The sequence below is a fragment of the Chanodichthys erythropterus genome, chromosome 24 (assembly GCF_024489055.1).
Source record: "Chanodichthys erythropterus isolate Z2021 chromosome 24, ASM2448905v1, whole genome shotgun sequence".
Classification (NCBI taxonomy): domain Eukaryota; kingdom Metazoa; phylum Chordata; class Actinopteri; order Cypriniformes; family Xenocyprididae; genus Chanodichthys; species Chanodichthys erythropterus.
This window is the reverse complement of record NC_090244.1, coordinates 8,346,400-8,418,488: the sequence shown is the minus strand read 5'-3', so window position 1 is coordinate 8,418,488 and position 72,089 is coordinate 8,346,400. Positions and strand designations below refer to the sequence as shown.

Here is a 72,089-nt window from a genome sequence, read left to right as displayed (position 1 = left end):
ACCATTAGGCCACAACCGCTGATGAAATAAATGAATGAACTAAAGTCATAAAAAAATAAATAAATATGTATTCCTGCCTTGCTTTGGGTTTTTGGTCTTTAAAATAGCCTAAATGTATGTTATTTAAACATTTATGACTCAGTTGCCAGTCATTTTTCCTATAGAGTGCAACAGTCGGGTTCTGGAAATAAAAATCCCATTTATTTTGCCTGTAGGTGAATTGATTTTTAAAGATAACCTATTTTGAGCTACGAGGTTGTTGATTGATGGTATTTGCTTTTGCTGAAGCCATCAGCAAGCATTTTTTCAACTTATATTTTAAATAATCGTGTTTAACAGGGGAATTCCAGGTACAAAAAAAAACTACATTACCCATGATTCTGCAAAGAAATTTCCACCAATTAGAGAAAGGCAACTAGCAAATCATGCCAAAAAAACACTCCCCCAAAATGACATAAATATTTTTATAAATCTCAGTCATTTTTATTTTGGTTGCCAACGTAGATTTGTGGAATTCTATACTCTAAAAAATGCTGGGTTGTCTCAACACAAATTTGTATCAAATATGGACAAACCCAACCGTTGGGTTAAAAATGTAATAAAAAAAAATTAACTCAACTGTTGGGTTTGTCCATTTTTAACCCAAATTTGGGTTGAAACAATCCAGCGTTTTTAGAGTGGAGGTAAAAAAAAAAACTATATTACCCATGATTCTGCAAAGAAATCTCTATCAGTTAGAGAAAAACTACTAGCAAATCATGCCAAAAGAATACTTTAGTCCACTCCCTCCCCCAAAATGACATCAATAATTTTATATTTCTCAGTCATTTTTATTTTGTCATTGATAGATTTGTGGAATTTTAAGTAAAAAACTACATTACCCATGTTCTTCAAAGAAATCTCCACCAATTAGAGAAAAGAAACTAGCAAATCATGCCAAAAAACACTTAAGTCCACTCCCTCCCCCAAAATTACATAAATATTTTTATAAATCTCAATCATTTTTATTTTGGTTGTCACTCGTAGATTTGTGGAATTCTATACTCTAAAAAATGCTGGGTTGTTTCAACAAAAATTTGTATCAAATATGGACAAACCCAACCATTGGGTTAAAAATGTAATAAAAAAACTCAACTGTTGGGTTTGTCCATTTTTAACCCCAATTTGGGTTGAAACCATCCAGCGTTTTTAGAGTGGAGGTAAAAAAAAAAAAACTACATTACCCATGATTCTGCAAAGAAATCTCTATCAGTTAGAGAAAAACTACTAGCAAATCATGCCAAAAGAATACTTTAGTCAAGTCAAGTAAAGTCAAATTTATTTATATAGTGCTTTTGACAATTGGTAATTGTTTCAAAGCAGCTTTACTTATTAGAAGCACAGAAAAAGAGAAGTGGTTAAAAATAAGCTGTACAAGCAGGCATGGTAATATGTAACATATACATATACATAGTCCACTCCCTCCCCCAAAATGACATCAATAATTTTATATTTCTCAGTAATTTTTATTTTGTCATTGATAGATTTGTGGAATTTTAGGTGAAAAACTACATTACCCATGATTCTGCAAAGAAATCTCTATCAGTTAGAGAAAAACTACTTGCAAATCATGCCAAAAGAACACTTTATTTATGTAATTTTGGGGGAGGTAGTGGACTAATGTGTTCTTTTGGCATGATTTGCTAGTTGTTTTCCTCTAACTGGTAGAGATTTCTTTGCAGATTCATGGGCAATGTAGTTTGTAATGTGATTCGGTAGCTGGTTGGTTTGGTTCATGGCTTATAACTCTTTGATAAGGTCTTTTAAAATCAATTTGGCGAAAATTAATGGGAATGGCAATGAATGGGAAAAATACTTCTGGAATCAAGGTCTCTAAAATAGTGTTAAGCACTGTTTTTACCCTTACAACTAAATTAGTTCCACAAAAGTAGCCAAGCTTCTCTATGCAACACTTGCGTTCCTGAATTAATAACTTATTTATTGTTTGGTGTTTGAATGAATCACTTAAATAAATGATTCAATAACTCGCTCATAAAGACAAGTCTGCATTTTTTTAAGCTGCATTTTTGAAGGAATTGATTCAGTGAATGACTCATTCATTTGACTCACTTCATTTGAAAACGTATATTTTTCTCTCCGTTTTGGCCTTCCGTCCACACTGAGACAGCGTTTTAACGCTCTCCAAAGCGGATACATTTGAAAATGCTGTCTTCGCGTCGTAGTGTGGACTGTGAAAACGGAGGCTTTTGAATACGATGACGCATTTTTAGTCATGTGATGCAGTCATATGACCAATTCAGCCAAGACACATCTCCCAGTCTACATTCTCGCTTGCTTTGGCCACTTTATACTCCTGTGTTACTCGCAGCAACAACTCCACTACACTGTCGGCCCATTTAAAAAAACTCAGTGCCTTTCCTCGACATTGCCTCAAAGTTTAAAAGAGCCGGAAAGTAAATAAACGCCTAGCGGGAATGACGCAGGTCGAAGCTTTACTCATGCGCAGTAGGGGGATGTAAGCGTTTCAGTGTGGATGAGCAACTTTTGGAAAACGTTTGAAAATGATAGTGTGGACGCGGAACGTTTTTAGACGAATACTCTGTTTTCAAATATATCCGGATTAGTGTAGACGTAGCCTAAATCAGTGTTTTCAACAAGCATCAGCTGACTCTCATTTGCCACCACCTATGTAGCGTACAGAACGAATCAATGACAAACCTGAACACCAATGCACAGACAATTGGAGTGATACAGTGAAAAAAAGTTCCCTGATTTAATGTTTTTTTTTTTTTTTTTTATGTGATACCAAATGTCATATTCATCGAAGCTTCTCTTTTCCAAGAAAAGGGCACTATGGCACGCTCTTCGTTTTCTCCAGTGTAAAGCATGTGTAATCCGTTAGATCATCCTTTTTCAGCATTTCAGCTGAGTAAGTGTCATATTCTCTCACCTCATTAGCAACATAATGTTCATAGCGAATAACGTTCAGATCTGCGCTGCTAAAACCACTCGTGGGGCCAAATGCTTTCTCATCTTTCCGTCTCCCTCTCTTTTTATCTTCACCTCACAACCTTACTTACAATACAGCTACCTGATGCATGCAGCCCCAGAGATAATTTATGGTAATTGATGGCCGGTTTTGCTGTGTGACCCGGAGCAGTGTTCAAGATAATTATGAGCTGTAGTAAAGACTCTGCCTTACTCAGTGAATACATGCATAAAACTCCGATTAATGAGCTGATTCAATAAAATTGGGTCCACCGTCACCTGTGTTGAAGGATGTTTCTCAGACATCAGAAGAGGTCATAGCATTTTGAGAATCTCATTAGGTCATGAATTTTGATTAATGCAGTATCATGGCAGATTACTGTGAAGGGCATATCAATTCTGTTTTCAGAAAGAAGTTTGTTCGTTACAGTAACGGTGAAATGCAATATATTAACAGCAAAAAGAAAAAAATTATGAAAACACATAATATTTCAGGATCGACTACTTTTAAGTGTGCACTATGAACCTCAACGTTCAGGCATAACATTATAACCACCTTTCTAATATTGTGTTGGTCCCCTCTTTTGCTGCCAAAACAGCCCTGACCCATCAAGGCATGGACTCCACTAGACCCCTGAAGGTGTGCTGTGGTATCTGGCACCAAGATGTTCGCAGCAGATCATTTAAGTCCTGTAAGTTGCGAGGTGGAGCCTGCATGGATCGGACTTATTTGTTCAGCAGATTCCATGAAAGAGTGTACATGGTCTGCAACAATGCTTAGGTAGGTGGTACGTGTCAAAGTAACATCCACATGGATGGATGACCCAAGATTTCTCAGCAGAACATTGCCCAAAACATCACACCGGCTTGCCTTCTTCCCATAGTGCATCCTATTGCCATGTGTTCCCCAGGAAAGTGATGCACACGCCATCCACGTGATGTAAAAGAAAATGTGATTCATCAGACCAGGCCACCTTCTTCCATGCACTGTGTATTCTGACACCTTTCTATCAGAACCAGCATTAACTTCTTGAGAAATTTGAGCTACAGTAGCTCATCTGTAGCAGCCTTCGCTACCCATGTTCATCAATGAGCCTTGGCCACCCATGACCCTGTCGCGGGTTGACCACTTTTGATAGATACTGACCATTGCAGACCAGGAACACCCCACAAGAGCTAAAGTATTGGAGATACTCTGACCCAGGCATCTAGCCAACACAATTTGGCCCTTGTCAAACTCGCTCAAATCCTTACGCTTATCCATTTTTCCTGCTTCTAACACATCAACTTTGAGGACAAAATGTTCACTTGCTTACTAATATATCCCACCCACTAACAGGTGCAGTGATGAAGATATAATCAGTGTTATTCACTTCACCTGTCAGTGCTCATAAAGTAATGCCTGATTGGTGTTCAGGCCTAAACAAAAAACACTTACTCTCATATGTATCCTTAACTCTTAACTCACCTCAACTGAATTCTGAACATTAAATTGTTAAGATTTCTTAACTTTTTGGAAGTTCTTAACTCTCATTAACATAACAAATGAAAAGTACCTAATTAAGTACCCAATATATCTACCACAGTAGAAATGGCACTGTAAAAGCATACAGATTGACATTTCTGCTGTCATACAGTATAAAGGCTACTCTCATTACGACTTGCCCTAGTTAATATGCAGGCTACAAAAAAGTAGCTACTTCATATCTGTGGACCCATGACTAATAAGACAAAGCCTTTATGTGCCAGTGACTACAAACACTTTAACTAAGAGTTCAAGTGTCCCTTATTAGCACATCGCTCTAGTCCAAAATAGCTGCTGTTTGACTAGATACAATAAAAAGCGAAAGAGTATGTGAGGTGGGTCAAATTACTGTACTGTACTGTCAGGAGTGTGGTTTGATGCCCAGCCAGAACCTCACAATCCTTTAAAGTAACTGTTGGCATCCACAGGGGATCAGCCCTGTCCTGTTCATCCTTTGTATGGACACAGCAACAGCTGACCTGCAATCCCCACACATGGCTATCAATCTCTAGCTCTACATTGTCCGCGTACAGGAGGGTTGTACGTGGAGAATTTAGCACTAGCGAACAAGACCTGCTCGTTGGTCCAAAATCAAATGCAAGCGTTGCACGACCAACTCAAGGACGACGGAATGCAGCTCAACATCCAAAAGACCAAATACCTGAAGTATGGCCACCAGACTGTCGATGTACAATCATCAATGATGGCCAGGATTTGAAAAAAAGGTCTTGGATCCCTGGTCATATCGGATGGCGATATCATCCCAGACACCCACGCAAGAATCAATGTGGAGTGGTTGAGGTGGAGACAGATCACTGGGGTCCTGTGTGATGAGAAAATGCCAATATCTTAAGGCGAAGATCTACAAGACTGTCGTGTGCCCAATCACCATATATGGAGCAGACTTTTGGCCTACTACCAAGAAGCATAAACAGGCCCCGAAGATTAAGATGTTCTGGTGGTCACTCAGTCTGACCTGCCTTCACCATGCGATGAAAGAAGATGTCCTTAGAAGACTGGGAGTCACTCCAATCACGTAAAAATTGTCCAACACAGCGAAAACAATTCAGTTGCAAGAACAGCCCTCCACCTCGACACAGGAGGCCATCGACTGCGAGGAATACCAAAGACGTGGTGGATGGATATCATCACTGAGGACTTGCATGCCAAGAACCTCAACTCAGAGGATGTCCACCACCGAGCCAAATGGAGATGACAAAGCAAAGCAGCGAACCATGTATGAATGGGAATGCACCAGGAAAGAAGGAAGAAAAGAAAAAATGCAACAGCTTTGGCAGTGGGCTTTGAGACAAAGATGCTAAAAGTAAGTATGAAATCATAATTATTACATTCATGCAATTTTAGTCCATAAAGGGGAGATTATATAGGGATTTTGCACCGGAGGAACCTTTTCATAGTTCCTAGAAATATTGGCTGAAGTACCCGGATTTTGCCGTGTTCGCACCACAGGAACTAGGAACTCCTTTTGGGAGAACTAAATTAGCTCCTACTTCAGAGTAGGGTCTAAACCAGCACTATAGGAACTATCAGTGACGTGAGTGTACGTTGATTGGTCAAACTCATGTCAAACACCGGCACCCGGCTTTTTTAAAAAGCTGTGTAAACATATTTACTTCACGAACATGGAAAACAGCGATAACAGCATTTCTACCAGAAAGACTCGGGGAGGTAAGATAACGTGACAACCATATTTATTAACAATCAGCAAGCAAAATGTTGTAAGAAAGTTCTTTGGCGTAGGCCCCGTCCGTAGCTCAGATCCTAAAGGGTTGCGGACTCTGCATTTCCTGCCTGAAGATGAAGGCAGGGGCATAGCCGACCCCCCTGGGAGGTATGGACAGGGACCATCCTGGTGGTGGTGGGGAGGATGGAGGTGAAGGTTTGCGTCAGCATTTGCGGACTCAAACATGTGTCAGAAATCATATATACTCCAAGTGCAAGATAATGATTGGTTAGATCTAAACTAATTGGTGACGTAACATTGAGTCTTCCTGGCAGAACTTACGCAAGAGCTTTCATTTACCTATTGTCTGCAGAGTTGTGTTCTTTTCTCTGCCTTGATTATATGCAATACTGAAAGCTGTCATAGGAGATAGCTCCCCTTTTTGCTCTTTCAGTTGTGTAATTTATTCGTTTACATTCCATCTCTTAGCGTTTGTAAATGTCGTGCTTAAAGACGCCACTGTCGGCCGCTTCAGAGTTCATATTCTGGTGCGAATGCAACAAGGAACATGTCCTGGGGGAGAAATTAGTTCTTTGGAACTATCCTAGTGGCTAGTTCCTATAACTGAGTTCTTAGAACTATTTAGTGCGAAAGCCCCTATTGAGCTATTTTATATCTTTTTCTACTTTGTTCAACTATTGCAACAAAATAAGTTTTCAAATTGGTTCTGCCATTTTTCAAAAATCTTGAGATTTGCATTCTTAAATATGATCATTGCCAAATAACTTGTAGCATTAGCAAATTTGACATATTATCCAAATTTTTTGTCCTGAACAGCCACGACTAGCATTTTATTGGCCATGCTGTGCTAAATAGCTCTACCCATTATGAAATCTCTCATAGCTGTTCAAATATGATCTGATTATCTGTGATTTTGCTGCTTTGTAGAGCAATTTTAGTGAGAGCAGACGAATTACTTGACGTCAGAAAATGTTTCTAATTTTTTCAGACTAATTTGGGAGAATATGCTATGAAAAACACTCAAACATGTACTTTTGTGCTTTCATTGTTGAGTTTAGAAAATAGTCTTTGAAATGATAATTACAGCAATGATGTACATTTTAATTTATGTTGCACTCAAAAGCACCACATGAAAATACCAAAAATCACTATATAAAGGGAAGTAATTGTTGTCATGGAAATTGCAGCAGTGGTGATGGTGTTAGCAATTAGCAGTGGATTCATTAAAGGGCAGTCCTTCAAAGAAAGACACTGCTAATTAGCATGCATTATTACCAAACATTGGCTATTGATTCGCACATACTTAGCATGTTCTCACTTGCCAGTCTTGTCTCAAACACTTTTTCCCACCATGTCTCATTCCCTAGACAGACAGAGAATCTTTTTTATGTATTTATTTACAACCAGATAACCTTCGTCCAGTTATATTAAACTTCATTGTTCTGTAGAATAGAATACAATAGCTTATCTGAGACAATAATGAAGGTTTAATGGAATGCTAAAGGTCGTGATGGCTAGCTCTGCTAGCAGGCACCCTTGCATCCATTAAACCCAGTTGAACAGCAGCGATTGGAAATCGAAACTCTGGGCTCAAAAACCCTGAGGGTCGTATGAAAAGCAATTGGAGCAGGGGGTCTCCGGACAAACGCAGCAGGGTGTATCCAGCCCCCACACTTACGTTGATGATTTTCATTCTTTCAGTGTGCAGATCACTGTTTATGTGTATTGATGTCTCCAGACGCCAAAAGCGATTGGTTTACGTTAAATTTCCAACCTGAAAGGTTAACCGATTCTAGGATTTTTTTCGCCCATTCTTTCTCGATCAGTGTCTCCTTTTTTGTCATTGATTTCATTTCAGATCATTTTTTTTAAATATAAAAAAAAACATCAATGCAGACAAGACTAAGCAGCATATAGTGTCACTGTGATAGTTTGCTAAAATTATACCGACTTAGTGAGATCCAAAAGAGATCCAGATCATATTGGAAATCCTTTTTTTCTATTTTAATTTGGAGGATTTTTTTTTTTTTTTTTTTTTTTTACTTTTAATTAGTTGTAGTTGGGGCTGCACTGATTGTTTTTTGTTATAAATGCAAAAATGGATTCAAAATAGGCACATATATATAATATATATATATATATATATATATATATATATATATATATATATATATATATATATATATATATATATATATACATTTTTTACCCATTTGATGGAAGTCATTGTCTGAGCATTGTCTTATGTTAATACCAGACAATGAAACACAGGAAATCTTAAAATACACAGAGGATGATCGACTGAAACAGAACAAGTGTTAACTGATTAAGAACTGTGATAGAAATATTTTATGTCAACATGAAATGTACAGAAAATGCAGACTAAGGATGCTCAAGTTAAAGATCAGTCATATGATTAGCTTAGATCATTACAAACCAATCACCAGAACAAATCACAGTGAAGAAGACATTGATTTTTACTCAACTGTAAGACTTAAATGTGCATGTATCTTTTTATACATTGAGACTCACTCTTTTGTTGTGATGAGTGACCTCCTGGCTGTAAATAAAACTTCATTTCTACAAAGAGCAACTTGGAAGTCGTGTCAAGTATATGCACAGCTAAGAAATAGAAGATCCTACGCTCAAAAGAGAATTCATAATATGCTTAAAATGGGTTTAAAAGCAAACAATTTAGCATGCACAATTGCAAAAAAAAAAAATACATTTCTTCAAACTACATTTACAGGCGAATTAATTCACCTGAAACGATGTGTGGAGCCGAGCTGAGCATACAGAAGGCACATCATCACTTAACCTGGCCCCATGTGCTAATATATTGTTCCTGTCCAAGTTCAACTCGGCTGCCATATTTATTGTAGACATACTTGTCCTGTCACAACAGCTATAGGTCACACGGGAACTCTTACAGCATGTTGCTTGACTGGATTGACTAGCTTTTTCCCCATGGGAGAAGGTTTGAGTAGGCTCTCGTGTGCAATAAGTGAGTCGAGGGGATGCTGGGAAGGGTATGGTGCTGTACAGTACCTTTGAGACCAGCAGCCAGGTCAGCGAACTACAGCTGAGGTCTGTTAATGCAATAGGGACTTCATCTCAGTCACAGAGACCCCGCTCAAACTAACTAACTCCAGAGTGTGCAGCACCAACAGCATGGAGCGGTTAGCAGGGCATAACACTGTACTAATAAACTGAAGGACACTTAAATGTGTGAGCCAGATGGCAAAAAAAGCCAAACCGAGTAAGAGGGAAAGAAGGGCAGCAGAGTTTTTTTCTCTTGCGTATACCTGGTGTGAGCCTGGCCATGTCCTCAAATATAAAAATTGTGACAAAATATTCCTGGCATTTGGAAAAACCGCTGAATCCAGACCTCCATGTCAGTTAGAACACTTACTCAACTGTTACAAAAAGTTCAGATAATGTGAAAGGGGCTTCTAGTCCATTTTGTAGAATGGTGAAAGATGCCGCTCTGGCAATAAAAAACATGTTTACTGATTTTCTGTTCTGACTGACTGGGAAATTTGTGGAATTATACATAATGGATTTAAATATGTTAAAATGCACGGAGTGTAACTGCGTTCTGAGAGGAAAATAGCTCGAAGGTTGCTTTTTCATAGTTTAGGAGACTGAAACATTGAAAAAGTATGGGAATTTGATTCCATTAAGTATTTTTTTTAGTGTGTGTATATATATATATATATATATATATATATATATATATATATATATATATATATATATATATATATATATATATATATATATTTAATATGTATATGACAATGTTATTTTGTACTACACAAACTTGTTAACTACAATTTAAGTGAAATATTGAATAAATTCATTATTTTGATATTTTCATGGTTAAGTGTTAGTTAACAGCAGAGCTTATCACTTATACTTGCATGAATTGCTAATCAACATTACATATAGCCTTGAGGTTATACGTATTCTCGACCTTACTGCAGGCACTGCTCTACCCCACGATGGTAACCCTACAAAACTTCAACATCACAGAAACACATTTAAATACCAAAATAACAGAGCATTTAACAATAACATATGCCCCCTATATTAATCTTGAGCAAAAACACACAAAATAACACTTAATTTCAACATATATTCTCCTTACTGTCTGACGCAAAAGCATGCTGGGAACTAGAAATTTGCTGCAACTCAGTCAGTTTAAGTTTACTAATATCAGATTTTGATTTCACGTTATTTTTTTCTATTAAGTACAATGAATTTTTGGTAGTATTTGTATAAGTGTAACTGTCAGTTCTATCTGCATTCAGAACATTCAGCATGTTTTTGCATTCCATTCAACATTGTAGACAGAACCTTTTTGATTTTTAAATAAAAAGTCAGAAAATGTACACAACATTATATATATATATATATATATATATATATATATATATATATATATATATATATATATATATATATATATATATATATATATATATATATATATATATATATATATATATATATATATATATATATATATATAGAGAGAGAGAGAGAGAGAGAGAGAGAAAGAGAGAGAGAGAGAGAGAGTGTGTATTTGGTCCACCAACGAACCAAACATCACTCTCAAGAGACCAGAGATTGTTCTTGACTGCAAGTTTATACTTTTATACTTAGAATTAATGCATTATGAAATTACAGCAAGGCAAGTGTATTTATACAGCAATTTATATAGCACATTTTACAAAACTATTTGTGTGGATGCCGTTATTGTGTAGGCCATATATATATATATATAGCCATACCTGTACACAGAGAACAGGTTACACCAAGGTTACACAATAACTCATGACCAGGTTTTAGCCCACAGGTCCAGCATCAGTGAAGATCAGAGTGGGTACTGGATCGATTCCCAAGCTCTGGCGCTGGAAGTAACATGGGTCGGTCATTACAGGTGAAAGATCAAACCGTGCACAGGATTTCATGCATTCAGTGCACATCGATAACATCTCTCCCATGGCCTCTTATACTGTTGGCTGATGTGATTATATTGTGTTCTTGGGGGTCAATTCAGATGGGCTGAGTCAGATTTGTATGGAGGCAGCAGGAGATCTCGCCAGGTAAGACGTGCTTTCTTGCATTAATAATGGAAATTCTGATAAAAGAACTGCTTTTATGGGCTGGTTTGAGACTATTTTCTTCTATCTATATATATATATATATATATACACATGTATTTGCTTTGCATCATACTTTCCAAGATCCTTTAACCATGGTAAAATCACTCAAATACATATCAATGTCACAAAATATTATTGTGGCATAAGATAAACATCCATTTTGTCCTTAATTCTATTCAGAAACAGTCTGTTTCACACCCTTCTGACATCCATTTTACCACAGGGTGTAAAATTCCTCTTAAAGCCTGTCATTTCAGATATGATTGCAATACAGATTGATGCTGATAGGGTCGGATAGAGGCGGGAAACCGGATCTTTATTCTGTCTGTCACTCTGACCTCACTAGACCTGACTCTTTTCCTGACGGTGCTCCTCCGGGTCACAGTATGGCAGAGAAAACAACCATTTTTGCAGTTCTCCAAGGGATCAAAGGTCAGAGGTCAGAATACAGCTGAAACAAGTCACATCCATCGGCAAACGTAGTAGCTGTCAAACCAATAAGTTGTTGTTTTTTCATTCATCTATTTAAGTGCCCAGACAACCTCTGTCCCGAAATAACCTCTTAAACCGTTACAACTCCATGTCAGCTCAGCACAAGCAGTTACTTGGCTAATTTTATACTCCTAAATCTTTTAAGTAATTTGAGGGCACCATTTCATATGCCATCTGAAAATTATTACACAGCAATAACTGGGACATAAGGGATTCATTGTCAATGAGTAAAATTAATCTATTGTGACTAAAGCTGATATAAAGTCAGCGAGAAGCACATTTTAATCACTCTTTAGTCTTTTAGCAGGATCTCGCTGCTGTCTGCCAACATACACATACAGGAAACACACCGTAAAAAAAAAAAAAAAAAAAAAAAAATATATATATATATATATATATATATATTTTTTTTTTTTTTTTTTTTTTTGAAATTGCAAATTGAACAAAGAATATTAGAGTATTTTTTTATACTATTCAAGTCTTTCTACTTAAAAATGTCATGTTCAATGTGGGACTTGCTGTTACTGTGTAGTTATTTGTGAAATTTACTGGCAACTTCTGAGGTAATTTTTTTTAAGCTCATGAGCCATGTCAGTAGTGTCACAGTGCATGGTTATGGGAAACACACACAGACGATGGAGCTCCAATCACAAAGACTTTAATGAATAAACACAAGAGCTCAACATAGACGTGATACAATGACCTTCTACGTTGATGACAACCGAAAAAGACTGAGGGAGAACACAGGGAATATATACAAGGCAAACAAAGGGGCAAACAAGGCTAATTAACTAGACACAGCTGGGACTAATAGAACTCAATCAGGGTAACCAAGGGAACTAACAAGTGGCGGGAAAACTGAACAAAAGAACATGTGACACAGGGGAAACATACACTGACAAGTAGGATGCATCGCCATAAATCACATTTTCTAGCAGAAAAAAATAAATTAAAACATTAACAACAAATTGGAAGACAGAAACCTTGTCATGTAGAAACTTGTGTATTAATATACACATTAAATAATCATATTTAACATACTAAATTAGTTATATGCATTCTTTTAAATATCTATACATTTATGTATAGTTTTTGTATATATTTAAAAAAAGCCTTGCCAAGTGTGACAAGAACAAAATATTTTCTTCAAAATAATGTATCTGAAAATTTTCACAACCTTGCATTTTAAAACTCATTTTCAAAAGTTTGCGTTTTCAGGCCCCAAAACACTGTTGTCATGTAAATAAATGGCCAAAAGGCATAAAAAGGTTTACTTTTTAGCTGAAAATGGTGTCATGTAAATGTCCCCTTAAACATGTAATAAACTCACCCTAAACAGAAACAAATCTAGATTAAAGCTGCAAGCAGCGATGAAAGGGCCCTCACACCCGGGGCCACCACCACCCGGTGGCCTTAGGAAAACAGTGAATAGTAGGTGACATGCATGACGCTTGTGCAAAGTTTCATGAGTTTTCAAGCATGTTTAGGCCCTCAAAAATGCGATTCATTTCGGTGAAGAAGAAGAATGGACTGAGCAATTACAATAGGGTCCTCATAAGGACAATTTTTTTTTTCAAAATAATGTATTTTCTGTGATTGGTCCAGCATATTTTTAGAGGCTCAATTTCAGATGTTAATGGCTCCTGTCATGACTGTCCTAAGAGAAGAGCTACTTCCTTGAGAGCCTTTAATTGTCTGTAGACCAATCTCAGATACACACGTATCAGTGCACGTTCATTTTATTTCAGCTTTTTTCCGTTATTTCCACATAATTGCACACATCTTCCCACTCACAGCATAAAAGCCCTTCAAAAACACATTCTCATCTCATCCTAAACATCCCTCCTGAAGTGCCATCGCCCAGATCTTTGACAAGACAAAAAAAAGGATGAAGCAAAAAAAAAAAAAAGCTTCCACAGTTCCGACATCAAAATTAATCTCTCACAAGTCCAAAACTACAAGGTTCAGAAGGGTAAAAAAACTGTCTGTCATCGAGCATGACTGACATTCATTGATCAATGTTTCTTTATTAAAATGTAGGCCATTTCTTACTATCATGCATGGCTGCCAATTAAAACAAAATAAAGAGCAGCATCTCTTCATAGCAGTTGATAGATTTATTACAAACTCAAAACAGAATACTCTAGTACTCGAAGCATGACCAGAGCAGCAGTATAATGTGATAAGAACAGACAATGAACAGAAATAAACACAGCGCTTAAATAGAACAACCAACCCAATCAATGAAACAAATAACAGGTGTGCAAATTAATCAAACCATGGAAAACTAGAAACAGAAAACGTCTCGGGTTACTTGTGTAACCCTTTTTCCTTGAATAAAGTCTCGGGTTACTTGTGTAACCCTTTTTCCTTGAATAACGTCTCGGGTTACTTGTGTAACCCTTTTTCCTTGAATAAGGGAACACATCTCGGATTATTTGTGTAACCCTGGTTCCCTGTCATAAGTTATGACGTAGCGTCTCGTTCCCTTACTCAGGGAACCAGGGTTACACAAGTAACCCGAAATGTTCCCTTTCATGGGAACTGTCGACGCTACGTCATATGACGTTATGACTCATAACGTCATATGACGTAGCGTCTCGTTCCCTTACTCAGGGAACCAGGGTTACACAAGTAACCCGAGATGTTCCCTTTCATGGGAACTGTCGACGCTACGTCATATGACGTTATAACTCATAACGTCATATGACGTAGCGTCTCGTTCCCTTACTCAGGGAACCAGGGTTACACAAGTAACCCGAGATGTTCCCTTTCATGGGAACTGTCGACGCTACGTCATATTACGTTATGACTCATAACATCATATGACGTAGCGTCTCGTTCCCTTACTCAGGGAACCAGGGTTACACAAGTAACCCGAGATGTTCCCTTTCATGGGAACTGTCGACGCTACGTCATATGACGTTATGACTCATAACGTCATATGACGTAGCGTCGACAGTTCCCATGAAAGGGAACTAGGACACAGGACTAAGGGGCTGTTTACACGACACCATTTTCAACTAAAAACGGAAAACTTTTATGCCGTTTTAGTTGCCTGAAAACATAACTTTTGAAAACGCTATTGTCATGTGTAAACTGCAAAAACACGAATCTGTGAAAATGGTGACGTCATGGACATGCGTATTACATGTTTAGTCTATCCACCTTATTTTTTTAACGCAGAAGTAAGGTGTTGTCTGTGAATGTGTGAGACTTCCGATTTATTAGCCACTATAGGGAAATAGGTGGATAGGCATGCGTGTTTGGTGCGAATCTGTAAATGAATGCGTATATGTAGGCATGCAATGTTTCTTTACAAAGTAACATCGGCAACTACTGGCCTGGCAGCAGAATACAGTGTTTTTTTAGTTGTTTTCGCGGATCTGTGTGAACAGGGATATTTTTGATAACACTGTCATCTGTACAAAGAAAAAACGTTTTTGTTTTTAGTACTCCGTTGTTGTGTAAATGAGCCCCGGACATGACATGTAGGAAAAAAAAAAATAGTAGGCTAAATCGTGCGCACGATTTACTAATTCGTTCCTTCGATTTACTCAATTGTGTACATAATTTACTATATCATTCCCTCGATTTATAAATCATACACATTATTTACTAATTTGTGCGCACGATTTAGTAAATGCATGACATGACATGACATGCAAGAAAAAAATTAAAATTGTGTAAAAGATTTACTAATTCGTTCCCTCGATTTACTAATTTGTGCACACGATTTACTAATTTGTTCCCTCTATTTACTAAATGATGCACACGATTTAATTTTTTTCCTTACATGTCATGTGCGGGGCTCTGTACTAAGGATGATGTGCTAAAAACGGAAAAGTTTTTTCTTTGTGTTTTTTGTCACATACAGACAACAAGCGTTTTGTTGTCAAAACGATCCACATTCAAACGAATCCGTGAAAATGACTAAAAACCCGTTTTCAAAAGTTTGCATTTTCAGGCCCCAAAACACTGTTGTCATGTAAATGAATGGCCAAAAAGCATAAAAAGGTTTACTTTTTAGTTGAAAATGGTGTCATGTAAATGGCCCTTTAAACACGTAATAAACCCACCCTAAACAGAAACAAATTCAGAAGATCCCTTACAACTAGCATTGTTAAAGTGTTAGCTAACCCAAAAATGACATAATAGAGCAAAATAAAACACCGGTCATGAATTAGAAGTCTAAAATGAGAAATTTTAAATAGAAACATTGGAGGATTTCGATAGCTTTAGTTTGTTGCCTGGCCATTTTTGTTTAAAATCGCGCAGTTTGCGTACGATCATCTGCCGGAAGCTAGATATTTTAGATTATAATGTTTTAAATATGGATATTTTTCTTACAAAAAACCCATCGCTTCTCTTCAGAAGGCCTTTATTAACCCCCTGGAGCCAAATAGATTATTTTTATGATGGATGGATCCATTTATTTTTGGCTTCAAAACAGGCCCCTTGTTCACTACCATTTTAAAGCTCGGAAGAGCAAGAATATTTTTAAATATATCTCTGATTGTGCTTGTCTGAAAGAAGATGAGGGTGAGTAAATCATGAGATAATTTTCATCTTTGGGTGAGTTTTTATTTTATTTTATTTTATTATAGTTTTAAAAGTATTTTGAATTAGCTTTTATTTTTATATATGTTAATTTTGGTTTAATTTATTTGTTAAATAATGTGCTTTTGCCATTTTATTCAGTTTTTTATAGCTATTTGTGTTTCATTTATTTTTATTTCAGTTTTAGTTTTTATTTATTTCTAGTTAATCACCTTAAAGTTATTTCAGTTTAATGCCTGATATAAATTTCTGTGCAAGGCACGTAGATTTAGTTTGCACTGGATTTGTTTGTTTGTTAGCTCTCAGTCTGAGTTCTATTAAGCCCAGCAGAGTAGATATTATCGTAAGAGAGTACACATTAGATGCCACATTTCGCCTGGGAAGTCATTCTTGTGTGTGTTGGTTTATGCTGGCAATGGAAAACAATAAAACTAATGCTACTAGAGCAGGTGGTGTGCAGAAGAAATGTCTTTACTGTATCCAAACACAGTGAATGGGAACTAAGAGCAGCATCCCGTCTGAGCTGGATGAGTTATCAGCGGTAGGCTGAAAGCAGATGATTTATTGAAGATATGGCAACCTGTCACTGTGAATCTAAGCTACATTCTGAACCAGTAAAAATGTCATCAGTGAGCAGTGTGAACATATAGCTGGCTAAAAAAAAAGCTCTGCTTCTCTAGTCAAAGACGTCATACTCAAACACCAACAGAACTAATTGTGTTACTTAGTTACTTTTTATGGAAAGTAATGTTTTACGTTACTTTATCTCACCTGGGCTTGGCTACCTTGTTCGATTTTCAATAACAAAAATAAATAAATTAATTGATTGATTAAAAGTCTTATTTTTGGCAAATGTAAAGGCCCTTTCACACCAAAAGTGAAATAAATAAGCCTCAAGCTGGATTTATACTTTCGCCTTGCTCCGCACAGTGAGCCTCAGCTGACGAGACGTTTATGCGCTCGCCGTTGTTCTATTCTTTGAAGCAGCAGGGGGTGACTCGGTGAAATGAAGCAGTGGTGAGAAGAAAAAAGGTACATGTGACAATGTTATTCTAGCAACTTACACTTCACCAAAACCACACTGCAAAAAGAATCGTGTAAAACACAGTAAACATTGAGATCCTTGTGAAATTAGAATAAAATATATGGATATGAGAACATGTATACAACTGAACGCTCACACTTGGCTTTTTCGCGGTCAAAAGTGACCAGAGCCTTGAAATGTAACTACAATGTAATATATTTTTGTTCAATAATATTTTTTGATTATTGTATAAAATTTTGATGGTATTTTATGATACTATGCATTATTTATACAGTTTTTTATTAGCTATTTTTTCCCCATTAAAAAAAATAATACAATTTTTTTCTAATAATATTTTTAAATTATTTTTCAATTAAAGCAGTATTCCAGGTTAAAATAGAGACAAGGCATTTAAAATACATTTTTTTGAAGGTAGATTAGTGCCATTTGGTGAGAGTAAAAAAAAGAAAAACATAAGTAATATGTCCTATATAGTTCTATATAAAGTGGCTTATAAATTGGTGGTTTTTAGACACAAATACTTATTTTTTATTAAGTTTTGGATTTGGATTTATACTTAGACATTCTCAAAGTCTACTTTTTGTCAAGGTTTCATTTTTTTTTTTTTTTTTTTTTTTTTTTTTTGGAAATGTTGATTTGAAGTGTCGGTTTTTGCATTAATTTTACTACATTCAAACCTGAACACAAAGGAGGGCATTTTGTTTCACATAATTCAACCCATTTCAACCTCTTATTTGAGTTTTGGCTCAATTTTACCATATTGTTACAGCCACACCGGTTCATTTGTGTGTGTATAATGGTGTGTGTGTCTGTCTGTGAATGTGTGTGAGTGTGTATGTGAGGTGGTGTTTCTGAGTTGTATTCTCAATGTTTTTGAGTGTAACCTCTTTCTTGCTGTTCATTTTTTACTGCTTTGTGGCTGAATTATTGATTTTGTTTCACACATTTGCATAAACTTGCTCTGTGTGTCTATTTTGCACTCTTGGCATTAAGGAGTGTCACCTATTCATTGCTATGCACTTTTTTCTGCACAGCGGCTGATTGGTAGTTTGTACCAACAAAAGATTCTCAGAGTTTTCGTATTTTTTCATATTTCCCATTCATTTCCTACAGTATGTCGGTCATTTTTTGACCGCGAAGACCGTAAGTGTGACTATTTTATTTTTTGACCCTTTAACATATCCGAATAATTTTTTTGTGTGTTCATATTGCTAATGCGACAAAAGTCACCAAGTGTCATCTCATTCCGATGGAGCTACGATTTTTAACATTTCAAAATAAAAATTTTTGACCGAAGAGGGCCAGGGGGTTAAATATTTTCTAATTTTCACCATAAACATTTTCATTTAGATTTGTGGACCTTTATTTTCATTAAAATTGATTATTTCTGGTATTGTTGGCACATTTTGTAAATGTAAGCAGCTAATTTAGATATGCAAACTGGGTGCCGGTGTGGTGAGACATACATGCTCGGCCTTCGCATTCGTGCATCTTCGGATGAGGAGCCGCGCGCAAAATGGGTTCGTGTGCAGATTTACCAAAAACCATCATGTTTACACACAACACCTCTGCATTTACTCATGATTTCTCTCAACATAAGGACAGGAGAGAGGTCAGTCAATAAATGTGGAAAAAAAGTTGAGTTAGTCATTTGTACTATTTAAAAGTAATGTGTTACTTTACTGGTTACTTGAAAAAAGTAATCTGATTACATAACTTGAGTTATTTGTAATGCATTACCCCTAAAACTTCTGGTGAATTCATTCCTAAAAATATAAATACGAAAGATTTATGGTTTTAATCTTGGGTGACCCCATCTGTAGTGTATATAGTTGGCATGGCAGGAACAGGAAGGCCCAGACTCAGCACTTTTCACCAGTGAGCAAGTGGACTGTCTGTTCTGTGTGCGGGAACAGTCAAAAGAATAAGCGGCGAACCCTCCACACAGCCCCTCAAACGCTCGCGCTGAAGCAAACCGCGGGAAACTCACTGAGCGATGGCGCGAGAGGCAAAAGGTGAAGAGGACGACATTCACAAACATCTGCTGAACAGAACCCACCTGAGGAACAAGAAAAATAACATCTCTGCGAGATGATAATCGCCTTGACCTCCACAGCAATTATTTTACTGAGTCTCTCAGTCTCAGCCCCCACAATTATGTTTCTAACATCTCTTTCCCCTAGAGCAGTCATTTGCATATAATTAGTGACTGTAGACTGTGACTCTACACGGGAGTCTGTGTGTTTGAATGGGATCCGAATCCGAATGCTAATCTGAAACGTAAGTATTCAACTCAATGCGGACAGGTGACAAGCCATTGTAGATTTTCAGGTGCGCTACGTTTCCCGATCTTCAGCGTATCATTAACGCTTAACGGGTTCTCCATCTCGCTCTTTTCCCTCGCCCTCCTCCACAAAACGTACCAGTGACTTCCACTGATTTACGTAGTTTTTTCCTCAAATTTACAGTGGATTAAAAATGAAATCCTGGCACCTAAAGTACATAAGCTTCTGCCTATTGTAGGCTTTTTGCTCATTCTGGTAATCCTTTTTTGACAGCTCGGCTCAGAAAGACCCGCGGCGTGGGTGTCCTGAAAATTTCCCTGTCCGTTCCTCCCCTCGTTCTCCCCCCACCGCCACACTTATCGCCCCACGAGTGGGTTTCATCCAAATCCCCATTTTGCACGAATGTTTGAAATGCTAATAAATTGAATGCGTGCGCTGCTGATCTTTCTATTTGTTCTCAATTTACATGTGAACAAAACACTGTTTCACTTAAAATAGAATAGAATACAATACATGTTTTTATTAAAGCAATAAGCCATCAAAGGCCATATGTTAGGTTAGGTGGTTTTGATTGGCACAATGTGACTCACGAGACACGCTCTTTCATTCAAGAACAGCAAAACGCAGTGGAAAGACGACATGATTTTAAGTTGAACTTTTAAATTTAATGCAGCATTTAAAAGTGTTTGTCACTGCCAAAGACGTACTGTAAAATATAAAATGAAAAAGCAATGTTGGATAATTAAAGAAAATCACAATAAAGTTTTACAGTTCGTTTATACGGAGCCCCGCACATGACATGCAGGAAAGAACTAGTAGGCTAAATGGTGCGCATGATTTACTATTTCGTTCCCTCAATTTACTAAATGATGGAAAGGATTTACTATTACATTCCCTCGATTTGCTAAATCGTGTCAACATTTTACTAATTCGTTCCCTTGATTTTCTAATTCATGTGCACAATTTATAAATCGCAGGAACAAATTAGTAAATCATGTGCACGATTTAGCAAATCAAGTTAACAAAATAGTAAATTGTACACATGATTTAGAAAATCGAGGGAACAAAATAGTAAATTGTGCACATGATTTAGCAAATCAAGTGAACAAAATAGTAAATCGTGCGCACAATTTAGTAAATCAAGGGAACGAAAGAGTAAATCATGCACACAATTTAGAATCCGAGGGAACTAAATAGTAAATTGTGCGCACCATTTCAAAATTGAGGGATCGAAATAGTAAATCGTGTGAACCATTTCGCAAACTGAGGGAACAAAAGAATAAATTGTGCGCACGATTTAGAAATCGAGGGTGACAACAGTAAATCAGAGAAGAGATGTCGCTGCAAAAGGGATGGGAAGTTATTTGATTAAAGATTAAGAGGGCACATGAATTTAAAAAAAATATCTGATTGGCTGATAGCCGTGCGATATTCTAGAGATAACAGCACTCCTACCTTTTCACCATTTGTATCACTCCGCTTAAAGGGTTAGTTCACCCAAAAATTAAAATTCTGTCATTTATTACCTATCCTCATGCTGTTCCACACCCGTAAGACCTTAATTCATCTTCAGAACACAAATTAAGATATTTTAGTTGAAATCTGATGGCTCCGTGAGGCCTTAATAGGGAGCAATGTACACGTCCACTCTTAAGATCATTTAGTAAAGGTACTAAAAACATATTTAAATCAGTTCATGTGAGTACAGTGGTTCAATATTAATATTATAAAGCGACGAGAATATTTTTGATGCGCCAAAAAAACGTATTCAGTGATGGCCGATTTCAAAAACTGCTTCATGAAGCTTCGGAGCAAAAATGAATCAGTGTGTCGAATCATGATTCGGACTGCCAACGGCTGAAATCACGTGACTTTGGCGCTTCGAAGAGCAGATTCGACACACTGATTCATCTGTGCTCCGAATCTTCCTGAAGCAGTGTTTTGAAATCGGCCATCACTAAATGAGTCGTTATTTATTTTTTTGATATCATGTACTACCCACTCCAACAAACCTACATATTTGGTAGGATCCAGCCTGTCACCAGTGTGCAGCTCCAGCAACCCTTAAGCACATTCTGGCGAGTTGTAAGAAAAGCTTAACACAAGGGAGATATACTTGGCATCATAACCAAGTTTTGAGGTGCTTGGCTTCAGCACTAGAGGACAAAAGAGAATCAATCAACCTAATTTCCCGAGATGCTCAGACTGCCTTCCCGCAATTAACACCATTTATACGGGAAGGAGAGAAATGGTGCACCAAGCCTTCATCTCTGACTCTCGCCTGCTGAATATAGCTAGGGACTGGCAAATGCGTGTCGACCTAAACCAGAGACTAACCTTTCCACCCAAAATCCCAATGACCAACTTGCGCCCAGACCTGGTCGAACTCCTGCCACTGTCTTCATTGTGAAACTGACGGTCCCTTGGGAAGAGGGTATCGAGGAGGCTTATGAAAGGAAGAGTGGGGCTGGAAGGTGAAGCTGCATCCAGTGGAGGTGGACCATAAGGCTGCTGAAGGAAGTGGCTATCAGAGGTCAGGCCCAGTGGAAAGTAATTAAGGAACTTAAGTAATTAAGGAAGTAGTCAGTGACAGTAGACAGTGTGGGCCACCAATTTACCAATATAGTCACCATGCGACACATACCCTGTGGTGGGCCTTCCTTTGCTGAGGGTGTCTTGTGATAAAAGGCCAAATCATTCAATGAGGCACTGGTACACAACTGACAATGTGTCAATGATTGGTGCAAAGATCCACCAAGATCCACCGTGGACTGTGGTAGCGTTCAAGGCCAGCGCTGTGCTGAATCGTTATGGATTGTAATATCTAGTCCTTGTAAACAAATAGAAAAAATATAGATACAGGGTCAAAGGTGTCCATAGTTGATGTATAGAATTCAATGTGTGTTTATTCAATCAGTTTTGAATATGGCTGCATTCAAGATTGTAAAGCCTGAACTTTTTATAAAAATCCTGTCAATAATGTTGATTTCGGCAGTCTAACCTTAGGACCTTTTTCACAGGAATGCTATTTAAAACAAACCTTAGCATATTGAGCTGAACTTCCTGCAGAGGATATGTCAGCAAGGAAGGCCTTGATTGGGAATTAATTATTATGTGTTTTCTTTACCTCCATCCACCTGCTGATCTAACAGCCTGTCTTATGAATGATGGACATGTCCAAGGTCATATTTGGATAACAAGCGTTGTTTTTTCCTCATCTCATTTTCTCCTCTTCTTCTCCCTCTTTTGGACAGATGCTGCCAGGGGCATTAGCACAGTGGCATTGTGGTTGCTCTGCCAGCTCCCATCAGCACATGCCTGGCATCAGAGACTCACCTTGACCACCCGATGAGAAAAGAACGGGCTCTGGCTGCTCTCCCAGATTTTCTTTCCTCATGCTCCGACCTAGACCATGTATGTACCCGACGTAAGTGTGGCAGTCAAATACAAATTGTGACAATCACCAAGCAGGTCTATTACAGTCAGATTTACCACTGCTGGGAAGCACAGCAGGTAACTCAGAACTACAGTTGTTATGCCAACTGTGCTCCAAATACCTAATTGCAGAAACACCATCAATTGGCTGCTGCTACACAGGCGGAAATGTGGTGTTTAAAGACCAGCAGACCTAGAAAAAAAAGGAACTGGGAACAATTAGGGGGGAAAAAAGAAGAATCACTTCACTGTTCAAAGGTTTGTGGGCTGCTCTTTTTAACTTTTTAACTTTAACTAGAGCAGTGATCTACAGGATGTAAGTTAAATATAGCCTTAATATTAAATTATTAAATTTAACATAGCCCAATTTGATGCCCAGGAACAAGTAATAGAATAAGACTAAAGATTGCCCATTTTCTGCACCCAAAATGAATATTAAGATATAAGAGACGGTGGCAAATCTCCGAAACACTGGCCGAGATGAAGCTGTTCTCGGCGGGTACACGAGCACTGAACAGCCGCTGATGGCCTGGAGCTTGCAACTCCCGAAAACGGCCAAACAAATTGTAAAATAGGTGCTATGATTAAATATGAGTCACATATTTCAGGTATAAACAACTACATTCTCACCTAAAAAACTCTTAAAACTAGAGTTTGTGTAACAAGCGGTGGATTTGCTCGCCCACCATGACAGCCGCTTCAAGCGGAGTGATACAAATGGTGAAAAGGCAGGACTGCTGTTATCAATAGAATATTGCACGGCTCGCAGCCAATCAGATTCAAGAACCAGAAAGTACTGTTGTATAAAATAGATAGATAGATAGATAGATAGATAGATAGATAGATAGATAGATAGATAGATAGATAGATAGATAGATAGATAGATAGATAGATAGATAGATAGACATGTTTTCACAATCCATTCTAGTCCTAATAGATCAAATAAAGTTAAACATTTTTTGTTGTCGATGACTATTGTTTCACAAATATCACATTACTGAAGTAAAAAAGCTTTGAATGTCATCATGTCATTTTGACTTTAAAGTAATGTTAGTTCAATGCTAATCAGTTATCAACTGCTAAACTAGCACTAATCATTCAAAACTCCCTTGTGATGCTCGTTATTCTGATCAAACTGACTAGACGATGTCTGAAGGGTCATCTAATGACGCCCGTATACCAAAAAATCTCGATTTTGCAGCGCTTCAGCTCAGTGAGGAATCGTCGCAGTTAGCCATGTTCAAACGGGCACCACTTTGTGTGAGGCAAGCGCTCCCTGGCATCGTATTATACTTTGAACGCCATCGGCGGTCCGGTGTAAAAAGGCCCCTCACAGGAAGGAGGGCTTATAGCACCCATGTAATCCATTAACATCAAGCACAGCAAACAAACCCGCCCAGAGAGGAAAAAGTGTGTGCATTTGAGGATTGCATGAGGTGGGGTACTCCATTTGTATACTTGTTAGCAGGCCCAAAGGATAGGGCTTATTTTTACCAGGCTTGGGAATGGATTTAAACAAAGAATCAGACTCCAAGTTAGCTTTAAGCTAATCTAAGATAAACACAGCCCTACAGGATTTTAATTAGAGTGGCTCCATGCCTACCATGGGGCCTCCTGATCCTAGCCGCTAATGACTACCTTTCTTCATTTTTCCGATGTTTATATAAAATACAGTTCAGAGTGGCTAAATTGATCGTTTCCATTGACCTAGCCACCCCTGTAGACTTTAACCAGCAGATGGTTACACGGTCCCCCTAAAGTACTTATTATACACACTTTTTCCCCAAAGCACCTGTGTTTGGACCACACAAGCACATTCTTCTGATTTCTGAAGGATCATGTGACACTGAAGACTGGAGTAACGATGCTGAAAATTCAGCTTTGCCATCACAGGAATAAATTACATTTTAAATTTTATTAAAATAGAAAACATTTATTTTAAATAGTAATAATAGTTTACAATATTACTTGTGTTTTTTTATGTATTTGATAAAAAAAAAAATCAAATCTGACTGAGCCTAAAATTTTGAATGGTAGTTTGAACAATTTATAATTTTATAATTAATTTTATACATTTTAATTAAATAATACATTTCTAATTTATATACCTACAATCAATTAATTAATAATTAAATAATTAATTAATACATTTATGATGCAACACTTCCCCGCCATTGGCTGAATTTTCCGGCAATCCATGTTTTCCCTGTTATATGGAAGGGGGCACTATTACACATCTTCTGAAAGAGTACAGAATCTCCAGATCGAAAAACAAGTGAAGAAGAAGCAGAAACAAGTGATAGAAGCATTGCTTATGCACATGTAAGCTATCACAATCATCAAATATTAAACAACATATAAATCAAAATGTTATAGAATAAAATGTTGACCTAGGAAAAGATATAGGACTGTGCAAACTTTGGATTGTTGATGGACACGATCTACTCCATCTAGGTTTTGATCAATATTCTCAATCCGATCCAGACTTAAGCTCAAGTAAACTTCATACATTATATATATATATATATATATATATATATATATATATATATATATATATATATATATATATATATATATATATATATATACTTAATATTAATTTTACACAATAATAGCAATGTGGTATAGTGTATAATATTACTATTATATATATTTTTTTATAAATTAATTGTCGTGCTAAGTACACACAGACATCATTAATTTGAAACATGTAATTGGGAACTTTATTGGAAGCAAAAAACATGCCTAAAATACAGTAATATAAGTTATGCTAGCATGCTAATCAGGTAGATGTATGCTATGCTAGTACATAAGCTAACTAAAAAAAAAACAGTAATAACAAGAAATGCTTGATTTCACAATCGATTTTCACAAAAGTTACTAAGAATATGAAGCATGTAATTTAAAAGACATTAATTGTCGTTATAACAAATTTTAAAAGATATAAATCATCATGAAATTTTGCAGGAATTATAAACAGACGCTAAAAATACTACCCATTAAAAGTCCGTTGAACCAATGGGATCACTCGGGGTCCTAAAGGAGACCCAAATCCTACGCGGACTCGATTTCTCACCACAACAGAACGCATGCAAGCTACAGCGACAATGGAGGCCTACATAGATGAGAGAAGAGGTTAGAAAGTACCCTCATTTGTACAACTCTAGCATGAAAGAATATATTTACATGGGTTGTATAACAAACTATATCCAGGGCTATAGTCTTATAATAATAAAAAAAACAAAAAACAAAAAACAAAAAAACATGATTTTCTCAGCATTTTGTTCACAATGTTGCTTTTTTTTAAATATAACACTCACATTCAAGTGTTTATCAAAAAGAATGCATGAAGCTAGAATGTTTTTTTTTTTCTTTTGATATATTGTATGTTCAGATATTCATTCAACAAAATATTCTGGACAACATTTTTTCTGCTGCTGGCTGCCAAGAAGATAAAAATATCAATTATATATGCAGACATATTAGCCAACCCTTTATTAAGCAGTTCCGCCTAAAGTACTGAGCATTTAACACACTTTCCCCCCTTAGCACCTGTGTTCATACCACACAAGATATTTTGTTCAAAGTGGAATTTGAGTAGGTAATTGGGGAATTGTTAAGTAAAAAAAAAAAAAACACAAGAAACACAATCTTAAAGCAGGTCATTGAAAACAGGTGGCTTTAGACATTCATCTGTGTAAATTAACCACTCTGCACACAAACTCCCACCTCGGGGTAACAGTAAATGACTATTAGCGAAGCGTGATGACCTTGGCACAACATAAATGCTAAATAGTGCCACATGGATACTTACAGTAGCTAGAGGGTATGCGTTGTAAAAGACAGGAAAATAATATACACAAGTGTCATTCTACCCGCTTGCTTCATCTTCCTGGAGCCTGAGGAGATGAGTGAACTACACTTTGTCATTTCGTGTCAGCAGATATAATTAAAGTTTGGCAGAGAGCTTCTCCAGAACGTCCATGTGTCCCGCTGTTGTAGTATATCTGTCACACAGAAGAGTTCGACCTCAGGCTATTAGCTCCAGATATCACCCTTCCATTTTCACCCATTAAAGCTCCAAAAAAGATGAAACTCACTAAAAGTGTGTCACCCCTGTCCACGGTCAAACAAGACCCGTGTTTTAATGCATTAGTTGGTGAGCTTCATTACAGATAAAATGTCGCTATCTGAACACAGTTTATGGTCAGTAAGATTCTTTTTTTTTTAAATCATACTTTTATTCACCGAAAGTTTTATTTCAAATAAATGATGTTCTTTAGAACTTTCTATTCATTAAAGAATTGTGAAAAGAAATGTATCAGTTTTCACAAAAATATTAAGCAGTGCAACTGTTTTCAACATTGATAAATGTTTCTTGAGCAAAAAATCAGCATATTAGAATGGTTTATGAAGGATTATGTGACACTGAAGACGATGCACTAGAATCACTAAAGGGTTAGTTCACCCAAAAATGAAAATTTCTGTCATTAATTAATCACGCTCATGTCGTTCCAAACCTGTAAGACCTTCGTTCATCTTCGGAACACAAATTAAGATATTTTTGATAAAATCCGATGGCTCAGTGAGGCCTCCATCGACAGCAAGATAATTAATACTTTACGATGCCCCGAAAGCTACTAAAGACGTATTTAAAACAGCTCATGTGACTACAGTGGTTATAACTTAATGTTATGAAGTGACGAGAATACTTTTTGTGCGCCAAAAAAAACTAAATAATGACTTTATTTAACAATTTCTAGTGATGGGCGATTTCAAAACGCTGCTTCGTGAAGCTTCGAAGCTTTACGAATCTTTTGTTTCGAATCGGTGGTTCAGAGCGTGTACCAAACTGCCATGTCAAGTGGCAGTTTGGTACAGTAAACAAGGCTTCGTTACATCATAAGTGTTTCAAAAAGTTTCATAATTTCCGTGGTTCACCACTGGGGGCGATGATCTTATTATGAAATCCTTATTTAAAGCTGCTGTCCGTGATTTTTGGCCCTGTAGTGGTAAATAAACAGAACTGCGTCTTGCGGAGAAACATTCTAGTCGGAGCTACTTTTCTCCGTGTTTGTCTATGGCGAGTCACGCAGTTACTGTGATACTCTGCGGCGAGTCCTACCAGTCCGGTTTGAAATAAACACTTATTATAAGTGTACCATAATGATTCAGGATAAGACAAAAACATGGTTTGGAAAATGGATTCATGTTGTATATTCTCATTATATAATTTTTGTAAATTTTTAACACAAAAAAGTTGCGGACTGCAGCTTTATTTAATCTAACCAATTTGTAATTATTCAAAAAAAAAGGAATATTTAAGGGTATATTTACACAACGACAATGTGTTCACATGGATCTGTGGAAACAATTAAAACCGCTGTGTTATTCATGCCAGGCCAGTGGTTGACAATGTCACTTTGTAAAGAAACAATACGCGCCTATAGACTGAACACGTAATATGCATGCACATGATGTCACCATTTTCACAAATTCACATTTTTTTAGTTTACGCAGAGAGAATAACGGTATCATTTTCAAAAACTTGCACTTTGAAAGCCGTTTTCAAAAGTTTGTTTTCAGGCCCCCAAAACGCTGTTGTGTAAATGAATGGCCAAAATACATAAAAAGTTTTCTGTTGTTAGCTGAAAACAGTTTCATCTAAAAAAGACCCTAATGGTGCGTTCACACCAGATGCGAATGAAGCGGTAAGCGCAAGTGATTTACATGTTAAGTCAATGCAAAGACGCGAATTGACATCCTTCGGTGCCAATGGCGCGATTCGCGCGAATTGAGCGATTCGGGCGTTTGACGTGCTTAACACGTGATTTGCGCAAATCGCACAAGTTGAAAAATCTTTGGGGAATTTCCGCGCCGCGTTAACCAATCAGGAGCTTGCTCTAGTAGTGACGTGAGGTAGCAAGCTGAGGCAGAAATTCGAAACAACAATGGAGGACAAAATCATCATCTCTGTACATCTTCATACATTTATAGAAACAGAAATAAAAAGGATCGAGTTTGAAAGAAAGTGAGTGAGGAGGTTGGACAATCTGATAAGTTGTAAAAAACGGTCTTTACTCAATTTGAGCTATATATACATATTAAGACTACAAGCCAACTAAAGACGACCAATTGAGCTTATTCGCTGTAATTTACAATTATTTCCCCACTGACAAGTTGTGTTTATTCAGAGGAAGTGTAGAAAGCAGTCTGGGATACATAAAGGAGCGGGAGAGCCCCTCTCATGACGCGAATTTGCGTCTGTTGTGAAGGGATTTTCACACGCGAAAGAAGTGAATGTCACGTGCGAATGAAGCGAGTAAACTCAAAATGTTCAAGCGTCCAACTACGCGCGAATAGCATGATTTATTCGCGCAAGTCGCGTCTGGTGTGAACGCAGGATAATTCTATAAACACTCAGCTGTTGTTTGAAAAAAACACCATGATGCTTAAACCCCCTCATGGAAGAAGAAAGCCATCATGTTTACAACTGTGACAATGAGCGCTTACCAGGATCAACTAAACGCTGGATTTTCAAAAGTATGTCAAGTATGTAAAGTTCATGGCATAGACTTTTTAAAGGTCCCGTTCTTCGTGATCCCATGTTTCAAACTTTAGTTAGTGTGTAATGTTGTTGTTAGAGTATAAATAAAATCTGTAAAATTTTAAAGCTCAAAATTCATTGCCAAGCGAGATATTTTATTTAACAGAAGTCGCCTACATCGAACAGCCAGTTTGGACTACATCCCTCTACTTCCTTCTTTAATGACATCACTAAAACAGTTTTTTGACTAACCTCCGCCCACAGGACTACACAAAAAAGGGGGCGTGGTCTTGTTGCGCTCCCACAGAGAAGAGCAAGAGTTTGTAGAGTGTGTTTGTCGCCAAGTCGTCGAAACGGTGTTATTTTCATCCCGCAGTCCAATCACCTTTGTTTGGCCTTCCCAGGGACGCTGTACTTGGAGATAAATGGTTACAATTTATGTTTAACTCGGTTCCCGAAAATTATAATTGTGGTATCCTTACTGCAATAGTTAATGTTGGACTGCAGTGCACATAATGGCCACAAGAGGGGACTATGTTTATGTATATGGCTGTTTTCCGTATGAGGTACTCTTCTGAGTGAGTGCTAACGTTGTACATTTTCTGTCGCTGCTTGTGGAGATTTAAGAGTTCAGTCTCTCGGGAATGATTGTCTTTTGTGTTCATTCGGCACAACACCACAATAATCCACATGTAAAACTATGTGCAGCACACGTTATGGTAAGAGGCGTGACCTTTCCGGGCAAGGAGCGCTAAGCTGCTGTCGAATCACAACACAGGAACCGCTGGCACAATCAGAACTCGTTACGTATTTCTGAAGGAGGGACTTCATAGAACAAGGAAGTCATCAGCCCGTTTTTATGACAGTGGAAACAGCGGTATACAGATAAGAAAATTATGTGAAAAATACTGTGTTTTTTACACGCGAAACATGAACACATGTTATATTGCACACTTTAAACACAATCAAAGCTTCAAAAAAACACGAAAAACGGGACCTTTAAAATTCATCCAAGAGTTTTACCGGCCGGTCTGTTATTACATCAGGGACAACAACATTACAATTTCATGCTCCTAAACATGACGCTCAACAAAACGAACTGTGACTGGTTGCTTTACATGTCAGTCAGACGGCCTCTGGGCAGTCTTTGGCCAATGAAAGCTGCTATTGAGTCCAGACCTTCTGCCAAGACTAGATATAGAACAGTTTCCAATGCATCTCCCTAAGCAGAGTATGCAACTATCCCTTTTCTTAAATTAGGTCAGCTGTAACATCATTACCTTCAAATGTGTTATTGTTTGATTGAATTTAGTATTCAGTGATTCAAAAATATGCAAACGCTGAGGAATTACCATGTGTCAAACACAGATGTGTGATGGTTAGTTTTATGAAAGCTGACATTTAAGTGATAACGGAAATTGCTGTTTCGATCAAATGAAACTAAAATGACTCTCCTGTTCTTTTTATAAGCGTAATCAGTTTTTGTAGTCTCTTCTCCAACAAATGCTCTTAAGTTTGTACCAAAGTGTATCAGTGATTTATTGCTGAAGAAATAGCCACGAAAAACACTATCAATCACAATTGTGGTCGCCTTTCTACTGGATAGCTACAGTATGTACTTGAACTTCTAGTTCTCCAAGTTGTTGCTGGAATGTTTTTGTTGTCTAATTGTACAGTATAAGTTTGAAAGTATGTAGAATGAATACAATCCAAACTCTGTGGAAAAAATATGGGGTACTGTTTCATGGATACTATATAATTGAGTATATAGAGAGAGTACTATAGGCATGTTTAGAATGGAATACTAGTTTACTGAACAAAATTCAATCAATGTATTTAAATCAATTTAAATAAAATGTTTATCATATATGTATTCAATATTACAAGTCAAGAAACTGGTAAACGGTGTAAAATAAAAGTTAAAAATCAGTAATTACATCCAGTTCATTCATCACTCGAAATGGAAGGTCAAGAGCGCATTGCATTGTTGGAGACCTTTTCCCACGCAGAAAACTACTGCTCATTTTGGCAAATATAATAGCTTATCTTTGCATATTAGGTATTATACACCCAGAAAATTAGCATACTGTGCACAACAGTAGCACATATTATGCAAGTATCCAACTCTTGTCACCATGCCAGGCCTTTGCCTGAGCTTTGAGCCCTTTATACACAGTTAGCCGCCACTACAACCGTCCTCTGCCTTGCTGAGTGGGCGGCAGATTGTTTCTGCGGTTTGCATGCTGTGGTTGCCTACTTTGGACACGCACCTGGACTGATAACGCTGTCGGCTTGTGTCACACAAGAACACTCCTGGCAAGAGCCACTCCTCTGACCGGCCAAGCAGATAGAATGTCTGTCTCCAAACATTTGTTCCCTCTCTAATAGGGATGGCGATAGGCTCTCTGGGAACAGATTAGGACACTTTCAGCAGGCCAGGATTTGCCCCGAGCCACAATGTCTTCACACTGCACGGGCTTTATCAGCAGCGCCCTTGATGACAGCTTGGCCGTATGTTCATATTTTCGGCGGGACCGTTTAAGACCTCGTAATCCGAGGCCATTTCGCATGCAGTTAGGGCTGCACAATATTGGGAAAAAACTGACATTGTGAAAAATTTTTTCCGATGTGAAAATAAAAAAATAAATAAAAAAAATACATATATATATATATATATATATATATATATATATATATATATATATATATATATATAAATATATATATATATATATATATATATATATATATATATATATATATATATATATAATATATACTGTATATATTAGATGAATTGAATAGATACTGTATATATTTCTTTACTGTAAAACCTTTACTGTAATAAAATATTTTTTATAAATTGTCAATTAGCAAAACTATTGGAGTACGTATTTCTACAACATAATTCAGTGTTTTATTTGTCATTTGTGTTTTTTGTATTTGTAAAATCCACTAAGTAAAAATTGTCTTAAAGTTAGAAAACGTTCATATGACAAAGATGCACTAAAAAAGGGATTTTTTTTTTTTTTTGCGTACAGATGACAACCTACTCAAAACGATCCATGTTAACATGTTTCCACAAAAACTACTAAAAATGTTGTATTATTCATGTCAGGCCAGTAGTTGGCGATGTCACTTTGTAAAGAAACACTGCTAAAGACTATAGAATGACACAAGACCGGGTGTGCCTCATACATCCTGAAAAGTAAAGCTGCGGGCTCTTTGGTCGCCCCCTGGAGGCTGGATGCAGTACAGGTCATAAACCCCGCCCTCTCAATGCAGACGAATGAGACTTAAGTTAAAACATAAAAATAAATTATGCTTCAAATAAAATTTTCCGAAAGATGTTTTTGGTCATTTAAGGTAGTTGTTATCACGCTGATATATATTCAATTGTTTGTTTTTGTGATAAGTTTGATTTTAGCTAGCAATTTGGTGCTATAGAAACGGCAGAGGTGGAAAGTCCAGGGGTCAGAAAGTAAAAGTCCTGCCATATTTTTACTCCACCCACTGAAGCGATATTAAAGTTAATGAGATAAATAAGTGATTAATTGAGTGATGATTGAGGCATTATTGAAGACACCTGATGATAACAAGCAGAATCACCAAAGGAGAAAATCACAATTTTTTTACCCGCCATCACAGAGGTCATGGTTTGCTTTAGTTGAGCTCTTGACCCTTGACTTTTTAATGTTAGAGTTTGTTTGGGCTGCTGTAACTGAGTTATAACAACCAGACAAGCAAAAAGAAAAGATGATCAGGTGGTGTTGGTTCTGATTTCACATAATCATTATTTGATCTGAGTCACTGAACTCATTTAGAGCCCAATCTCTGAGTTAGATTTACGTTATTGATTACAGCAGCACTGTGATTCTACAGCAGAAGATCCAGTCTTTTTTTTCCCAAAATAATCCAAAGGTTTTATCAAAAGTTGTTCTAAATAAAAAGATTTCTCTTATTTAGACACACAGAGATCAAGAATCAGCGTATGAATCTCAACAGTGGTGACTGTCAAAAAGAATGATGCAATGCATTCTGGGAGCCACCAATCAAAATTCATCCACGGCTCCCATCATGCATTGCTGCATGAATAAATTATGAGCTGAATTGTTTTAGTAATTTTCTTTATTCTCACTATTTTGTTTTTTGCTGTTTTTATGTGACTTTTTAGTAGCTTGTTTTCTAATGTTCAGAGTTGATCTGTTGATCAGAATATGTTGCTTGTCACCGTCGTTGAGATTCACAGGCTGATGCTTGATGTCTGTGTGTGCCTAACAGAAAAATTTTTTTTTTTTTTTGATCAGAACAACTTTTGAGAAATTCTTCATATTTTATCGATAAAGCTGATCATCTGAATCACAGTGCTGTTGTGATCAATAATGTAAATCTATCTCAGAGTTTGGGCTCTAAATGACTTCAGTGATTCAGATCAAATAATGATTATATGAAAACATAACCAACACCAACTGATCTTTTTTTTTTTTCTTTGCTTGTCTGGCTGTTATAACTCAGTTACAGCAGCCCAAACAAACTCTAAGATTAAAAGTCAAGGGTCAAGAGCCCAACTAAAGCAAACTCTGATCTCTGTGATGGTGTCTTAAAAATAGTGATTTTCTCCTTTGGTGATTCTGCTTGTTATCATCAGGTGTCTTCAATAATGCTCAATCATCACTCAATTAATCACTTATTTATCTCATTAACTTTAACATAAAACAAAACAAAAATATGGCAGGACTTTTACTTTCTGACCCCTGGACTTTCCACCTCTGAGAAACGGGCCGTGTCGTCGTGATTCACAGTTGATTGACAGCTTCTCTAAGGACTGTCAGGGCTTTCGAGGGGAGATTCAAGATATATAACTAACTATTAATTTTCGATTTCTGTGTTATTTCACATCGACAAAAGAAGTTGTTCAGCAGTAAACTGTACTAACTGACCTACAGGATCTGACGGATATCTGAGCTTTTGAAAAAAAGCAGGTGATCGTTATCTGGCAGTTATTAATTATTTTTATGGGTATAAAATAATTAGCAGGATAAAACTAATGATGGCCTACTCTAATTAATTATAGAGCACTGTCTACAGCAGTCGTTCTACTGTAACATTAGTTTAACCCTTTATTTAAAATGGCAGGACCGTTTCTGACATTTTAGAGTTGTTTTCTAGTGGCATATTATATTGAGTTTATCTACTGAATTTGCTGTTTCAAAAATATTATTGCTCTAGAAACAGAATAGCCTATTATTTTATAGGTAGAATTTTAAATTGTGTACAATTTATATAGCCTACTTAAAATACATCAATGATGACGCAGTCGTCTGGGCGGAAGTTTGATACAGCGACTCCGCCTCCGGGCTAAATTGACGATTCTTTCTGCGCATGCCCAGGCTCCAAACTTTTTTTTTTTTTTTTTTGACGTTTTTGCGTAACGTGTCAGCACCCATCGGCGTCCATTTTGGCTCCAGTTCAATGCAATAGAAGGAAGCGGCGTTGCGTCATCCATCTTTTTTTACAGTCTATGCACAAGACGTGTCACTCATATTGTTTTGAATGGGAGAAAGTGCAATGCGCAATATGGCGGAATAAGTCCCGCCTTCTAAATAAGAGCCAATCGCCAATTGGTTAAGTCATCACGTCACTGCAGCGACCGTTAGAAGCTCCGGTTCCTATAGAAACAGTCAAATGCACGCTTCCAAAATGAGACACAAGCATGCACTTTAAGTATATTATTTGCTAACTACATTCTTTAAATTGTAATGTTGACATCCATTTTCTGTAAAGCTGCTTTGAAATGATATGTATCATGAAAAGCGCTATACAAATAAATTTGAATTGAATTGAATTGAATTGAACTTTAGGACTGTGCCGATGGCTGCCGAGTGAAATGACTATAATCATTATTAAACAAAATAAAAAAAAAAACACCATTGTACTGTAAAATTAAGGTAATTTTACTGAGTAATAAAAATATTTTTATTTCATTGTAAAATTACAATACCAACATTAAAATATCCATTAAGCTTTTATTTTGACGTGTTACTGGCAAATAAGAATATGTGCTCCTGGTTTCACTCATGATATCAGTGTCTCAGAACAGCTCAATTCACAGAAAATGAACAGACTGCAAACACAAACGTGTGTAAATGCTGAGCTTCACTTTAAAACGGGTAGGTCATATATTAATTTAATCATGGCCAGTGTAATCCACACTTAGCCATATCGCGATATCAATGTTATATTCGATATATCTTGTAGCCCTACATGCAAACAGCAGTTACTGAGCGACGTATTTGCCGACTCAATCCAGTCCTGGTGCTCTTGCAGTTTTCCGTTAGTGTTAAATGTGGCTGTGGTGTATTGTCTGGCCAAAAACACGGAAGCTAGCAAGCCATGCAAACACTTGCCAAAGGGGTCGTTTCCAAGTCAACGCTGTGTTGCCGCCACCCGCCGAGCCAGGAAGGGTGCCAGGGCTCGCAAAGCTCGGGATATGAACTCCAAACAATTCCATCTGAGGGCAGCCTTCAAGAACGCAGACGCAAAACCAATTGCCATGAACTTGTGATGCAGAGTTAAGCGCTGAAGATCAGCCTCGTTCCCAGATGGAGGAGTCGGAACGGCTCGGGGGTTTAAACTCTTGGCGGTGTTACACAAAGACGATTTTTCCAAGGCCCAAGGCTGTTTATCTGAAGGCAAGAGAGCAGACAAATGGATTATGCTGAATGAATGAATTTCTGAATGGAAGGAAACATAAACGGATTATGACACAATGCAGTGTGAAACAGACGCTCCATGTCATTGGTTGGTTGGTTGACGTGTAGATCCCTACGTGCACATGCAGAGATCGGAGATTTGGTGTAAAAAAATAAAAAATAAAAGGTGTTTTATTTTTATAATGCAAACCTGATTAAAGCAGAACCATCCAGGAGGATTTAACCAGTGGAGTGGGAGAGCAGTCACCACAGAGCATCGCAACAAATCTAAGTCTCCCCCGAGATTTGTCACTTCTGTAAATCAATTTCACGCCCTGCGAATGTACAAATATTGTCAACAATCAAAATATTTGTTTCTCTTGGAAATTTCTTTGAACATCTCGGTGGTTTGCTTTATCCTAGGGCTTAAAGATATCTTTAAAAGCATCTTGAGCGTCCAAGTAAGAACAAAAACGTGCCAACACAAAACAATCCAATTCTTACTCATTCATAGCTAAATCTGTTTTATGAGCACAGTTCATTTAGATTCATTTATTTAGATTAGATACATTTGAATGCATTTATTCATTTATTTGTCACATTTGGGGATGGGCATAATGAAAAGTCGAAAAGTTTAGTCACATGATGGCACATAATAATATATAAATCAGTGGTTCTCCACTGGTTTTGCTTCAGTCTTGTGGTGGCGATCAAAAACAATTTAATAATAAAATGTAATAATAATAGCAATATTTTTAATAATTAAGTAATTATAAAATCATTTATAATTATTGAATATTTTAAATTATATATATATATATATAAGTTATATAATTAAGTAATTTATTTATCTTTTTATTTTGTTTAAAACCTTTTATTTTGATCAGTGTTTGTTTATTGTTTTATTTAATTATAAAAATATTAATTAAAAAATATTATTAAATTAAAAATCAAGTTACAAAAACAGTTTCACATTTACTTTTCATATTATTATCAATTTATAAAAAAAAAAAAAAATAAAAAAAAAAAAAAAAAACAGAAGCTCCTGTAACTTTATATTTGCTGTGCAAATCAATGGCACATTTTATTTTTGCAGTGCCTCTATTTTTTAATTTAAATGTTAAAAACAACTCCATTTAATTATTTGCATTTTAAGCATTGATTTTTCCCTGGTGTCTTACCAGAACAGACCCGTTTAGAACCACTGTTGTAAAGACTCCCTCTTTTATTGCTTTTTGTAAATCTGTGGTTCAATAAGGATTCATTAACATCCTAGACTAGTGAACATGCAAGAGAAATTTCTTCAGCTCATTTTTTATTTCAGATGCCTTTTGAACCCAAACCCACAAGATGGCATACACAAATTAAAACAGATATAGTTCACGGAAATGCATTGATTTCTTTGTAATTACTATGATCTCTATTTTTGGATCCGACATGGAGAGTGGATGTTTTTGAGGAAATAATGGAAAAACGTGCATTGCTTTGTTTGTAAAAGAAAGGGTAATTAGGTTAGAGGGAGAGAAGACACCGCATCTGGCACTGAACGAGAATCTCTGTGTATGTGATTAGTTGCCAAGAGGGTCCCCAGATGGCATCTATTACCTGCGTGCATTAATTAAAGATCCAAGCGTGGACCCCATTAAAGCTCAGAGTGGCCCTGAGGACGCTTGCGAGTATACGTTCTGGAGATTTGAACTTCACTGAAGATGCTTTTCATGCACATTCTGGAATGAAAGTAAAGGACTTATGAAAGAAAGAAGGCGGGATAAGAAGGAACACATTTTGAACACTGTGGACGTGTTTCAAACACAACACATTATGTTTTCATGTCAAAGAACAGTGAAAGGCATCTTTCAAGCTGTGCACTGGTTTATTTAGTTCATTTACTCACTCTCATATCGCTTCAAACCCATGACTTTCTTTCTTCTGTTGAACACAAAAAAGAGAAATTTTGAAAACTGTGAAATTACAAAGAACTAAAGCTTTTAAGCTTCAAAAAGAAGCTTAAAATGCAAAACAAAAGTATTTAAAAAGTAGTTCATATGACTCGTGCAATATATCACATCTTCTGCAGTCAGAAAAAACACCAAGATAGTCGTGGCCTAATGGTTATAGAGTCAGACTGGTAACCCAAAGGTTGTGGGTTCAGCGGCGCTGTGCGATCGGTGACACCTAACATGACAGCATTTATTGCGTTTCGTCTGCGCGCTCTGAGACGCAAGATATTCATGATGTACGAAAAAGAGCCACAGTGGCTTCCCCGATCGCAACAACTTCTATTTTTATTACAGATATTTTTTTTCCCAATTTCCCAAGAAGTGACGATTTTGTTCTTCTGAACACATGGGATGGAGACTACAGTAAAATGTTGGTGCCAATAGCCTCGTGGGCAGCACCGACATATAGTGCCGTTGAGCTTCGGGCAACCGAGTCCCGGTCCATGAAGCTTTCCAACACCGTCCCGCTCTCCCACCTCGCTTCCTGTCCACTCTATACTATCCTATCACAATAAAGGCAAAAATCCCCAAAAATAAATCTTAACAACAACAACAAAAAAAAGAACTACAGTAAAATGTGGTTTTATGTTGCATAGTATAAAGCCTCCCAGCTTTCATGTATCATTTTCCTCAAAATGCACTAAAACAGAACAGTTTTCCTGTTTATCACAGACTTAGTACGTCAACGGTGGCTTTGCAGAGAGGACTCAGATGTTGTTTTCCCCCGGTAAGCTCCTGGCAGATCGCAGGGGTTCGGCAGTGTGTGGGTTCACATTCGCCGTCTCTTAATCTCTCCTGGCACTTTTGTTTTTACAGATAAAACGAACATGTGTAAATATGCTTGTGAAAACGCATTTCATATCCTGTACTTGACATGCGTGACTTTACGTTAAATCTTAAATTGCGTAACGTAACCTCTCCAATTACCCTACTCGAGTAAAGGAGACTGCCGCACATGCTGAAAACGAGATTGTGATGTTTACATCTTGATACAAGTGGCATAAACAGATGGTATATCATTCTCTATTCCACACCGACTGCTGAGAGTGTGTGAAAAAATAGGAGTTTAAAGGGAATTTTACTAACAGAAGTTAGCAAGGCAATAAACCAAAATGATCTTTGAATGTCAACATGTGACTTTGCATCTAGGCAGGCCACAAAACTGAGCAGCGTAAGTCTGTAAAAACTCTAAATACATGTAAGTTGGCCTGTATGTTTTTGTTATAAATTGAAACATGTAATTGTTTTAAACTCAGTTGTGACACTGATAGTCTGACAAGTTAACAATGTAAGTCAAACAAAAAAGGTTCATTATTTTTAACACAATATGTCAGACATTTTTCTATTCCATTTAATGATACCTCGTCAATGATGTTCCAAATAGCAATTAAACATCTAAAGGTATCTTTATTTGTACATTTTCTGACAGGAGTACCTTTCCTTTGTCCATGAAAAAAATTATTTTCTCCACTCGCTTCTTGACTACTGGCACTTCCCTCAGCACAATTTTGGTATCGTTGTAAAGCGCAGCATTCCATCTTTATTCATAATGAATTCTTAATGGCATGAGTCTGAACCAATGAAATGTGATTTTTAAAACTCATGTCAACAAATGGAAACAAAATGATCTTACTCGCGCTGACTGACAGATCCAAAGAGCGTGCAAAAAGATGCCTCAGACAGTGTGCGATCCTGATATACACATAGACACAGATTTACAGTATTTCAAAAAATCTGTCTTCATGCAAACATGATCTGTTATGTCTTAAGTGAACGTTTGGTTAACTCTTGGGGAAAAATGTGTAATCTGAAGTGTGACATATTAGATCCGTGTGATCTTAATATAGCCTATAATCCGTCTGCTTCATTAATGATAATCAAACAATTGTGGTTTCATTTAAAAAAAAAAAAAAAAAAAAAAAAAAAGTTAAATATTTTTTCTATAGATATGGGTTTTGACTTGGTTTGTGCCAAATTTGGTGGTACACAGTAAAATCCACAGAGTTAAATCAACTGTGCTCAGAGTACATATGGTCCCTCTCTAAATAGTGTTAATATAACACTGGAGCAGAGTTAAAGTTAATGAGATAATTAAGCAATTAATAAGGCTGTGACTGAAGTCACTTGTAGTTCTTGTGTTTCTCTTTTCTTCAGTGATTCTGCTTGTTAACAGCAGGTGTTCATCACTAATGTCCAATCATCACCAATTAATTGTTTAATTATCTCATTAACTTTAACTCTGCTTCAGTGTTATTTCAACACTATTTAGAGAGGGACCATATGTACTCTGAGCAGAGTTGATTTTAACTGTGGAGATTTTGCTGTGAATTAATAGAGATTTTAAGGTGTGGTTGCTAGATGATTTTGTTTTGGAACCTTCAGAAAACTTTAACTAGATTTTTCTCAAAATTGACTTGGCTGACTCTATCGACTTCAAACAAGTGTAGCTCAGTCATTTTTGTCACATTCCAACAAATCATACATCATTTGAAGGTTTTTAACGGAGTTAAAGAATAACTAACTAATTTTTGTAAATTTGCTCATTGCAACTCATTTTGCCAGCACAGGTCATATATATTTTTAATTAAAATGCACTATTTTAAACTAATAAAAAAAAATTAAATTTAAAATTACATTGCAATGCAGTTTAATTTCTGGTTCATTATATTTACAGTTCAGTTGAATTTTCCTAATCCACTTGCCATTCGGCATGTTTGGCCAAAAGTTAATTTCAGATTCCTTTTTTTAAGGGGGCGTGAGGGGGTTTGGCCAAACACACAGCTGTTTAGCCAAAGATAACAAATTGTCACAGTGCAGGTAACATGCAGAGGGCCACTGTAGCATTCATTTGCTAATTCTTCATCTTATTTCCACACAGTGCACACCAAATTTTCTTTCTTTTTTTTAGCCTCCATTTTTGTAAATAATATCACTTGTTTTTGTGTCAGGATGGGAAATATGGAAATTTATAGGCGCTTTGAAGCGCTCTTTTAACAGTGGGTTTCCACCTATTCCTGTGTGACAGGAAGTGAAAAGACGGCAGGAGGTGGACAATATCCAGCACCCCTCCTTCTCGCCCGAAAAAAGCTGTCGCTCACCTCCTTATGCGTCTGTCTCCCTCGCACAAGGAAAATGAGATTACTTTTGACAATGACTGATGGGCTAGCCATGAATACATTTGTTACTGAAAATGAAAATCCCTGTTAAATCTCATTTTAATGAGCAATGTGGACAGTAGACACCAAATTTTTGTTCAATGGCAGCAGCGTGTGCGGTCTTTGTGTCGTCGCTTAAATATTCATAGAGGAACGTCGAAACTCATTCAACATTCATGTTTTGAGCAGCAGTGAAGAACTGTATATTTGAAAACTGATCAAAAATTTGGGTTGCTAAGATAAAATTGGTAATATTTTAGTGGATTTTAGTTATTAAATCATCCTTTCCATTAACCTTTTTTTTTTTTTTTTTTTGCAGTGTAAATTTAGTTTTTGAAACATTAAGGGTTACTTAAAATATTTTGATGTTTATTCTACAGGTGATATGATGTAAATAGTTGGTTTATGTACACATGCATATTTTGGCAGTTGCGTCAGCATCATGATGCATTCAAGATCATGTTAAAAATGAGAGAGAGAATGAAAATTTTACACAAGCACGTTTGATCACCCTGCACCTGCAAACAGTGTGCAATTTTGTGTGTGGCCTGAGGTGTTTTACAAAGATAATTGTTCTGATTCTACTTCCCTCCACATCACTTCTGTGCACCCCAGAGCTTCACTTTTCTCCCTCTTGAGGTGTGGCCTCCCCCCCACCCCATCTCATCTCTGACATGAACCTGACAAACATCAATGTTGTCAAGTCCCCAACGGATGACAAGCCAATCCATCTTCACCCCACGGCAGCCCTTTAAAACAAGCCCTGTCATCATTCTCCGCCCTCCGCCAAGGAGAATGAAGATGGGGACATGGATACATTTCATACATGCTGTCGACAAATTGCCGACAGATGTTAACTGTAAAAGTTCACCTTTCTGTTGATGTAAAAAACCTTCAACAAATAGATACAATCATGAAACTTTCAAACTACGCCATATATAATCAAATTATTTTTTAAAGCAATATCGTTTTTAAATATTAAAGAAAATTATGTCCCAGTGTAGTCAATAATTTTATCCCTTAAAACTCATCTTTGATCAGCAAAATTACATATTTAAGTGTCAAAATGTGAAGCATTGAGACCTTTTTAATGATGTATAGTTTGGCTATCTGCAGTGGACAAGCCAACACGGCATCCTCCCACGGATTCTCTGGCCCCTCCTGATTTATGAGGTGCCAATCTCCACCATCGAGGGCTTTGAGAGGAGAGTCAGCAGGTTTCTACGAAAGTGGCTTGGCCTACCTCGAAGCCTGAGCAGCATCGCTCTGTATGGCCAGAACAACAAACTGAAGCTCCCCATCAGCAGCTTGAATGAGGAGTTCAAGGTAGGCCGTGCTAGGGAGGTGCTGCAATACAGAGAGTCACAAGACCCGAAGGTCTCCCAGGCTGGGATTGAGGTGAGGACAGGGCGGAAGTGGAGGGCAGCAGAGGCGGTGGATGGGGCTGAGTCACGGCTACGGCACAGGGCACTGATAGGAGCAGTGACTCATGGAAGAGCTGGCCTGGGTAACGGCACAACATTTCACTACAACAAGGCACAGGGGATGGATAGGAGATCACTAGTGCAGCAAGAGATGCGGGTAGCAGTAGAGGAGGAGCGGGCCAGCAGGATGGTTGGAATGCGGCAGCAGGGAGCCTGGACAAGATGTGAGCATGCAGTGGACCGTAGAGTCTCATGGGCAGAGCTGTGGAAAGCAGACCCCCATCACATACGGATCCTGATTCAGGCTGTCTGCGATGTACTACCGAGCCCATCCAACCTATATAGCTGGGGATTGGTGGAGTCACCAGCCTATAGCCTCTGCCTAAAGAGGGGGACCCTGGAGCATATCCTCAGCTGCTGTCCAAAGGCCCTGGGCGAGGGGTGTTACCGTTGGTGCCATGACCAAGTTCTGAAGGCCATAGCGAATACCATCAGCTGTGGAATTGGCCACTGTAAGCGCCTCCGCCCAGTGAAGAACATCATTGCGTTCGTCCGGGCTGGGGAGAAGCCACCATTAGCTGCCAAGGCCACCTCAATTGGCCTGCTAGCAACAGCATGAGACTGGGAGTTGAAAGTTGACCTGGGGAAGCAACTGAAATTCCCAGAAACTGTCGCCATCTCAACACTGCGGCCTGACATGCTTCTCATCTCAGAGACCTCCAAGAAGATCGTTCTTATGGAACTCACCGTACCCTGGGAGGACCGTATCGGGGAGGCGAATGAGAGGAAGAGGGCAAAATATGCTAAACTAGTGGAGCAGCGCCGGAACAATGGGTGGCGAGAGCGGTGTGAGCCTATCGAGGTGGGATGCAGAGGGTTTGCTGGCCAGTCTCTCTGCAGGGTCTATAACATCTTGGGCATTATAGGAGCCAGTAAGCGAAGGGCCATCAAGGAGGTCACGGAGGCAGCAAAAGTTGCCTCAAGGTGGCTGTGGATTAGGAGAGGAGAACCATGGGTGGGGTAGGGCTACCTGGACACAAGCTGGGGCCTGATCAACCCCAGCTGGGTCGCCTGGGTGAGAGTGTATGAAGTTTGAAAGACCCGAAACACTCCATGAACCCAGGTAACATCACTGATGATTAGGGCTGGGTACCGAACTCGATACTTTTTAGGTACCGATCGAACTGCCTCGATACTACCGAGTATCGAAAAGTGTCTTGTCATTCGGTACCACATTTCGGTACCTCAGAATGGAGCCGAGTAGATGGGCGGAGAAATGCTTTCGCTGTCTCGTTGAGGAGCAAGTAACGTTGCGCTACATTATTATTTATATCTAAATATATAAAACTATACGCGCGAGAGAGACCCTATGTGCGAGAGGGCGAGTGAATCAACGGTTTCGTTTTCAGTTTATCTCCGAATGGACGGGTGAGAAACGGCTGTTTATGTGAGCAACCGGTTCACTACAGATAATACTGTTAACAGAAAACAAAAGTGTCGCACTGCCTGCAGAAACAGCGGAACGCGCAATGTTTTTTAGACTAGTTATGGACAGGTACAACACACAGCAGCTTTACATCAGCGTTCGTCCCTCAAGTCTATGGAAACACGCGACCGGTTCGTGACAGGCTCGTTCGCCTGCACGAGCACAGGCTCTACATCTGGCTCCAGAACGCGAACAATTCTGCTGAAAAAGGGGTATCAGCGTCCTCCTGATACTGCGGATAATCTGCAGGTCGGGCCAAGTAATAAAAAAATAACATTCAAATTAATTGCGGGTGGATGAGAGATGAATCATTAATGTGTTGATTTTAATAAAGACACAGAACTCTTATTTCAACGAACTTGCGTCACTCTTACTTCCGCTTTGATCTTGTTAATAATAATTAATTTTTTGAAGAAGAACAATTGCTGAGTGATTTAAAAAGAGCCTCACATACTGAATTTTTTGCATTGAAAACTAAACTTTATTAAAACTATTTGCACTGATTTATTGTGTTGGGTAAATTTAGTTAATTTGTGCTTTTTTTATTCCCCGCAGTGGCTCAGGAGATGAGTCTTTGAGTCTGAAAAAAGTAAACAAAATTAAAATATAAAACCAAATATTTTTTTTTTGAGGTTATGTAATCTTGTTTAAACAGATTTTTATAAAATTGGTATAGAAAAAGGTATCGTTTAGGTATCGGTATCGAAGTCAAGGTATCGGTATCGTCTCGGTATCGAAAATTTTTGAACGATACCCAGCCCTACTGATGATGTGTCCAGGTTGAGTCGATGTATGTTACAAGTCAACTGCACATTAACATTTAGGCTATATAATATAACAAATATAGTAGCCTATATGAAATGTTATAGAGCTAGGAATGTTCAGACGCTTTGCATTACAGAAATACATTATATTTTAAAGTATATTAAAATAGAAAACCATTATTTGGTTAGAGACTTAAGACTTATTTAAAAAATGCATCCAATCTTTTGACTGGTACTGTAATTAAACATAGGTCTATAGAAAATTTTCTTCACATGATGTGCAATAATATGTGCATGCATGAGATCATAAATATCATGTTTTTTTGTTTTTTTTGTCAAGAGTGGTCATTAATCCTGTTATCAGCATGATCACAGAGGGTTTTTTTCACAGCCAACCTGACTGAAAGAGTTCATTAATATGCAGGTCATTACAGGTCATTATGCAGATCTTTTGTCTTCTCAGGTGTGAATTACAGCATTATTCATGATGATTCACGCCTTCACGCATACCGTGTTTCTTTACAAAAAGTGTCTTAGAAAATTTAAATCTCTCTATTGTTTTATATGAACGAGTAGGCAGGATAATTTTTTTACATCATTTTGAAGCAAAAACTCTAGTCTACAACCTCCAATACCCAGAAGTCTTGTGAACACAGATTTATTTTTATTTTTTTGGTCTTATTTCAGTGACTTAAGTTTTTTGTTTTTTCAATAACCACGCATACATGTTATTCCTTCAAAAACACAAACGTACATACATGGTCCTCAAATATAATTGTAGCCTGGTTTGTGCTGAATACAATGTAATGATACTTTTATCATTAATATGTTTATGAACAACTGAAAAAAGCACAAATGTCAGGGCATGCCAAAACTTCTCCTGGGCCCCAAAAATCCTCAGACCCCAGAAGGTTAAATGTTTTTTCCTGTGAAAATAATTTATTCTTGTCTTAAAATAGCTTGTACACCCTTACTTCATTCATTATACTATGGATACGCAGATTCATGAATATACAAATACCCACCTCCACTCGATCAGAGGAGCTCAGAATACCTGATCCACTCGGTCAGCTTTACTGTAGTAGGCTAAACGCTACACAATGGCAAGCGGGATACTGTTTTAATTCAGCCATATATGTTTGAACCAGAAACTGATTCAGAAGAAGTAGTGGAATAGGCTTATCTACAAGTCAATGTATCCGAATGGTAATGCATTTTATGTATCGCTCTCTATGTTAGACATATAACGGTAATTGATATAATTAGCCTTTGGCTTGACTATGCTATCAAACAGCTAATAATGTGTCGCTAATGTTACACAAACCATATTCCTTTCGCCATCTCAGAGTAAGACAGCTGCCTTCTGAAAATCAACATCCAAACACTTTGAACAACTCAGAACGTCAGTGGAAAAAGGTATATAGTTCATCATAACATCGTAATATACATCATATACATAATTCACCCGTTATATTGCTAAATGTACCTGATTTTTCATAACAACAGAAAAATATAGCGGTCTACACCGCTGGTTACATCATGTTTGTGATATAGAGCACAGGGCAAACTGTCTCAAAAACGCCAAAAAACCACACAAAATAACGACTTCATTCAATGATATCTAGTGATGTGCGATTTCAAAACACTGCATCATGAAGCTTCGCAGCTTATGAATCTTTTGTTTCAAATCAGTGGTTCAGAGCATGTTGCAAACTGCCAAAGTCACGTGATTTCAGTAAACGAGGCTTTGTTATATCGTATGTGTTTCGAAACGTTTAGAAATTTCAAGCAGTGTTTTGAAATCACCCATCACTAGATATTGTTGTATTTAGTTTTTTTGGTTTTTTTGGCACACAAAAAGTATTCTCGCTGCTTCATAACAGGTTATGGTTATTAGAGGCCTCACTTGAGCCATCGGATTTTAGCAAAAATATCTTAATTTGTGTTCCAAAGATAATTAATGACAATTTTCACTTTTGGGGGAACTAACATGCATGTTGAAAACACCACAGAGACATATAATCAACATTAAAAAACTTGATTTTCACCACAGGGGGTCTTTAAGTGGATAATATAAACGGATTATCATGTAAATAAGGGGACAAAAACAAGGACCGTCTTTTGTATGGAACTTATACCATGAATTCCCACTGCTGTTAGATCAATAGAGTGTCAAGCAACTGTTTAATTCACGACACGTGTAAAAACTAGCAACAGTTTGGCCCATTTGTCATAATGTATAGGAGTAACGAACAAGCAGCATTGTGTGAGTGTACAACAGTTCATAAACAAGAAGTTAACATTGAGAAACACGTTATTGCCAGTTTTTGCTCCGTCAACAATACTGTAGTTTAAAACAATGACACAGCAGAATCGTTACAACACCAAGCACTACACAGTATTGATGTTTCGTTAATAATGCATTGGTTTAACAAACAAAGCGGCACTGTCTGATAGTACAACAGTTCATAAACAAGAAATTAATATTGATAAACTCACATTTTATTGCCAGTTGTGTTTTTGCTTCTTTTGTAGTTTCAAAAAAGCACAGTATTGTTGTTTCATTCCTGAATCATTCAGTTTGAACGAATCGGTTGAATGAATGATTTAATGACTCACTCATAATCACTTGTTGCTACCTGCTGGCGTAAAGTTATAGCATATGGAAAGCATTTAAAATCTCATCTATACATTTTAACTGTTTATATACATGTAAACGGTATACATAATCTACAAAATATATTATAACCATTACATAATATAAACTACTATTCAAAAGTTTTAGGTCGTTAAGATTGCAAAGCCTATTTTTTTTTTTTTTTTTTTTTTTTTTCTGGACTCTATAATGAACAGAAATTTTAACAACCATTATTTGAAATGATTTTTGTAACTTTAGCCTATAATATAGGTTAAATGTCTTTTTTGTCACTCCTCACTTTTAATCAGGTGTTTATATCTTTTACACAAGACATACCTGGAAAAAATAACAAGCACTCCACATTCTTTCTGTGTGAGCTGAATCCAACGAGGCTCAATCTCACTCCATTACACCTGCAGATAAATGGCAAACAAGCATCAACAACACAGATAAAGACATGCTGCACACACGTGTGGAGACCCACAGAGTGAATGCCCCATATTTCACATGACCAGAGGGACAGCAAATTCCCAGTGCATTATTTAGGCCAAAAGGATAATCAATAACTTTCTTAGGATTGTTGGCTGAAAACGGTCCCCAGTCGGATCTTATCCTGACAGTGCGTCATCTTATGGCTTCACTCCAAATGGATTCTTTCAGCTATATCTCAAGGTATAGCCCATTAAAAACTGGATTTCACTCCCACCATAAACCATTCTCATTATGATTGTGATTTCTGCACCACACCCCTTGATCTCAGAAGATGTAAGGGAATGTAAAATATTATAGAGAAGTGGAAGAAATAAGAAGTTCATTAGTATTTATTAGGAATATAATCAAAGCTCTGACAGATTTCTGTCACTTAAAACGATTTTAGAGGTTTAAAGGGTTCTTTGATAAGGGAAGATATCACAGAATAAGGATAAAATATCACCTTTTTTGAGACACATGTGAATCAGCTTGTCTTTTTGATCCTATAGTTGGATGCCTTGAATCTTGGCAATGGCCATGACAGGGAACTATATCCTCTTTGAATCATTTTAGTGAATTAGTTTTCACTTATGAACCATTGGAATGAACCGATTCACTAAAATGATTCTGTCTCAAACTTCCCAAACTCTGTTGTTTGTTAGATTAAAGAGATTGTTCACCCAAAAATGAAAATTATCCCAAGATTTACTCACCCTCAAGCCATCCTAGGTGTATATATCTTCTTTCAGACGAACATAATCAGAGTTAAAAAATATCCTGGCTCTTCCAAGCTTTATAAGCGCAGTGAATGACGCTCACGATTTTGAAGCCAGAAAAAGTGCATCCATCCAGTATAGAAGTAATCCATATGGCTCCAAGGGGGTTAATAGAAGTGAAGCGAGGAAAAAATATTTAAAACTTTATAAACTATAATGACTAGGTTCCAACAAATGGTCGTACGTCCAATCCAATGGCGAATAAGCTTAGACAAACAAATAGGGCTGGGTAACAAACTCAAGCTCCTCTTCTCTTATATCGAAATCTCAAAATTTCTCCCTAAAAATTCTAATTTTGGACTTCTAATTAATCACCGGTGTTTTGTTTTGCCCTATCCTCTGCGCTTCCACACTCGTCAATACATCATTCTTCACGTCAGAGGCTACTCTTCCGCCGTAACTCGATGCATACGGCTGTTTGCTGGAAGCTAGTTATTTTCAATAAAGTTTTAAATATGGATTTTTTCTTTACAATGTTTTAACCCCCTGGAGCCCTATGAATTACTTTTATGATGGATGGATACACTTTTTTGGGGTTTCAAAATCTTGAGCGCCATTCACTACCATTATAAAGCTTGGAAGAGCCAGCATATTTTTTAATATATCTCCGATTGTGTTCGTCTGAAAGAAGATAGTCATATACACCTACAGTAGGATGGCTTGAGATTGAGTAAATCATGGGATAATTTTCATTTTTGGGTGAACTATCCCTTTAAAACAGAATCATTTTAGCGAATCGGTTCGTTCAACTGAATCAAGTGGTTCATTCCTACATGATGCACTAAAATGAAGCTGTTCAGGTTGAAATCATTAAAAAAGCTTATTATGCTGAGTTAATTAGAACAAACCCCAAACCACTATGTTTGTGAAATATCAATGCAATTCTGCATTGAAAGCACTGTAATAATTTTGAATTTCAAGAAGAAATGATCGCTATGGGATATAAAGCCAAATTCTCAATTCCCTCTTCCATGCTGATTTTTGTGGCCATTGTTTGTCTGGTTTCTGATAAACACTGACAATATTAGGGTCTGCAGTCGGGCTGATTAGAAACAATAATGAAATACCTGCTTGAGAAAACCCTACTTTAGTACTCCATAACACATGAAAGAATGAACCATGAACCAGAATGCTCTCAGAAGCCCTCCATCAAAGCATATATTATTGCCTCATATCTCTTTCATTCTTGTTTTATGGCTCTTGCATTAATTGCTGTTTATTTTTCTCCACAACAAATTGACCTGTGCCCATAAGTGATTCTAAGAAACATTGTGCCATAAACAATGCCACCACAACCCAAATCTGATTAAATAGTGCTTTTTCATAAATTACATGTAGCTCTTTCTGCTCGTTACATTCTTACACCAATAGGTGGCGACAAGTGACTGTCTTAATGAGTGAGTCATTGTTTCTTTCTCTGATCCAATAAACATCCGAAATCTGAAATCACATACTTCCATACTATACAATAGGCGAAAAACAGTATGTGACAAAATAAGTATGTCCGAATTCACAGTATACATATAAAAGTAGTAGTACCCGGATGACCTACTTCTTCTGATGAGATTCTGAAGTGTACATACGATGGACACTTCACTATCCCATTGGGCCACTGAAGAGGATTTGTGAATGGCAGTGAAGCGACACAACTGATGGTAGGTCACATGATCAGGGCAACTTGGCGAATGTAGTAAGTCTGGATTATATTCATACTACTCACATTTACTATATATAATGTACTTTACAGCAGTTATAAAGTAATTACTTTACCTACTCAAGAAAGTATGCGATTTCGGATGCAACCACAGATTCATTCAAGTGACTGAATCGATTTGTTCAACACTGAATCATTCAATGAAACAAATAATAATTTTCATGAATGAATCATTGAACCATTTACTCAAATGACATTCAAAACACTGAATAATTAATTAACTGTATTATGTAATAAAAATAAGTTAATTAAAGGTGCCCTAGAACGTTCTTTCACAAGATGTAATATAAGTCTAAGGTGTCCCCTGAATGTGTCTGTGAAGTTTCAGCTCAAAATACCCCATAGATTGTTTTTAATTAATTTTTTTTAACTCCCTATTTTGAGGCATAATTAACTATGCACCAATTCAGGCTGCGGCCCCTTTAAATCACACGCTCCCTTCCATGTACTGAACTCTTGTTATTCAACTATGCCAAGGTAAATTCAATTTTTGATTCTAGGGCACCTTTAAAGAAAATAACCATGTTGTTGATAATTCTGTATTTGGACCTGTCCTTCCTAATCAGGTCTTGTTCCTATGTCATTTATTTCATTATACCATTTCCATTTCTATTCTTCTCTAATATTTTTATGCTCCTTGCTCTAATAACAGCTGGTGAGCCACTCAATTAGTGTGTCACGCAAAATCATTTGTGTCAACTTTGAATGCAAGTATGTTGTATGGATCATTGTCTAGGGCAGGAATTAGTGGACGACCATACTAAAAGCCCCTCTCTTGCTCGCCATTGTAACAAGACACAGTAGGGGACCTGAGATCTTTCGATTGAAGCCACACAGTTTTATAGCATGATGGACTCTTTGATAAGACTTCCCTAATGGGCTTGATCCATCTAAAGACAAAAACCTACGTCTCTTTAATTGCTTTTGAAGTGTTCAGTCACTAATGAATGAGAATTGGCTTTAATAGAAAGATGTCAAGACAATAACTCCACTTTAAGACTTAGTGACATTGCTTTCATGTGCCCCTGATAAAGGGATAGTTCACCCAAAAATGAAAATAATGTAATTTATTACTCACCCTCACATCGTTCCACACCTGTAAGGCCTTTATTAATCTTCAGAACACAAATTAAGATATTTTTGATTAAATCCGATGGCTCAGTGAGGCCTGCATTCTCAGCAATGACATTTCCTCTCTCAAGATCCATAAAGGTACTAAAAACATATTTAAATCAGTTCATGTGAGTACAGTAGTTCTACCTTAATATTATAAAGCGACGAGAATATTTTTGTGTGCCAAAAAAACAAACAAAATAAGGACTTTTCAAAAATATAGCCGATTTAAAAACACTGCTTCGGAGCTTTACGAATCGAATCAGTGACTCAGAGCGCCAAAATCACATGATTTCAGACGTTTGATAGGAGATCCGAGTCTCTGATTCAATTCGTAAAGCTCTGAAACAGTATGTTGAAATCGGCCCATCGCTATATTGTTGAAAAGTCATTATATTGTTTTTTTTTGCCACACAAAAAGTATTCTCGTCGCTATATAATATTAAGGTAGAACCACTGTGCTCACATGAACTGATTCAAATATGTTTTTAGTACCTTTATGGATCTTGAAAGAGTAAATGTCATTGCTTTGAATGCAGCCCTCACTGAGCCAACGGATTTAATAAAAAATATCTTAATTTTTGTTCCGAAGATGACCGAAGGTCTTACGGGTGTAGAACGACATGAGGGTGAGTAATTAATGACATTATTTTCATTTTGAACTTACCCTGTAAACAAATAATTTTCAACAAGAGTTGTCTTCAGTCTGTTTTCAATTAATTATCTTCAGTCTTCAATTTATTATCTACATCTAGAAAAAAAAATGTAAAGGAAAACTTCTTGAATCACGCTTGCTTGTGTACGAGAGGCTGCGTCACTTAAGTGTGTGTGGAGCAAAACATTAGTGGACGTGTTTGTAAAACTGTGTCGGCTGGCAAGATTTCCCTCCTGTTGAGAGTGTTAAACCCAAGGCCCGCAGATTCAATCACAGATGTGGCGTTGTTCCAAAATGTCTTTTATCTGGCAACAAACTGTCTGCGGTCACTCCCAGCCCCCTATACGACGCCTCCTGCCAAATACTGTGAATATTAGCACTTGAAGAGCTATACAGGCTGCGTGAAATGCTTTCAGAAAACTTTTAGATGAAGTGCTAGGGATATCAGAGACTCCAGACAGAGTCTATAATATAATAACACCAAATATAAAAGGTTAAAACTTAGAAACAGTTCATCCCAAATTAAATTCTGTCATTGTTTACTCACCCACATTTACTCAGTCACTTTACATTCCACTTCCTGTGGAACACAAGAAATTTTGAAGAACGTGAGTCATTTTTCTATGGTTATATTCTATACATGCAATGTAATTTGTTATTTACAAATTCAGATACAATCTTTACACTCTAGAACCTTACAGAATTCTGTCAGACACTTCATATATAGAACCTTTTAGGGGGCTCCTATCATGGGATCAGTTTATGGATTTAGTTTTAATTTAAGTTTTAATTAGTTTTAATTCAGTTTTAATTGTTATTACATTTTATGAATTAAACAGCTGATAAACATACTTTGGCATAAACAGTTATTTAAAATTGAGTCAAGAGTTGCAGGGTTCAATATTGAACCCAAGTTAAGCAGTGTTGGGGGAAGTTACTTTTAAAAGTAATGCATTACAATGCATTGCGTTACGTTTTTATGTAAAGTAATTTGTTACATGCTTGTTTGTTTGATTTTTTTAATAACAAAACAAAGTTCTAATTTTGGCAAATGTAAATGTCCTTTCACACCAAAAGTGAAATGAATAAACCTCAGACTGAATGAAATGCATGTACAGTAGAGGGCGCAGCTCTAACAAACCTTTCCGGTTTGCTGCCATTCTGGATTGCAGAAGAATACGATGCAGGAGAAGAAAGTTCAACACTCCTACTTCAGCAATAAATACAAAAAATTAAACACAAATGTGATGTTTATCTAAAGTCATTTTTGTTTATTAGTTTAGTTGAATTGGTTTCAGTTTGAGGAATACCTAATCTATTTTATGCAAGTGAGATGAGTAAATTCATGCTCACATTTAGTCCAGAACTACAATAACCATCATGTTTACACTCAAACCTCTGCACTTACTCCAGATTTCTCTCAACATTAGGACATGAGAGCTGTCAGTCAATAAATAGGAATCAAAGTAACTTTGGTTACTTATTTGAAAAAGTAACTCAGATTTTTTTGTTGTAAATTTAAGAATAATGCATTACTTAACTAGTTACTCGGGAAAAGTAATCTGATTACATAACTGTTACTTGTAAAGCATTAATCTGCAGTAATCTGATTACTTAGCCTTCTATGTTACTTGTAATGCATTACTCCCAATACTGTAAATAAACTCTAAAATTAGGGGGAAAAAAGCTTCCAATTAAAATAAGAAGATAAATATCCCCAAAAAAAATAAATACAGATTGAGATTACATCCCTCTTGTTCAAAGGCTGTTGTGGTCATTTTGAAAAAGCTCATTGATTTGAAGCATCTGTTATGTGGGCTCTGACCCTCTGCCCCCTGCCACAACATATTTGCTTTTTATGAAAATGAATTCATGGCAGTCTTGATTCATTAGTGGACACAACTAATTGTTTTCCCACTCACAGCGACAGGAGTGATGATGGGAATGAGGGTATTTATCATACTTCAAATTACGAGAAACCAAAGAGAGAGAAGCCAGAGGAAAAAAATAAGAGATTTATGAGCATCTCTCACAGGTGGATGCTGCCTTACATCCACCTCAGCCTTTGCTGATCATTTCTAGGTTGTTTACAAGAAGAAAATGATCCCAGCCATCATTTTACCACACATGGAGGCGTTTAGTAATTTGTAATACACTACTGCCCAAATACATCCTGAGTGCAGTGACCCACTTGAGATATATATACCTGAAGTTCAAAGTTTTTAAAAGTGTAAAAAAAAAAAAAAACTAATAGAGATATAATTCATTTTGAAGTTTGATTAAGTGTTAACAATGAGATTATGTGATTTTTATAATCAATTAACACTGCTTTTGTCATTTTTTACAAGATGGACAAAATCTGTCATCAAAAAAGTAATTCGGTTTAACCAAAATTTCGGTTTTACCGAATGATGCTTTTGGTTATACCGCATGACGATATTTTCAAACAATGCTTGATAGCTAGCTAACAAAAGGACAATCAAACATTTTATATTTAGTAGTAAGTTTTTAAAATATTACAACATTTTCCATGTTTATAGCGGTTGTACCGACTGACCTGATGTTTCGGGACATGCGTATGAGCAAATGAAAACATGAATTTTTCAAATAGTTAAAAGAGCTTCCATCACGAGGTGTCTGAATGATGTCACATCCTGTCACATGATATTGACCACATGACTTGATCCAAAATGGTACCTTTATATTGGTTACTCCGAATGACATCAATGAAATTCATTTTTCCGGACATTCTTTCTCATAAAGCAATGACTTCAACACATAATATTAATAACATTTTGGATTATGTTGATATATGATGCTTTAAAATCATGCCAGAATAAAAAAATATATACATTTATTACATTTTAAGATGTTTTAATCACAAATGAAATGGCTGTATTACAGTTAAGCAAAACATAGTAAGGTCAAAGTGTCTGAATATGTTTTGGTACCAAATTTTTATCAATTTTACTGGTAGTCCACTGTATGAAGAATTTTTGGGTATAATATGTCACAGTTTACTTTATTTTGCTATCCTCACTTACATGAACTATAATGTCCTGCACCCACACAAAAAATAAAAAATAATATCTAGTGTCTGAATAATTTTTGGTTTGACTGTATATATATTCTAAATTTTACATTTGTAAAATAAATAAAATATATTTAATATTATAAAGTTATAATACAAAATAATTTGGAAAATCTGTGGAAAATCACTAATGGATAAGTTCAACACATTCACATCCTTACATATCTTGCTGCCTACACACAATCCTGTACGAGTGATGCTAATGCAAACTGTCAACACTGTGATGTCAGGAGCGGAGGATAATATTTCCCAGAGGGTTTTGTCACCTCCTGCTGTCAAGAGCCCTCCTCACAAAAAGATCAATGTCCATAATATGATATCCCATGAGACAATGCCGCTCAGTAATGTGCATGAGCAGCAGAAAGCCACCAAGAACCCGCTAACTGCTGCAATACACAAGTACATTTTCACTTTAAACAATAAGAATGTGCATACATGGATTTTATATTGCATGTGATCATGCTCTTATGTGAAGGTACATTCAGAAATCTGAGTTTCTTTGTATATATTAACATGATTTATGATGAAAATGAAACTGAGTCATCACAGTTTTAAAGTAAATGTATGTCTCTAGAGGTGATTCTAAATTATGGGAATATGATAGGGAAGCTTTAAAATATGCCTGATGAAAGAAATACGCTATGTCAGCAATATACAAAGTACAAGGGCAATATTTCGACAAGGCCTTGAATACTGTCTTGTCAGAGGTTCCACACATCTTTAAATTAGTTGGGAAGAGATAGATAAGCATATTAAACATAATGTTAAATGCACTTGGAAAATGTCAAAGTCACTGCAGTGGGATCCACATGCTGTATCATCTATTACAATAATACGCTAATGTGATGCTCAGTCACCTTGCAAAATAAATAAATAAATAAATCGTCCTAGCAGCAGCACTTCAACAAAATTTTAGACAATTGCCAGTATGTTGATATTGTACATTTCAGTGTCTATCCAAACATACGAAAATGTACATGTACACTTCACACAAAAATAAAAGATCACTCTCGGAAATACTTCTGTATTATTATTAAGTATGTTCACACTGCAATGAGAAAATGCAATGAGACGTGCACTATGAGTATAAGTGCACTTGTTTAGATGGCAAAATTATATGTTCAAGTCACATTTGGGCACTTGTTTTAAACTTGGCCTCAGGTTAGCTAACACGCTAAAGCTACCAGCAACACCAAACACAAAGCCATGGGGATTAAAACGCCATTTCTCTCAAATGAGGATAAGTGTACTCTTTAAGATGGCAAGATAATATGTAAAAGTCTTATTTGGGCACTTATTGTATTAAACTTGGCCTCAGGTTATCTAACATGCTAAAGTTAACAGCAACACTAGTTTTAGTACTAGTGTTCATTCTGAAAAATGCAATGAGGCGTGTACTATGAGTAGAAGTGTACTTGTTAAGATGGCAAGATAATGTACAAGTCACATTTGGGCACTTATTTTAAACTTGTCCTCAGGTTAGCTAACACACTAAAGCTACCAGCAACACCAAACACAAAGCCACGGGGATTAAAACGCCATTTCTCTCACATGAGGATAAGTGTACTTGTTAAGATGGCAAGATGATATGTCAAAAAGTCATATTTGGGCACTTATTGTATTAAGCTTGGCCTCAGGTTAGCTAACACGCTAAAGCTAGCAGCGACACTAGTTTAGTGTTCATACTGAAAAATGCAATGAGGCATGTACTATGAGTATAAGTGTACTTGTTAAGATGGCAAGATAATATGTAAAAGTCATATTTGGGCACTTGGATTCAATTTGGCCTCAGGTTAGCTAACACGTTAAAGCTAGCAGCAACACTTGTTTTAGTACTAGTGTTCATTCTGAAAAATGCAATGAGGCGTGTACTATGAGTAGAAGTGTACTTGTTAAGATGGCAAGATAATGTACAAGTCACATTTTGGCACTTATTTTAAACTTGGCCTCAGGTAAGCTAACACGCTAAAGCTACCAGCAACACCAAACACAAAGCCATGGGGATTAAAACGCCATTTCTCTCACATGAGGATAAGTGTACTTGTTAAGATGGCAAGATGATATGTAAAAGTCATATTTGGGCACTTATTGTATTAAACTTGGCCTCAGGTTAGCTAACACACTAAAGCTAGCAGCAACACTAGTTTAGTGTTCATACTGAAAAATGCAATGGGGCGTGTACTATGAGTATAAGTGTACTTGTTAAGATGGTAAGATAATATGTAAAAGTCATATTCGGGCACTTGGATTAAATTTGGCCTCAGGTAAGCTAACACGTTAAAGCTAGCAGCAACACTTGTTTTAGTACTAGTGTTCATACTGAAAAATGCAATGAGGCGTGTACTATGAGTAGAAGTGTACTTGTTAAGATGGCAAGATAATGTACAAGTCACAATTGGGCACTTATTTTAAACTTGGCCTCAGGTATGCTAACACGTTAAAGCTACCAGCAACACCAAACACAAATCCATGGGAATTAAAATGCCATTTCCCTCAAATAAGCATGTGAAAATATGCTTAATATCTTACATATTGGCGAGTGCGTAGGTTGTAGTGTATAGTACAGACTCCTCTCCTTATTTCCTTCACTCTGTTCATCTTCTCAATCAACATTGAAATTGTATTCGTCATCTAACTAGCCATCAGTCAGATAAGTCACATTTCATTCTCTCCGACATCTGTGGTGCGTTGCGTGCCTGCGGGCTGTGACTGCAGGGCCTGCTAACCATTTCTCTTATCTCTCCAACTGTGCTGCCATCATCCAATGGGATCGCCTCAAACCATTGGCATCCACTTCTCCAACTCTCTAGTCAATTATCCAGCTCCTGATTTATTCAAAGAGGACGTCATTGTTATGGATTAAAATTTAATTGCTGGTTTTGCAGGCTTATCCCAGACTGTAACCAATATTGCCCAACCTTGAGAGTGTGCTCAGATATAACAGTGTGTTCATTCTTGGGTGCAATGGCTCCATTTCGTAGAAGCTGTTGATTAGGACAAGGTGGAAGGCTGCTCTTTTTAAAAAAACGTGGCTGAAAGCAAGCTGCAAATTTGCCCCCGCTGCTTTTCTGAGAATTTTAATGGCTTTTCTCAAACAGGGGAAAATACAAAAACAAAGGAAAAACAAGTTTTCTATGACGTGTAGAACTGGAAGGTGGTTAATAATAGTGCAATAATGTGTTCTGAATGTCTCATTCGTCATGCTTACCAACAAATCTTAAGAGAGTGGATTTGCTTTTTGTCAAGAGTGAATCTTAAGGTGTTTCTTAAGGAGGAACGAAATGCTGGGTTAATTAAAGGATTCATCCAGTTCATGATCCCTTCTAATCTACCCTGACAAAAGACTGAATGAATGAATGAATGAATGAACCATTTAAGGAGCAACATCAATATAAAATAACAGTAGGCCTATATAATCAGATGTCGATGGTATGCATGGTAGTCCTACATATGATACAGCCATCTTTTATACATTAAGCCTACTTTTATACATACTTTTCACTATTTGTGTTACTCGTACATCATTATGCCAGTAGGGGGCGACAAGTGATTGTAATTATGAGCTTTAACGATTCATTCAAAATACTGATTCATTCAAGAACAACTTTATGAATGCTGCTTTTCCATTGTTTTATGTAAAGATGGACGCATACACGTTTGACAGTTGCGTTCTAAAAATGTGATGCTCAAGTAAAAAGAAATTCAACTTTTATAAAAGGAGTATCAAGAGTTTGCTTAAAAAAAAAAAAAAAAAACAGCATATGATGTTTAAGGTAGGTTTTGAAGCTGGTATGCTGGTTTGAGCTGGTTTATGCTGGTCAAGTGCTGGTCCTAAACTGGTTGGACCAGCATAGGACTAGCATAAACCAGCTCATACCAGCTTCAAAACCTACCAGCATATGCTGTTTTTTTTTTTTTTCAACAGACCTGCATCTCGCATTTTTAACTGCAAAAACTCGTTCTGTGTGAATGGTTCGTTACTGAATCATTTACTCAACTGATTCATTAAAAAAATAATTCAGGAACAAAACAACACTTGTTGCTTGTTCTTTTATTTGAAATGAAGTAACTGGCAATATTGTATATCAAATGTAAGTTAGCCTATAAGATTACAATAGGCCTACTTGCAACCAAATATGATGATTCAATTGTAATATATTTGTGTTTTGCTACAAAAAAATCTCTCACAAGCATCACAGGCACTCTGTCAATTGTTCTTTACCAGTTCATTTAAATGAAATGTCCAAATGAACAGATTCAATAAATGAATTGGACTTGCTTCGTATATGAGAAAAAAAAACAGCATTAACCAAAAGTAATCTCAATCACTGGCGTGAAAACCATAAACCCGATCAGATAACTACATGGAAGGTTTAATGGAAGTCTTTGAGACTTAATCGTGAGGTAAGAGCTTGTGATTTTTTTCTGCATGGGTCAGCAGCAAGCAAATGCAGGCGTGAGAATGAATGATCTATTGGCCTATTTTGTGATACATTATTATTTTCTTGCTTAGAGAGCGACCAACTTCACTGTGTTGTTATTCAAATGCCTCACCGGCACCATGGACCATCTCTAAATTAAATGAGATACGATAAATAGCTGCATAAGCAAATTGCAACGGTGCCAACCATAATAGGCATTTTAAAATGACCATTGGCTATAAAATAAAGCCAGGTACAAAAGTTTTGAGGATAGGCCTAGCTTAGGCTGTGCTGAAACAGTACATCTCATCTTTTATATGCCATTACAATGGCCGTGTTCGCTTCTGTATTCATAACATCTGCCAACATTCGTAATGTTACCAAAGCTTATCCAAAGCTTATTGGACCGATGTAATTTAAAACCTGCTCAATGCCAGTTACATTTGTCCGGTTATTTAAATGCTTTTTAGATACGAGGCTCCTGCTCTGGCAGATTAAAATGAGTGTTGAGTGAAATCTTAAGAGTAGATGGGTAGAATGAAGAATGTCGTGATACCTCCCTTGACATTTCATCCGTATCTTTGACATTTTGAGAGGTGTGAAGATTCCCGCCGTGTTCATCACGTGTACGGTCAGTGCCGGGCCATTCTTGAATTCCTCACAGACTTTTTCATCCTCTCAGGCATAAAATCCTGCTGTTTTTACGGACTTTATTTCCATGGGGTGCGTTCACATCGAACATGTTTTACAGTTTCACTGCGCTGCTTTTCCATTTTTTTATGTAAAAAAAAAAAAAAAATGCGCTATAGGCGTCTGACCGTTGGGATAACAATTTGTGCCGCGCTTTTAGAACGATGTGTAAAAGTTGGCAAAAAAAATCCAATTCCATCGCGTTTTGAAAAATAAAAACGTGTTCTGTGTAGATAAAGACCTTATTGTGCTTCTTTGTGAATATTATATGGTCATCAATCAAATGTTGGACAGCTAAAATGAAACTTACCCCAGGTTCATCTAATATCCAATATTTGGATATTAAAAACGCAAGATAGTGAAGACTAGTGAAATTGCTTGAAGACAAGTTTTATCTTTTATAAATTTCATAAATTTGTGTTTCCTTGCATTAAATCATTGATTATATTTACTACAAGATTTATATTTTTGCTATTTTATGCTATTTTTGATAAAAGACTTTATATCTTTATAAATGCTGTTCTTTTGTGCTCTATTATTTAAAGAATCCTGAAAAATAAAATGTATCGGTTTCCACAAAAATATTAAGCAGCACAACTGTTTTCTACATTGATAATAATAATAAGTGTTTCTCAGCACCAAATCAGCATATTATAATTATTTCTGAAGGATCATGTGACACTGAAGACTGGAGTAATGATGCTGAAAATCCAGTTAACTCCTCGGAAAGTAATCATTTAAAATTATTATTAATTTGTGAATCAAAACCAAATCGGGAAGTAGCAACAGAGCATTTCAATTTAGCAAAGTGATCTTTCATTTTTGTGATAAATTAAATCATCTTATTTCAAGACACTGTAACATTACGATAACGTTTTTGCTAAGTGGTTGGCAGATACATTTCAAAATAATGTGCGTTTGGAGAGCAACCATGTTCTTGCGATGACGAATATTGGACAGAGCTGTCTGGGAAATGACAAAGAGGGTTAAAACAGAGGTTAATTGCAGAAACCCACAATTTACAACCATCCAACAGAATTATTAAATCTATATGAACGACTGGTCCTAAACGTCTCCTTTGGGTCACTTTCTTAAACATATTCCTGGAAAGAATGGAGAATTTTATGGACTAAGCTGAGATTCAGTCTAAATGCGATGTGAAGGATATATTTTACAGATGGGCGATGACAACCTAAACCTCTTTTTTTTTTTTTCGCTTTTAGAAAGAGGAATGAGATCTCTAGGGAGGATATGTTTGGTGAATTATAAAGGCTCCTCTAACATGTCACCTCCTCACTGGCTGCCGACCAGGCAAAGCCAACTGGAAGCAACAGATAAGAGGCCAGAAATATGTCAGAAGGATTTCCACAGAGAGAGAGGGAGAGCAAGTGTGAAAGCAACAGAGCGAGAGAGAGAGAAAAAGAGAGAGATATGAACGAGTAAAGAGGTGCAGTTAGAGTTTGAGAGAGTCAAACAGGCAGGACACAAAGGTAAAATCAATGTCCCCTTTAAGCCATAATCGATAGTCTTCACTGCGTAAAACACAAGAAAGAGAAAAGGAAATCAGCGCTTTAGTGTTCCCATTCATTATGGCTCAGTCGCACACACACACACACACATATATATATATATATATATATATATATATATATATATACGCACCCAGCACATTCACCAACGCCATTATTTATAACTGTCACATTGTAAAACACAAACTGTGTGGTGAATTTATGGTTTACCTCCTGCAGCGACCTCAGCCAGGAAGCGGATGCAGAAGGAGACCGAAGCAGGATTTTTGGTGACATGTAGGGCCCTTTGAAGATCAAACGCTTTCAGAGGGAGTATCGGGGCCCCTTGGTCGAGCGTAATTAAAACCTGGGTGAGATAGACATGCGCCAGAGCGATAATGAGACGAGGCTGCTTCTCTGCTAATCCTCCCTAATTATGTTTAGCCATAAGGTCGGGCCTCCACAAACAACAAGCATTGCCCTCTACAAGATCACATACCAGAGGTTTCTTGAGCAGAGGATCGAAGGTGCGTCTTATTGTTCATCTAGGACAAGATCCCTGCATGTAATTCCTGACCTCAAGAATTTTCAAAGTACATGTCAAATCCATATGCAAATGCAGTTTCCACAGGTTTTTTGAGCTGACAAAATCATATAGGCAAGGCCGGGGCTAGTTGTCACCATTTTTAAATTGCCTTTATATTTCAATGTGGTTTTACATCTCAAAATTGCAACCTTGTTTGTTGTAACTATGACTTTATAGCTTACAATTGTAACATTATTTCTCATAAGTGACTTATAATCTTGACAACTCTTGGAATAGTTTTAGCTTGTTAATAAATATGGCAATGTTAAAGGTGCCCTAGATTCAAAAAATGAATTTATATTGGCATAGTTAAATAACAAGAGTTCAGTACATGGAAAAGACATACAGTGAGTCTCAAACTCCATTGTTTCCTCCTTCTTATATAAATAAAACCTCCGAAAAACAGGCGAATCTCAACATAACACCGACTGTTACGTAACAGTCGGGGTGTACGCCCCAATATTTGCATAATGCCAGCCCATTCGACGCATTATTAGACAATGGCAGTGTCTGGATCTGTGCACAAATGAAGCATCAAACTAGCAAGCAAGAACAACAGCGAAAAATGGCAGATGGAGCAATAATAACTGACATGATCCATGATATCATGATATGTTTAGTGATATTTGTAAATTGTCTTTCTAAATGTTTCGTTAGCATATTGCTAATGTACTGTTAAAATGTGGTTAAAGTTACCATCGTTTCTTACTGTATTCACGGAGACAAGAGCCGTCGCTATTTTCATTTTTAAACACTTGCAGTCTGTATAATTCATAAACACAACTTCATTCTTTATAAATCTCTCCAACAGTGTAGCATTAGCCGTTAGCCACGGAGCCCAGCCTCAGATTCACTCAGAATAAAACTTTAACATCCAATTAAATACTTTACTCACATAATACGACACATACATGCTGCATGCATGATGAACATCTTGTAAAGATCCATTTGAGGGTTATATTACCTGTGTAAACTTTGTTTAGGCACTGTTCAAAGCAAGCGCGATCTCTGTGGGCGTCAAGCAGGAGAATTAAAGGGCCAGTAGCACTGAATCGGCGCATAGTTAATGATGCCCCAAAATAGGCAGTTGAAAAAAATTTTAAAAAAATCTATGGGGTATTTTGAGCTGAAACTTCACAGACACATTCAAGGGACACCTTAGACTTATATTACATCTTTTTTAAAAAAGTTCTAGGGCACCTTTAATGTATTGGATCTTGGTGGATTAGATCTGTTAAGCTGCTGCTGTTGCTGCAGAACAAGTATGGACTTGCTACTGCTAATAGATATACAAACATGCTGCTGTGAGCATGTAAGATATGCTGCTGCTGTATAAATAGACATAAATCCTGTAGCAGATCTAGGCAGGTGGAGCTGGGGAGGTGGAGGGTTTCATAGTAAATCTGATGCAGGACCATTTTACAGCAAACACTGAACCAGATTATTTAAAGGGGTGGTTGATTTCACTTTTTTAACTTTAGTTAGTGTGTAATGTTGGTGTTAGAGCATAAACAACATCTGCAAAGATACGATGCTTAAAGTTCAATGAAAAGGGATATTTTCTTTTAAAGAATTCGCTGTTTAAGGACTACAACAAATGGCTGGTGGAGAGTCTAGGGACTACAACAAGCTTCTTCCCAGGTTAGTGACATCACTAACCCTAAAATCTACATAAACCCCGCCCCTGAGAACACACAACAAAGGGGGTGAGGCCATGTTGGGCTGCTTTAGAGAAGAGGAAGAGTTGTTGTAGTAGAGTGTTGTTGCCATGCCGTCATTTAACAGAAGACTGCTTCTCAAACATGGGTCAATTCAACGCTGGATTTGCACAAAAGATTAACATGACAGCACATGCTAGTCAATGAGTTGAATCACTCCACAGCAACTACATAAATTTATCCACTAACCATTCAGAAACGTCCAGTTTCATTCTAAAAGTCCTGAGTCTCTCCATCAGTGCCTGATTCCAGTTTGAACAATGTAAGGCTGAACACCGTTACTGACAATCCTCATTTTGGCTGCGAGAGATTCTCCAGCTTTGTTGTTGTTGAGCAACTGAAGCGTGAGCTGTTAAAGCTCTGCCCTCTTCTAGAAAGTGGGCTGGGAGCAGCAGCTCATTTGCATTTAAAGGGACACACACAAAAAAAAAACTGTGTGTTTTGTTCACACCCAAATAGGGGAAAATTTGACAAACTATAATAAGTGATCTGTGGGGTATTTTGAGCTGAAACCTCACAGACACTTTCTGGGGACACCAGAGACTTAAGTTATATCTTGTAAAAAAAAAAAAAAAATGCTTGAGGTCAGAGACTTAAATTACATCTCATAAAGGGGTATTATAGGTCCCCTTTAAATGTTCAGCACACAATCTCATTGGCTGCAGGATCAGCAGAAGCCAATCAGCTTGTGCCATGTGTAATGATATGATTTCTTACAGGTTGTGTGTAAAGGAACTGTCAGCCTGCACACTCTAGAATTTCATGACTGTACTAAATATTTATATCTCTCAGAATTGCAACTCTCTTTCTTATAATTTGACCTGATTTATCATAATTGATTGCATATATCAATTGCAACATTTATCATAAATGTTTACATCTCTCAGAATTGCACCTTTATTTCTCATAATTGTGCCATTATAATTGTTTTTATATCTCTCAGAATTGCACCTTTATTTCTCATGCGTGACTTTATATTTCAAAATTCCATTATTTCTGGTAAATGAATATATATTTAGCTGCAATTCTGAGACATATAAATCTAATATATATATATCACAAATTTTAACTTAATTTCTCACAAATGAATTTACAGCTCACACATTCAACTTTATTTCTCATAATTGGGAATGTATATCTCACAATGTGGCTTAATTAAAATCGTATAGGTCCTAAGGTAGTCTGTGTGACAGCTAGCCCCTTTCATACCAATACAAGACACATGCTTTCAACAGCTTTAGCATTTCACACAATAGCATCATGTAACAGCACATGGTTTACAAGTCGAGTGAAAACTAATGCTTTTTGATGATTTAATTGCTAGCTTTCCTTGTAAATGCTAGCCAGTAAATGTGTCAGCATTTACCATGAAATCAAGTGGAAATGAGTCGACCATTTACAGTGAATGTCAGCCAATCAGCATGCCCCGTTCAGAATAAGCCCTATACCCACAATCAGTGACATTTCAACACTGCAAAAAGCATGTCTTTACAAATGTCTATAGTTAAATTTTTACTGTAGCACAGAAATGTGTTCAGGAGGTACACAGTGAACTTGACAAGGCTCATTTGCAAATTGCATGATGGGTAGATACACGGTCTGTTCGCAAACACACACATGCATGCAAGCAAACAGTTTTATCTTGCTGAAGGCTCTAGTGAGGTAATCAAGTTCGATAATAGCCGTCCAGAGCTTCAATTTTCAACCTGGCAATCAGTGCCCTCTCCTGGAAGAGTAAAGATCCACAATTATACGAACAACCAAATAAAAACTGTTGCATTCTATAATCTGAAATTACATCAGAATGCCATTGTGGGTTATGAGTGGTAAGAAAATGCTTAGCGGCCCACACTGGATGAAGATAGATGGTTTATTGAGAGCACACAGCGCTCCTTAATGAGATCCCACCCCATCTCTCAGTCTTTCACCTTCCGTCGTGAGGTGATGTGCGAGGAGACGGTAATAAAAGTCGAAGTACCCGCTCCTGCAGGGCGGGCCCTTTTCCCCCATCCGCTTCCCTGCAGGCCGGCCGGCCTCCGAGCCTCTGCCTCATTTCATCCAGCCCTGTCTCCAATCAAAATCCAATCCCCTCTGTGGGCTACCACAGTCCCAGCGGAACCGCAGTAGAGCTTGCAAAGTCATTCTGAAGATGGCAGAAGGGCAGAACTCTGGGATGAAACTGTCCTTATCTCCCAGCACTGCAGTTTCTATTGTAAAAAGAAAAAGAAAAAAAATCTAAATTAATTTATAATAGATCAAATGAATTTAAATAAATTATAATAAATAAAATAAAGAGTAAAAAGGGTATAGAGTATAACATAGATTTTACATTTACATTTTTTATAAATTATAAAAGGCAGCGGCTATTTACAATAAGTATTTTCTTAATTTTTATTGAAAATAAATGCCTTTCTGATCTTATATGTGATGGGAAAAGGGAGAAGAGCGAGTTCGGCAAAAGGCGGATTATTCAAACTCGGGTCGATCATGTCAAAAGCTTCTTCTGTGTTGTGTGGTGCACGTCTTTTTTAATCTTGTGTGGCCAAACCAGACGTTGGTGGGCAGAGTTAGTGTAAATAGCTTTTGCCAACTATCTATCTATCTATTTAAATGTTGTAATTACTTAATTACTTTATATGTAACCCCTCACCCAGGTCCTACTCGCCCCGCTGTGCGCGGGCCTCGAACCCGGATCTCTGGCATGGGAGTCGGATGCTCTAACAAGAAGCTGCAACCCCTAATATATATATATATATATATATATATATATATATATATATATATATATATATATATATATATATATATATATATATATATATATATATATATATATATATCTTCCAACAACTTTATTGCCATTATGATACTTCAAATTTGCGTGATTTCCCTTTTATGCACATTAGGAAGAAAAGCTTGTATACAGAATTCTGAAGATAAGGTTTTGTCATTATACATTTACACTTGCACATCCTCTTATGATACAGTTTCAATACAGTCACAGCATCACCCCAGCTATCATTTCGCTCATCAGCACCAGCTGGATTTGATCAATACTTTACGTGTCATGTAACTCGTACACCTCTGTATCCATCTCACCATTCAATTCCAATTGCTCCTTCGCATCTGATTCTTTTTTTCAGCATACGGCATAACATTTCCTCACTTTCTCTCCTTTTTTGCCTCTGCAATGACAGCTTCTACAGAGTGGCACAGTACCATTAGCTGTCAAACACAGAAGGAAACAAAGCTTTTCTCCACCAGAGTACTAGAGGAAAAAAAATCAGCACAGCTTAGCCTATGATTTAGACCATGGGTAACAACGCTGACAGTTGGACAACACGCACAAGCTTCACTACCAGGAAGAGCGATGAATGACAGCGAACTGAAAACGTCAATTGTTCATACTCCGAATTTCACAAAAAAAAAACACAACCTGGAGCAAGCTGGAATACCCAGAAAGTGGAGACACAAATCTATTTCAACTGCTCATTCTAAGCTCCAAAAGGACGCAGAAACACTATAAAAGTGCTCCATATGATTCATGCTATGCATTCAAAGAGTCATAGCTTTGTGTGAGAAACAGTGTTGTGTTGTGAACAGATCATTATTTTGAACCAGTTGATTCATTTCAGAAATGAATTATTTCTTGAGTTCAACTCACTTGCTCAACAGTTTGGTCACTCACTGGAGAAAACTATTAGTGAACAACGTCTTCAGTTTCATTTCAGTTGTATGTAGGTGTTAAAGGATTAGTTCACTTTAAAATTAAAATTACCCCAAGTAAAATAAAGGCCTTCTGAAGCGAAGCGATGTGTTTGTGTAAGAAATTATAAAGTAAAATAACTCATAATAATAACTCCTCTCGCAGTTCAAAACGCTTACGCTGCATCCTACGCCTTTCATATTCAAGTTACAAAGAAAGTGTAATGCCTCTCGTTTTTCAAAACGCTTACGCTATATGTCCTATGCCTTCCGTATTCAACTTACGATGAAAGTATAATGCCTCTCGCAGTTCAAAACACTTACGCTACATCCTGTGCCTTCTGTATTCAACTTACGATTAAAGTATAACGGCTCTCGCAGTTCAAAACACTTACACTGCATCCTACGCCTTCCATATTCAGGTTACGAAGAAAGTGTAACGTCTCTTGCAGTTAAAAAAATCGCATACTCTATGTCCTACTCCTTCCGTATTCAACTTACGATGAAAGCATAATGCCTCTCGCAGTTCAAAACACTTACGCTACGTCCTACGCCTTCCATATTCAAGTTACGAAGAAAGTGTAACGTCTCTTGCAGTTAAAAAAAACACGTACTCTACGTCCTACGCCTTACGTATTCAACTTACGAAGAAAGTGTAATGTCTCTCGCAGTTCAAAACACTTGCTTTTGGTCCGCAAAGTACTGTTGGGTGAACATAAACAGTTTGGGGAATATCAGATGTACCTATATCAGTGTATTGGATCTGTGGAAGCATTTTTATTGGAAATGCTTAATGCTTACAATTTACCTAAATTAGATTTTAGTCGACTAATTCTATGTAGATTTAGTCGACTAAAATCTTATGATATTTAGTCGACTAAAACTAGACTAAAACTAAAACAATTTCCAATGACTAAAATATGACTAAAACTAAATGGCATTTTAGTCAAAAGACTACGACTAAAACTAAATCAAAATTTGCTGTCAAAATTAACACTGGTTTTGAAGAAAGTGTAACGACCGTTGCAGTTAAAAAAAAAACATACTCTACGTCCTACGCCTTCCGTATTCAACTTACGATGAAAGTATAATGCCTCTCGCAGTTCAAAACACTTACGCTACATCCTGTGCCTTCTGTATTCAACTTACGATTAAAGTATAACGGCTCTCGCAGTTCAAAACACTTACACTGCATCCTACGCCTTCCATATCCAAGTTACGAAGAAAGTGTAACGTCTCTTGCAGCTCAAAATTCTTACACTATGTCCTGCACCTTACGTATTCAACTAACGAAGAAAATACAACACCCCTCGCAGTTCAAAATGCTTACGCTACGTCCTACACCTTCCACATTCAACTTACGAAGAAAGTTTAAAGCCTCTCGCAGTTCAAAATACTTACGCTATGTCCTACGCCTTACGTATTCAACTTATGAAGAAAGTGTAACACAACGTCAGTTACGCATTTCGTAAGTTGAATACGGAAGGCGGTCTGGCGGAAGCTAGATTTTACTCTATAACTTGATAAATATGATTAAATATTCAATATTTCATTATAATTAAATGAAAATTTCAGTTGCATGAGAAAGTCTTCAATATTTCTCCTTTTGTGTTTCATGGAAGAAAATAATCATTCAGTTTTCATTTTTGGTTGAACTTTAAAAGACCTGTTTTCCAAAAGCCATCATGACTTTGACTGATAACAACAAAGCGGAGGTCTGCATATATTGCTGTATTCAGAAACGACCTCTCTATTTGAACCAAATTAAATAAGGAGACATGCGGGAAACGGTAATCAGGTTTGATGTTGATTTAAGCCATTCTAAAAAGTGCCCTTCATTCTGTATGCCCTTGATTTTGGAGGGCACTCAGATCGTCCATCTCAGCATCTTATTCTGATTGGTAATTAGATAAAGGACATGCAGTTGATTGGCTGTAAATTCAGCTTGGATTATTCATTTGAGGAGAAACAGCGCAAAGCAAAAAACAACAGGTTTAGGCCTATTTATTAAATATGTCAAGTTTTAATTCCGCATTTCACTTCCATGGACAGAGGCAGCAGAGAACAGATTGTGAGTGTTCACTGGATATTACTCACAGTGGCCCAAACCTTGTTTTGAGTAATACTGCATGATGTTAATAGCAGCCCTACCATGCATATGTTCCTTGCATAAATATATTCCTCCCCTTGACGAACCAGGGAAGCGGTGCCAAGCTTTACGATATCTCAGTCACAACTCAACTCAGCAAGCTGCTGAAAAGTTTCAGCGAGGCAGCTGTCCAAGACACTTTACAGTGTGTATCAAATCAGAGAACATTATTAAGGGAAGGGTCATGGTTTGGTCAGTGTCCGTCATGCTGAAATACAGAATAACACCTTTAACTAAATATTTTAGCTATCTAAAGCAGACTTTGGCAATTTAAACAGGACAACAGTAAAATACAAACTTCCTTTAACGCAAAGTTATTTGATTTGATTCGGTGAACATTCAACATTCAAATCAGTTTTTCTTAGAACTGCATACAGTAGCTCAAACAAAATCTGAGATGATCAGAACTTTGAATAATTTAGAGTACCATGAAGTAGGAGATATAAAAACATTTCCACTTGACCGAAGCCTTGATCAAATCACTTGACACGTGGATCTGAGCAAACTTAAACATCGCGTTCAAGACTGTCGAGCTTGCGTTTTCTTTTAAACATCCAGCTTATGAATTCTTGATGAAGTTGACTGCCGGTTTTGTTCCAGATAGTGAAATAAATAATTCTGCACATGATCATATTGTCCAGACTGCTTTAAAAACACATCATCAGTACTAGAGGGACAAAGCAAGGTTCCACTTGTTGGCATAAAGGTTTTACAAACTAATGCTATAGAATAACCTATGGAAGTTTGTTTCCACCACTCCACTAAATAAAAACTAAAAATGGTATATTTGCAACTTTTTATCTAGCAATTCTGACTTTTTTTCTCAGAATTATGTGATATAAACTCACAATCGCGTTATAAAGTCAGAACTGTGAGTTATAAAGTCAGAATTGAGTGATATAGTCAAAACTGCGAGTTATAAAGTCAGAATTTTGAATGTGTTTTTTGTCAATTTTTGTCAAAATTATCTTTTTTCCTCAGAATTGTACTTTATAGCTCACCATTTATACTCGGCGAGTTTATATCTCACAATTCTAAGAAAAAAGTCAGAATTGCGAGTATATATCTCACGATTGTGTTTATAATGCACAATTGTTACTATAACTTGTAATTCTGACTTTTTTTCTCGCAATTGTGAGTTTATATTTCACAATTCTGAGAAAAGAAGTCAGAATTGTGAGGTAAAAAGTCACAATTACCATTTTATTTTTTATTTAGTGGTGGAAACAAGCTTCCATTAGAACCTTTTTTAGAGCCACAAAAAAATTATATATATATATATATGATATATATATATGAGATAAATTCACAATTTTGTATTCCAGTTTCAATACCACTAAATCTACTAGCTTAATTAATATAAATTTAAAACATTATTAAAGAGAAGTAACAGTAGTTTTTAGATAGCGACATTGAATAATATAATCAAATGTAAAATAACACTGCATAATCTTCACTGTATAAATTAAACATATTATTCCTTATTAAAGTTACAAAAGTTATTCAGTCAAGAACAGTGAATGATTTTTTTCTTTGTCCTTTTATTAACAGTAAAAACACAGACAGCAGCAGAAATA

The 72,089-nt window shown here is 36.9% G+C and overlaps 1 pseudogene; it reads left to right on the top strand.

Moving 5' to 3' along the window:
• The first annotated feature begins 23,183 nt into the window (after positions 1-23,183).
• Positions 23,184-44,116, top strand: LOC137015610 (uncharacterized; annotated as a pseudogene).
• The last annotated feature ends 27,973 nt before the right edge of the window (positions 44,117-72,089 follow it).